The 66,840-nt window shown below is 38.3% G+C and overlaps 4 protein-coding genes across 5 annotated transcripts in view; 2 read left to right on the top strand and 2 right to left on the bottom strand.

Annotated features, from left to right (window-relative positions):
* Positions 1-11,709: 11,709 nt before the first annotated feature.
* On the top strand, positions 11,710-15,035 carry Smp_075860.1 (60S ribosomal protein L35, putative; the record flags this gene model as incomplete). The annotated part of the gene is made up of 3 exons (XM_018791847.1): positions 11,710-11,917; positions 13,160-13,348; positions 14,841-15,035. The coding sequence occupies 3 exons, from the start codon at positions 11,710-11,712 to the stop codon at positions 14,987-14,989; spliced, it is 546 nt and encodes a 181-aa protein (XP_018645068.1). The 3' UTR covers positions 14,990-15,035.
* Positions 15,036-16,369: 1,334 nt separating this feature from the next.
* Smp_075870.1 (translocation associated membrane protein,putative) lies at positions 16,370-26,649 on the bottom strand (the record flags this gene model as incomplete). 2 transcript variants are annotated; one of them, XM_018791846.1, is made up of 11 exons in its annotated part: positions 16,370-16,473; positions 19,075-19,238; positions 25,439-25,510; positions 25,546-25,617; positions 25,649-25,756; positions 25,794-25,864; positions 25,900-25,953; positions 25,984-26,190; positions 26,227-26,339; positions 26,375-26,432; positions 26,471-26,649. In XM_018791846.1, the coding sequence occupies 11 exons, from the start codon at positions 26,597-26,599 to the stop codon at positions 16,370-16,372; spliced, it is 1,152 nt and encodes a 383-aa protein (XP_018645066.1). The 2 variants fall into 2 exon arrangements, with proteins under 2 accessions (XP_018645066.1, XP_018645067.1); XM_018791845.1 differs by having other exon boundaries at positions 25,900-26,190; positions 26,471-26,599.
* Positions 26,650-37,570: 10,921 nt separating this feature from the next.
* Smp_163050 (NADP-specific isocitrate dehydrogenase,putative) lies at positions 37,571-53,358 on the top strand (the record flags this gene model as incomplete). Its single annotated transcript, XM_018791844.1, has 8 exons — positions 37,571-37,765; positions 37,801-37,966; positions 37,999-38,159; positions 42,078-42,221; positions 44,939-45,075; positions 47,216-47,367; positions 51,103-51,313; positions 53,184-53,358. The coding sequence occupies 8 exons, from the start codon at positions 37,571-37,573 to the stop codon at positions 53,356-53,358; spliced, it is 1,341 nt and encodes a 446-aa protein (XP_018645065.1).
* Positions 53,359-64,383: 11,025 nt separating this feature from the next.
* The window catches only part of Smp_163060 (hypothetical protein), a 17,830-nt gene continuing 15,373 nt past the window's right edge, over positions 64,384-66,840 (bottom strand). The window contains exons 8-9 of the mRNA XM_018791842.1: positions 65,745-65,982; positions 64,384-64,574 (exon numbers count right to left, since the gene is read on the bottom strand). Coding sequence (XP_018645064.1) covers positions 64,540-64,574; positions 65,745-65,982 — 273 coding nt within the window. The 3' untranslated portion in view covers positions 64,384-64,539. The remainder of the gene's footprint in view (positions 64,575-65,744; positions 65,983-66,840) is intronic.

Raw genomic sequence — 66,840 nt, 5'->3', positions numbered from 1 at the left:
GGCAATGCGGCAAATGCGGATAAAAAAAAAAAAAATCAAAAAAAATCTTTAATATAAATGCTGTGTTGTGTGTAGCAATATTAGCTAAGTCTAACTGATACTTTACGTTCAGTCGATGTTTTTATGTCTATCATTGGCCATCAACCAATATATTCATTTTTCGGAAAAATCACTCATGATATATTTAACTAGCTTGTGAGTAGACGATCAGACAACTGTGTTCAAGTCTTAGCGTTGAGCAAGTTCTTCATTACTAACACTTATTACATCAGTCCAGGTTGTCAGATCAGATAGACAAGGTAGTGGCAAGAAAACGTCGACAATACGATAGGACCTCAAAAAGGCAAAGTTACAGTTAAGATACGAATTTCTAAGGTTTCAGTAAAACATTTCCGCTTTTTCTTGTAGTAGAATATGATATAGTAAGCTTTTGTATGTTAGTTTGATGGTTGATGGATTCGACCTTTGGGGATTAGGTCATCACCATGAACGTTGTTCAACTTGGTTGAGTGTAGCTTAAAACCTCGTAAAAAAGCCTGTACCTGGTTTCATTACTATGTTTTCTACAAAGCTCTTGTTTGAAATCAGTTTAAAATAATTGATATCGTGTGAAGCTTGCAGTATGAAAAGTGGATTTAGGGTTGATATTATGGTGGTAAACAGAAAATGGTTGTACTTCGGGTTATTCAATATTCTATTTTGATTGTGGTATGAGCTTATATATATATATATATATATATATATAGTAGTTTTGTAACTGTTTATATTTTATAAAGTTGATAGCTAAGTTATTTATATAATTCAGGAAAAATATCACCTTGGACTGGACGATTCTATTCGTTATTGGACCCAACTTATGCTAAGAATCATATTCCAATTATTGCTTCTGTAGCTGAACACCAGCCGACCGCTTGGAGTTGTTATTATTTCGATCTTCATTTCTTAACGGTAATGTTTCCTGGTAAGTTAAGAAAACTTCATTCGGCATGCTAATAACAATTCTCTTTTGATTTTTAGTGGGTTTATACTATTGCTTCCGGAAATTGACAGATGCTAGTATCTTTGCAATAATATATGGCATTACAAGCGTTTACTTTTCGGTTAGTTGCAATAATTATTTGTTATTAGTAGGTACCATAATTATTGGGTTTTTTTGTTGCAATTTTTTCACTGGTGTAAGGGTAGTGATACTACTCGGTTATTCGAACTATTGGTAATCAGGGTTCAAACTTGTAATCTATCAGTTAGGGTTAGGTAGTTTAACAACTAACCCACTGTATTATCTATCATAATCAGGTCTTTTGCTGAACTATAACTGACTTACTATTATTTTTAGTAATCAATAGTGATTATTTATTTATTTATTTAAGCACATAAACATGCGTACAAGGAGGCGCCAACTAGATATGCACCACAGAAATCATTCGACTTGTGTGAGGGTTGGGATACTGCCCGAGCTTCCAAACTAAAGCAGGGGGTTTTCTTGTGCGGCCAAACCCGGAGACTTGACCTAAAGGTCTAACCCACAAGGCAGTGGAGCAACGTCAGGAGATGCAGTCCTGTGGTAACCGGTGACCAACGATTGATTCATACGCCTTTTGTTTCATCAGGATCCTTTAGCCCATGTGCAACATTGGTTTGGAATTAGGGTTTTTTAACTCCCCTAGTTGGATCCTTATAAAAGGACTTTGACATGAAAAGTAAATTCTCTCCATCTCCGGTCGTTCTATGACACTTTATATGGAGCATTCTACTATGGCGCATATACTATAAATAGTATCCCATATTGCTTATTTGTAACTGTGATTTTCTTGTTAATAAATGACTATTGCATTCACTGTACGTTTTAACGAATTATAATAAATCATTCCCCCAATTTTATTAATCCTAGCGCCACGTAATAAGTCAATGAAAAACCTAGTTCCCTGAACTATAGTATATATAATATGATTGTTTTCAAATATATTCTCTAATTTTCTAGGGTGTTATGGTTCGGCTTATCTTAGTATTAGCACCGATAATGTGTATTTTGGGCGCGATTGGAGTTTCTGGAATTTTGAAGTCATTTTCAGTTAATCTTAATGCACCAGATAGTCAAAGTACAAAAACACCAAGTAAACTTACCGCAGCTAATGGATATCCATCTATCCCAAATAGTAATAAACTTTATAAAAATGCAGTCCAAGACTCAACTTATCCGTTCAAAAATACAGTAAGTTGATATCTCTTTGTTTCTGGTTAAAACACATTCTGATAATAAAGTACTATCATTTACTAGGTCAAAGCCAAGACCATCTAGTTTCGTTAGGATAACCTTTATAAGTCGTAGTCTGAAGATCGTTTGGATTACTACATTTGCACTCATTTTTAATATCCATATAAACTTAATTTCCGTGCCACTCGTTCATTCTTCTACGGTTTTCCAGTATTATTTATTTATTATTTAAACACATAAATATTGGTACGAAAAGCACCAGATAAATATGCGCCTCACAAATCTCATTTGATTTGTGTGAGGGCTGAGATACTGCCCAGGTGCCCAGACTGAAGCAGGTGGTTTTCTTAGGGGACCACACCCGGAGACTTTGACCTAAAAGTCTGATCTACAAGGCAGTGGAGCATCGTGAGGAGATGCAGTCCCATGGTAGCCGGTGACCAACAATAGGTTCATACGCCATTCTTTCCTTCAGGATACTGGAGTCCATGTGCACTATTGGTTTGGAATCAGGGTTTTCCAACTCCCCTAGATGGACACTTCACATCCACCAACCCGGTTAAAGCGCCGGACATTCGCTCTTCGTCCTCTCATTTTCGTAAACAACAGTAATTCCACGAGAAGGCAGTGAGTAGGACTTCCCTGGTAGAGGCTATATATTCGCGTGGCCATGTGAGAGCATTTTGAGAGGGAGAGCGGACTCTCCCCACTCTCGGCCGTACCAGGGCATTTGGGGGCTGGGATATTATTTCTTCTACTCCTTTTACCATGTAAATGTCGTCTTTGTATTAATATGAAGTGTCGTAACTCGAATTAAAACCTGCGCTAGATCCTTCTTCGGTCACTGATGAAAAAAGCAGAGGCTGTCTGAAAACACTATCCGAATCAATTACTTCTTTGATACACTTTTAATTTCCAGTTTATATTTAATAATGATTTTACCGACAAACGGGTCGAGTAGAAATGGGATCACCATTCGGCCTACTTTTAGCTGATTGTTTCACAGTCAATCTTAAAAACTCTACTTAGATCCACCATTGATAGTTTCCATTTTGACAAAACATTCAAATGATACTTTCAAAATTTGTCACAAAAAATTCGAACTCAATAACAATGACATAATGGTAAGCAGAGATGGATAGTGGCTAGCAGTGGAATCCAGGACGCGCGTCTCGTCCTATTTGGGACTGGTCAGCTGGATGTACCTGCATCTCAGAGTTGATGTTCACTCTGGGACTCGAACTCAGTACCTTCCGCTTCAAACGCCATCGAGTTATCCACTCGGCCACTGAGTCCTGATATCTTTGGTCCTTTCAGAAAGGAATGTTTATATAATGTAATGATAATTTGTAAATATCGAACTTTTTTCTATAAAAAAAAATATAAATCAGCATATCTTCTATGCTTTTTTTTCTCAATCCTTACAGGTAGCTTCATTTATGGTTCTGCTTATGTTGTTTCTATTAATACTATTCACTAGGCATTGTATATGGGTTATATCATCGTCATATTCTCATCCATCGATTGTATTAGAAACTGTAGATAGTTTTGGTAATCGTCATATATTAGATGATTATAGAGAAGCATATTATTGGCTTAGAGAGAATACAAAGGCTGTAAGTTTTGTTACTAGAAATTGTTTTCGTATTTCTCTTGTTTTGTTTTTCAAATAAATTGAGACTTTTTTTTAGTCATTAGTAATAAAACTACATTTTTTACTCTGGCTTCTTCATATCAACTAACTGTCCTTCTAATACGTCGACAAATATTGTGTCGCCAAAATATTGCGTATTGCGCTAGGACTAGTCGAAGTTCTACCGATTGACCAAATTCAGATATCCTAGTACGACCCCAATATTGTCCCCCGAACTCCAATAAATCAGAACACAACCGTTAAATGAGAATTGTTTATGGGGTCAGAAGCAGAACAAAAATAACTTACATACAATGCATATTTATATAGTTAAGATGACTATGAACATTAACCAATGGAAAAAAAGGACACGTAAAGATTAGTTAGGACAACTGTCAAAATTGACCAATAGGAAAACGACACGTGAAAGTCATAGTTAGGACAATTGTAAATATTGACCAATAGGAAATAACATGTGAAAAGTCTGAAAACATACCACTTTATGTTCGAGATAATTTTTGGGATATTCCTATGAATATCCTAACACCTTCATTGATGGTTATATATTTAGGAAGATTTCGTTCGTTATTGACAAGCCTATATTCATATTTCCCATTCCTGAGCAAGGAGTGAGATGTGTCAGTAGCTACAGAATCGTATCCAATCAACAATTTCAACTTATATTTTGTAAGGAGGGAGTCATTTAATAATTTATTAAGAAATATTACGCAATATAAAGTATTATGATCCGAAGTCCCCTAGTTATACATTGGTCATTCCTATTTTACACAATATTCTTATTAGTTATTATTATTATTGTTATTATTACCACAAAAACTACAACGAGATGATGAATACAGTGGTCTTGAGTGCTGTTAAAGGTATGAGGGCGATTAACACCTCGCAGTTGCCCACTCCGTGGAAGGGTTCTTCTAGGGGTACCTGAAAAGGAAATCGGGTTAGGGTTGGTTTTAGTGACTCGAGAGCGTGACCACGGTGCCCAGCCGATTACACACGACCTTTTTGTGAGTAGTTTTCATGTTAGCTCCGTTCTTTAAAAGACCTTACCACCGGAGACGGAAATTCGTGGGATAAGGCAAGATATGCATTTTTAGGGTCGACCTTTTCTGACTCCATCCTTCCTTGTGGGAAGGTGGCATCTCTGTTACGCTGGTTGTGTGAGAGAAATACTTTACTCCCGTCCCGCCTCTGTACAGTCAGCAGTACGACTTGAGTCAGTCAGTCAGCTACAACGTAGGACCAGGCACATATATGCATCGGTCCAAGTTGCCATACCTCGTTAGCACAACAAGATCAACACCGGATTCATAGTAGTTAATTTAGTGTTGGTAGTAGTATATAAATTATAGGTTGTATATAAGGATATAGTATAGGAAGGAGGAGAGATATGAAGCAATTTTAGTCTCAAGGTTTAAGGGAAGATAAAGAGTGTATACACCTACGCCATTGTGATCGATTCTGAGCCATGTCACACAGAGTCTCCAACCATTGGTTACGATAGTCACGCGGACCCCAACCAAATTGTCTGCATCTGCCAACATGGCTCAGACTAGAAGTTAGTGACTTCAAGCACTGATGCCATGTTTTGGTTTGGCCGCCCCTAACTCTCTTCCAACCGTCCCCAATACTAGTCATCATAGCGCGTCGTGGTAATCGGTGTTCAGGCATACGTAACACATGGCCCAACCATCTCAGTCGATGAAGATTCATCACCTCATCAACTGATTTACCATCGTTCCCTAATACCCTGCGTCTAACCTCACTATTACTTACCCGGTTATCCCAGCAGATGCGAGCAATATTTCTAAGGCATCTGTGGTCAAACACTAGTAACCTACGAGTATCTTCTACTCTTAATGGCCATGTTTCACAGCCGTAAAGTAGAACAGAACGAACTGATGCGCAGTATACTCGTCCCTTAATTGATAGACGGATATCTCGTCTACGCCATAGGTGACGTAAGTTGGCAAAAGCCAAACGAGCTTTTTGAATCCGTGCTGAGATTTCGTCAGACACCAACCCATTAGGACTGATCAGACTTCCAAGATAAGTGAAGTTGTCGACGCGTTCGACTACTTCACTCCCTATCCTTAGTTCGGGTGTTGACGCAGGCCAGTCCTGGAGTAACAATTTACATTTGGATGGGGAGAAACGCATCCCAAACATCCTGGCATTATTACTGAGTTCCAACAGAAGACTCTGCATTTTGCCAGCGTCTTCACCAAACAGGACTATGTCATCTGCGTATTCTAAGTCGCTTAGTGGTCCCCCTGGTAGGAGATCAATTCCTGTAGATTCAGTCGAAGAGAGTGTTATTTGCAGCAACAGGTCTATAATGAAGTTAAACAAAAACGGGGATAGTGGACAGCCTTGACGGACACCACTTGAGGTTGTAAAATCATATGACAGTTCGCCATAAGCTCTCACTCGACTGGTAGTGTTCGAGTAAAGAGCCTTCACAAGGTTTATGTACTTCTCAGGTACACCTTTCAATGACAGACACTGCCACAGAACCTCTCGGTCTACAGAGTCAAATGCTGCTTTCAAGTCAAGAAAAACTACCATTGTCGGACGCCGATAAGCATGTCTGTGCTCTAAAACTTGACGAATGGTGAATATGTGGTCGATACAGCCACGACCAGGTCTGAAGCCACACTGATTTTCTCGTGTTTACAGTTCCCGAGTCTTAGTTAGGCGCCCGATAATTATTGAGGCTAGTATTTTAGATACTATGTTAGTCAGACTAATCCCTCTATGGTTATCACAGGATGATTTTGGCCCCTTCTTATATATTGGGACAACCAGAGATTGTGACCAGTCAGATGGGATTACGTCCGTCTCCCAGATTTTAGCCAGAATATTAGTCAACCTAATCGCTAAAATTGGACCACCATATTTAAAGACCTCTGGAGCCAATCCATCTGGACCAGCTGCTCTTCCTCGTTTCAGATTACTTATAGCCTTTTGAACTTCAAGTAGGGTTGGGGTGCCTACTTCAATGTTCCATTCAGGTTTTCTAGGAATAGTGGGTAGTTGTGCAGTAGCTGAAGGCCAGCTAAACTGCTCCTTAAAGTGTTCCGCCCATCGTTCTAAACGTTTGGGTTGAGAACAGATAGGGGTTCCGTCTTTTTCCGAGATTGTCTCACTTACACTTGACTTCTTAATTCCGGTTTCTTTTATTAGTCTGAATAGTTGCTTGGTGTTGCCTACAGCCGCTGCCTTTTCCATCTCTTTTGCTTTCGTTGCCCACCACTGCTCACGATCGTTCCTTAGACTTTTAGTTAACCTAGATCTAATTTCTTTACGCTCTTCGTCGTGTTTAGAGCCTGATGGGATGAGTTTACGCGAATCCATCAGTGAAATAGACTTAGAGGAAATCCACTGGTTTTTTGGAGCCCTATGGTTTAAATGACTAATAGATGTTACTGCTGTTTCCACAGCTGTTCGTATGTCTTTCCAAGCAGCATCTGGGTCAGTCTCGTTTACAGAACTGCCTAGATGTGAACTCAGTTGTTTCTGGAATTCGCATTTGGCTTTCTCGTCCTCCAGTTCAATCCTAATGGGTCTTCTTAGTGTAATTTTCCTGCGTCCATTGAGGCGCAGACAAATGCGCGCTCGTATTAAAGCGTGATCAGAGTCTAAACAAGTATTCCAATACGAGCGACAATCTTCTATTGAGCCTCTCCAACGATGACTGATGACAATATGGTCTATTTGAGTCCATCGTTGGTTTGGTGCAGGTGGTCGCCATGTTAGACGATGTCTCTCCTTATGTTTAAAATTAGTGCTTGCTAAAAATAAACCATTGTCTGAGCATAGTTGCAACAGACGATCACTATTATCGGTTCGTTGAGCCGGAATACTAAAACACCCACCTAAATGTCTTTCTGTTTGATTTAAGCTGCCTACCTGGGCATTAAAGTCACCCGCTACGACTACTATGTCTGAGCGCTTAGCTTTCTGAAGAAGCTCAGAGAGTTTTCTGTAAAAGTCATCTTTCACCTCATCATGGCTGCAGTCAGTGGGAGCGTAGGCAGAAACGACGAAAAGGCAACGACGTGTGTCCCTATCCTTCCGAGTTCTTACGGAGCCATTTAGCCGGACAGCATACAGGCGACTGTTAACGGGGATCCATTCTAGTAGTGCCTGTTCTGCCCTTGTACTTAGTGCTATGCCTACACCTGCAAGTCCGCGAGAACTAGCCAACGGGTCGCCAGATACACGGAGGGCGTATTTCGTCGGCTGTCCATTTTGGCGAGGTGAGGTCAAGTGAATGACCACACTAGGATCCTGTATGCGTGTTTCGGAGACACAGCATACATCAATGGTACGAGATTCTAGAGTTTTAGCTAAGGAGGCCTGTTGACCGATTTGGCATAGGGTACGTACGTTGAAGGCTCCAATGTGTAGTTTGGAGCGAGGTTTTAGTAGACCTGGGACAGCGTTTCGCGCACTAGAATCGTTGGCCATGGTGACACTTGAGGAGGAAACCGGAACAGGAAGTTTAGTGTTGAAAGTCAAGGTAGAAGGAATAGTAGGAAGTGAAGAAGGAGATTGATTATGAATACAGTGGTCTTGAGTGTTGTTAGAGGTATGAGGGCAGTTATCACTTCCCGGTTGCCCATACCGTGGAAGGATTCTTCTAGAGGTACCTGAAAAGGAAATTGGGTTAGAAGTGGTCTTAATGACCTGAGAGCGTGACCGCAGTGCCCAAGGGACAACTGCTTGAGGTCGGTCACACACGACCTTTTTGTGGGTAGTTTTTGTGTTAGCTCCGTTCTTCAAAAAAACCTTACCGCCGGAGACGGATATCCGTGGGATAAGGCGAGGTGTGCATTTTTAGGGTCGACCTTTTCTAACCCCACCCCTCCTTGTGGGAAGGCAGGATCGCTGTCATGCTGGTTGTCTGAAGGAAACACCTTACTGCTGTCACACCTCTGTACAGTCAGCAGTACGACTTCGCCTTCGGACCTTGGGTTTGCTGCTTTTAGTCTCACCGCTCTTCAACCGACCTGTCTGGCATGGTAGGACCTCGAGGAACGATTGTTCCAGTCAGCATAGCTCGATTGCTTCATCACGATAGGCAAGCCCGACCACCACGTCAAGGTAGCAGCAACGATCGGGTAGTACGACTTCACCTTCAGACCTTGAGTTTGCTGCTTTTAGTCTTACCTGGCATGGTAGGACCTTGAGGAACGATTGTCCCATACATTGTAGCTCGATTGGTTCATTGAGATAGGCAAACCCGACCTCCACGTTAAGGTAGCGGCAACGATCAGACAATGATTCCTATTCAGTACCATTTTTTGGATACAATCTTATCTTATTATTTAGAACATCATCTGAAGGGATAGAATTTTCCTTAGCCCTTATGTCTGACCACTCAACATTACCAAGAACATTATTTTGTTTCGTTAGTAATGTTAGTAATGAGATCCAAAGTATTCCTCGCAGAACTCCAGAGAGGTCCTGAAAACTCCGGAAAACATTTTATCCAATCAGGGTTGAGTAGATGTTTCTCAGTAGCATCTAGAAAGTGAAGAGTTACGTGTCACATTTCTGACTACGTATCCTGCTACCATGTTTAGTATGGTCCCAGAACCCTCCAGAAGGTCAAGGCCATTTAAGATACTATAAATACGTTCAATTTTTTCATACACTAACCTTGGAGTAAGGCGTTCTTCTCATACTTCACACCTTTTCTCTATGTTCGAATTGTCGCATAGATTTAGTCCGGGTTTATTAGAAAAGCTTAGGAAACCGATTCGAGAGTTCAGTTAGAAGAATTATCAATTTGTACTATTTAAGATTCAGTTGACGTGATGTGTAAAGAGTAGACGGACCATTATAACATAGTCTCGCCGTAATTTTGAACTTATAGCTGGGAAACTGATGAACAGATTTTTAAAATCAATCATTCACTAACCTTGGAATTGTATCGTGTTACTGAAAAATTCATTCACAAAATTGTGTTGAAAATAAACGAATAAGAGATCAGTCATGGTTCGAATATCTAATTAGTGACGTCTCTGATTGTAAAGCTCAATGATACAGATTCACATCCACTTGATAGTATCAGCTTCCTCAAGATTATAGATATCCTTTGCTGACGAGTGTCAACTGTCACGAAATCTAGGTTAAATAAGATTCTCCGCCAACTATTTCCAACAGCCTAATAACAAACTAACTCATTGTATTAGTAGTAGGGGTGTGTGGAGTTAGGTGAATTTCATTTAAATTATGAACTGATCTAAGTCAGACCAGTATTGAAAATCTGGGATCATTAGACGAACGTTTCACCGTTCTCATTGTATTTGGCCGCCTTATAATGAACAAACTATTTGCTTGCTTTATTTATCATTATTATTTATTTATTTAAACACATAAACATTGGTACAAGGAGGCACCAAATAGATATTTACCAAAGAATCATTCATTTATGTAAGGGCCCGAGTTCCCAGACCGAAGCAGATGGTTTTCTTTGAAGGCTACACCCCGAGCTTTTGACCTAAATGTTTAATCCACAAGGTAGTGGAGCGACGTCAGGAGATGCAGTCCCATGGTAACCAATGACCAACAATAGGTTCATACGCCATTTGCTTTTTTTCAGGATCCTTTAGCCCATGTGCACCATTAGTTCGGAATGAGGGTTTGTCAACACCCTTTCCGCGAGAAGGTGGTGAGTAGGACTTTCCTGGTAGTGGCTGTATACGCAAGACCATGTGAGGGTATTTTTAGAAGAGCAGGCTCTTCTCACCCTCGGCCGTACTAGAGCATTTGCTTGCTTGCTGTTGTATCCCCTGGCGAATTATGAATCATAAATCTGAGGTCCATTTATGGACAAATGTAATACGCCTATTCCTATTGGATAGTTGTTAAATGAGTAACCTAAATCTGAGGTCTATTTATGGACAAATACAATATGCCCATTCCCTATTGGATAGTTGTTAAATAAGTGACCTAATCGTTTCTGTGTTCCTCTTATCATAACCTTTATTTTGACCTTGGAACTATTATTATTGATTACTTTCCCCCTAGCTACAGCCACATTGGCCAATTACTGTACAAATGTTATTTTTCTATTTTTGATATGTGTGGTCTGTTTGGTTAGTATATATAACCCAGTATGCTTGTAAATAATGATTCATATTGCCGAGGCTGTTATTTGTGTTCTGGACTTAACGGCTGGGCTAGGCAGATAGGAAGGACCGAATAGCACCCAAGACTGCTCGTACGTATTTCCTGTATCATTGCACGTTCATACGTATTAACGAATCAATACGTTATAACACTTGCCAAACGTGCTTTTGAGCAGTGGCCAGATATAAATAGAAAGTTTACATCAATCTTTATAGTAGACATGTTCATCTTGCATAAGAGCATGTGTTAACTCGACTATTTGTTTTATTTTAACATTCTCACCGAGTACAGGTTTATGTGCACGCTTTTGAGCCGCATTTTAGTCATATTTACTAGTAATAATACCTGGCTGTCCGGACCAATGTGGTGGAGCAGGGTTTGAACCTACAGCCTACTAATTGAAACTCGAGTGTTTTAACGAGTAAACCCCTCTCCGAGTTATTCGTATGATATTTAACAACGATGTAATGAATTTTTTACTTGTGACTACATTTACTACTATTAGACACACAATATATAGTACTAATCGTATCTCCTTACGACTTTATTGTTACTATTAGTTGTGACGACATAATGAGGATGGACCATTAAGTTTGTTCTCTGTTGTTCCATCCTTTTTAACAGTTCATAGAAGTGTCTTTATTTCGTTTAATAACGTATGTTTTTGTTAATTACTTTTACCGCTTAGGATGCTAAAATTATGTCTTGGTGGGATTACGGCTATCAGATTACTGCTATTGCTAATCGTACTGTGCTTGTGGACAATAATACATGGAATAATACTCATATTGGTCGTGTGGGTCAAGCTATGGCATCATCTGAAGAGGAAGCTTATGAAATTATGAAAGAATTAGATGTTGATTATGTACTGGTTATTTTCGGTGGTGTACTGGGGTACAGTTCTGATGGTAAGCAGTTTAAATAATAATTTTCACACATGCTTTACTTAGGAATACGATTCATTCAAGGTTGTTGTATCAAGTCATCCAGAAATTTGCTTTTTGAATAGGGTTTTAAATAAACAAGGCTTCTGCCATATGAAGTAAACTCGGGTGTAGAACTTTGAGGGTGTTTGAGTAGACGTTATCAAATAAAGAACCTTAGTTTCATTGTCCCAAATCTACATGCTACTGAAGAAAGCGGTCTACATTCCACTTTGTTACGTTATATCAATAGTATGTTCTTGGGTGAAACGAAAGAAGCCTAAATGATTGATGTACCATACAAAACTCAACGGGAACATGTTAAGTAAGGTATAGCCATTGTATTGGTCTGACGTAACAACTTATCGTACATGGATCATAGATCCTATCTCACAAACAAATATAAACGATAAAATCATTTTTATTGCAAGATCTAGAAATGAATACTTTGGATTTAGAAATTGAGTACCTTAACTAAACTATCTTCAGTCATTCAATTAGTTTCGAGAGTTGGTAATGGTCAGTCAGTCAGTCAGTCACAACGTAGAACTTCGTACGTACGTATATCAGTTCGAGTTACCATACCACATTAACACAGAGATGCAGTTGTCGATTCAAATACCATAGTGGTAGAAGTAGTAAGAGTATAAGCATCATGTGAAAGATTAGGGTTTGAAGATGTTATTGAAGGAGTATAATCCAGTGAAATAAATTTGGAAGGAGAAAAAGGAAATGGACACGAAGAATTCAGAAGATTAGGATTCGGCAGAACACAAAGAGTGGATGCACTTTCGCCATTGTAAACGATTTTCACCCATGTCATTAAAGGTCTCTAATCATTAGTTGTTATCATCTCTCGGATCCCAACCAAGTAGTTTACACCTACCAACATGGCTCAGTCCACTTGTCAGTGACTTCATGGACTTGTGCCACGTTTTGGTCTGGCCTCCCCTAGTGGTTGTCAACACTATGAAAGGATATTTCTTTGTTACATTCTACTAGTGTTTACTAGTAAGAATGGTAATATGTGGTAATGTTTAGTAATAATTCTAGCTGAGTACCACCACTCATTGGTTCGTGTTCATAGCCTATGATACGTGTCAAACATAATGAGAACACTAGAAATTATCATCTAATCGATTATTAAACAGTATACCGTTATATTTAAAGACCATTTATTTTCGTTTTCCAAAACGTGCCTTTAACTATATTCTTTCATCATAATAGATATCAATAAATTTATTTGGATGGTACGTATAGCTGGTAGTACAGAAAAAGGTCGTCATGTACATGAAAATGATTATTATTCACCACATGGTGAAATGCGTGTAGATGATAGAGCTAGTTCTACAATGCAAAACTGTTTATTGTACAAACTTAGTTATTATCGATTCTGGGAAATGAAAACTGATAAAAGTAAGTCTATATACGGGATTTAACTTTTATCCTAGCCATAACGTAAACTTATTTGAAAGGAATAAGTGCTTTTGGAAAGGTAAAAAAAAAGGTTAAATAACCCAAAGATTCAGAAGAAATGTTGCATCTTCATCATGACGACTAAAAGTGTTGTAAATAGATGGAGAGATTTTGGATTATTAAGATAAATGAATAAAATGGGGCTATACAGTATAGCCCCCCAAATGCCCTGATACGGCCAAGAGTAGGGAGAGTCCGCCCTCCCTCTCGAAATGCTCCCACATGGCCACGCGTATATAGCCTCTACCAGGGAAGTCCTACTCACTGCCTTCTCGTGGCGGGGGTGTTGTTCACGAAATTAAGAGGACGAAAAGCAAATGTCCGGCGCTTTAACCGGGTTGGTGGACACGGAAAGTCCACCTAGGGGAGTTGGAAAACCCTCATTCCAAACCAATGGTGCACATGGGCTAAAGGATCCTGATGAAACAAAAGGCGTATGAATCAATCGCTGGTCACCCGCTACCATGGGACTGCATCTCCTTACGATGCTTCACTGCCTTGTGGATCAGATCTTTCGGTCAAAGTCTCCGGGTATGGTCCCCTAAGAAAACAACCTGCTTCGGTTTGGTCATCCGGGTAGTATCACAGCCTTCACACAAATCTTATTAGATTTGTGTGGCTCATATGTATTTGGTGCCCCTTTGTACCAATTTTTATGTGTTCAAATAAATAAATAAATAGTGTGGCCAATTGATAGCCACTCAAAATACTGCCTCATCATTAAACAGTAGAATAGGTTGATTATCTAATGAGCTACAATTATTGAACACAAGAATGTACACAATTAGATATCATAAGTGATTGGAAAAAAAAGTTTTGTGGATGGCTCACTTCAATTCATTAAGATTTGACTGTTTCGGTTTGTAAATGAACTTTCTGGCTTATATACCGACTTTAAACATCCAGATGAAATAGTACTGTTTGCTGAAGGCGCTAGCCAGGTCTTAGACAGAGTACATCATTTAAAATCATAACATGTGAATCAAGGATTGTTTGTCATATAAAATCAAATCAGATAACAAACAATCCTTGATTCACATGTTACAATTTTAAATGATGTACTCTACCGAAGACTTGGCCAATTTTATGGATTATGAATTCAGATATAGAATTGTAGAACCGGATGAGAAATTGGAAAGAATATTCTTCGTTCAGTCCATATAATTATGTCTTTTAAAAAAAATGATTCAAGAAAGAATACTAGAACTTAGGTCGTAAAGAAACTAAAGGGTGAATTTATTTGCACCACTGTGATAAGCTTTAAGCCATATCACTTAATGTCTCTAATCACTGACCACGACTATAATGCAGAGGAATAAATTCTTGCTAAATATATACCAATACATTATCTCCATAATTTTTTTATATTTGAAGAATTGTGATTTCCTTCACTTTTTTAACATGCAAATCCATTGTTTAAACTCTTTCACAGCCAAGCCACATGGATTTGATCGTGTACGTGGTCAAGTAATTGGGCATCGAAATTATGAATTGCACGGTTTAGAGGAAGCATTTACTTCTTCTAGTTGGCTTGTACGAATATTCCGGGTAAAACCATATGCAAATCGAGGAGTTAACTAATTTTTGTATTTTCCTTTTTCAAAATATATGTTTATATGTAAAGGATAATTAACAGTGGATTTCTCTAAATTTTGAAATAACTATCCTTCGCTTTCTGGCCTTCTATCCCATATGCATTTGAAAAAAAGCGGTTTGCGAAGGAGTTTCGATAAAGAATATGCTTCCAATTCCTTGGTTAGTGCTGTACTCTGGGAATTTGTTGAATGCGACTGCATTTAAGAAATTTACTCATATATTAAAAGGTCTTGTGCAAAGACACATTAGGAAGAGCAAGGATCATTGAGATCAACAGTGAAATAAGACAGGGTTACCCTATATCGCCGTTCTTTTGCAAATTTTTGTCTGTTGCTGTTGCAACAAACCTATTGCAGGATTTCATTTACGGTGTAATTATGCTCCCGAATGAAATACGTTGCTCAAGTACGTAGACGATATCGTCTTGTTATATAATGATTTAGTCTACCTAAACGAAACTCAATAAGTTGGTGAGCAATACCTGTAAATATAGCTTCTACTCTGTCTTATCAATATATCGATAATCTGTACCTGCAGTCGCTACGAAGGATATCTTACACCTGGTTCCAACACCATGTTAACAACACTGGACTCCAGCGATGTTTAATCATCGTACAAATGACAACTATGTTTTCTTATCCCGAAACAGCGGCTTCGTCATGCCTCACTCGTTCACTACTTTTACCAACTCTGAGACTAGGTAGGAAAAGGGGACAGTTAAAGCCACAGCCTTACAAATTAGCATCCGTTGACGGGGTCTCGTATATTGTGTAACACAGTAGCGTTAAGTATTGTTAGATGATTTATTAAGGAAGTTATTTATGATCTTATTGTAATACTGTGATTTCGAGAACAGTTGAATGTCCCTTTCAACTGGTAGAAGTTAGCCTATGTTTACATGTTCATTTCCTACATAGTCTTACCATCTTCAAGTTGATATCATTTCACTTCTTCTTGCGATACAGTTTTAGTCCCTTATCATAGCATGTATTAGAAGAAAGAACAAATACCAAAAGTGTAAATTATACTCGAATTAAGAATATTATACAATTGTTGGATTCATTTACTCAACTTATTTACTAGCACATACACAAAGTTTCTTAAAAAAGAAAAAGAAAAAAGAAAATTGGCTAGAATTAAAGCAACAAAGATGTAAAAAAATTTTAATATATGGCAACAACTCGAAAGTGAAAAATAAGCATTTCCTATTTGTTCACTTTAAACAAGAAAAAAAAGGACCTTTATTCTTAAATACCGAAAGTAGTCTACATTTACAAGAGAAAAAAACAAGTTGAGAAAATTAATAGAAACAATTTTAAAAACTTTCAATGAAAGTATAAGGAAGGTCATATATATGTGTAATTATTATGATGAACGCACTTTGATCGGTTTTCGTCGTTTTAATTCTTTTTGTTGTGGATTCTGATCAGTTTCAGTTTGATCACTAGTATCTTCATCTTCTCGTTTAACTTTAATATATATGAAGAGTATAGAATTCACAAAAAATTATATTATAAATTATAAACAGACGAAGATACTATAGTATTGAAATCCAACTTATTCTTGTGTCTAATTGCCACTTACCTGGATACTGGAATAAATCAAGAGAATACTTGTGTATGTCATCGTTGCGATTAATAGGGGGCTTTACACGTAGCAATTATGAAACTACTCAAAAGCGAGTTGCGTTCAACATATCTAACTAAAGCGTGGTTTATTCAAAGAGAAAAGTAAACATCTAGGTCCTATATTTTAACGTATTCTATGCCTTTAACTCAGTGAGCCAACGCTGTAATATGATGGAATTCAACGATACATATGTATCATAATACATTCATTGAAACAACTCGTTTTCATACAAATACAGAATAACCAACTGAATACAACACAATAAGATAACAAATAGAACTAGTTAGTGAGGATACTGATGTATACCGGTCTCCGATCATTTAATTGATCGTCCCTAGCCAATGTAGAGAACCGGCATCAACAGTAACTTCTTATGGTTTAGTACATGTTTTTGGATTGCATCTCAGCGAATAGTCGTTTGTGCGCTGTACTATTAAATGGAACTGAGAAATTGGGAGGATAGAAATAAACGTTGTTGCCTCTTGGTAATCCTCTATACGTACGTTTCCATTAACTACAGACCATATGAATTCAAAAATGATTTCCGCCAAAAGATTTTTTTTACCTCCATAAAGCAACGTACTACGCGTAGTAATTGGGACAAGTGAGTTCAATCCTCAGGCTAAGTCGAACTGAATGATATTTAGGAGAGGCTTTTGATGCTTCAATTCAGTGAACAAATAACAGTAGCTGACTGCTATGAGTGTGCTTGAAAAACTATTTGTCTCTAACAAGAGCCAACTTTAAGGATAGCTACAGACACTGTTTGATTCGGTTAATTGCGACATTAGTTTTACAATGAACACGGACAATATCGTTAGGTTAAAGAGGTTCAAAAGAAGATTACGGCTTTTTTCTAGAAAACATATCTGGACTCCGATTAAACCATGTTACGAAAATGCATTCATCTGTATCCTGTTAAGTTCAGAAAAGTTGTAGGAGGAATACATCTTGGAGTTGTGTTCGAAGATATCCTAAAGGTATATTTATTATTATGTTACTAAGGTCAATTTAGGAGCTTAAAATGGCGTAGGGATTTTTGTCCAGAGGTAGCTTTGGAGGATCTACCCCCTCTTCAGTAGGTCTTGTCAAAATTCTCTAGACATCAAAGTCCACAAACGAATTTCCACGTTGTAAGGATTTTTGCAATACATGTTAATTTACTGACTCCTATTTCATCATTACCTCCAGATGGAATAAATAAAGTAGTCTGGGGACAGCGTGAGTGAACACTTCATAAATAGGTTACATGGTTTTGTCACTGAGAAATGTTCCATAAAATGCTGGACCTTTTCCACGTCAAATTTGTAGAGGTTAATTCCTCTAAATTCGACTCCAATAGATGATATCCCATTAACTGAGTATTGAAGCAAGCCAATTCTTCAAGTACTATGAATTCGCTCGAGAATATTCAAAAGCAAGAACACCAGTTGTTGGGAGTGTACTGTCAATAATTAATAAAATTCGCAAACACTCAAAAGGCGAGCACACTGGGAAGCGAGATTGTGAATCGATTGTGAATAAATTATTGACTATCTATCTACAACCAATGGGAGGATAGATAACGACGGAGGAGCAGATATGCGTTCAATCAAACTAACACATACTTTTACATAGTCAATTAACTGTCTAAATTACAACAGATAGACAAATAATAAAATAGAACAATGGGCTTATTAGAAGTTATCGTCTTCTTTATTAACTTACACTTATGGACAACCATTCCCAAGTATTAATTACAGAGAATCTGAACTTAGATCCTCACTAATAAATACAAATCCATATTCAAAGTTGTGTAATAAGACAAACTAAATGATTCCCGATCATAACATTTGTGTAAAACTATAAATAATGAAAGCCACTTTATTAGGTAAAGTTCGTAAAACTGATGATTGGGTGCGTAAACGTTAGTTTTATCAATCAATGATCCATGTCAGTACATTACCTAAGAGCACTGACATTTTGGTAAGTGCGACATATCTGTGTTGATGAGGCCCTTAACTAAAAATCTCTTCTCAACATTGTTCTATAGCATTCCAAGTATATTCACCTAAGTCCTTATAGTTGACTTTTCGTAGCAATGCAAGTTTTAACAGCTCATACCTATATAGCAGTTTCCTCAGTATTTTGGAACGGTAGCCATAAGTGATTCTCAAAATCTTAAACAAAACATATTACACTACCAACCTGAAGGCACCTCTTTTTGATAAGTACCGGCTAGCACAGCACATAGGTTCATGGTTTCTCATCAACTGCCTCCAACCACCTAACATTTTAGACTATTGACATACGTTAGATTGTGAAAGTAAATAGTCTGCCGCCTAACCTAATTAGACTAGCTAGGGTGGGCATGACTATGTAGTTGTTGGAATAGAGAAATAAAGATGTTCGAACATAAAGAAATTTATCATACGGCATAGTTACAGAAAGTATGAATATACCTTTTCTCTTCTCCTTTTTCCGCTGTCCAGAATCTTGACTAGTAAAGAACCAACTCTTAGAAGTATGTGATTGTTGCTTGTCTCTACGATGCCGTTGATGGAAAGTTATGAAATTCCATACCATTAAAGCTTGTGTAGTGAAGAAAAGTAGCATTGCAGCAATTCTGTAACAATAAATATATTTACATGAGTATTGTATGGAATGAAGTACACTTATGTAAATAAAACAAAGGATTCGGCAAAAACTGTATCAGTCCATATTGACTCTATAAACCAGTCAAATGACATGGTCTGCTCTTTTTAACTTTCGTTCGACATGATCTAAGAATATTTAGAATAGTATAATAAACAGTGGTTTGACATGATTAAAATATGTTACAACTACATCAATCGATAAAAATCTACGGCCTTGTCGACTAGATCTTTCTAGTCAGTCGGTCACAACGTAGAACTTCTTTTCACTTGGTACTCTACTGTTATAAGCACATCTTACTGAGTGATCCCAATATGTATGAGAAGTGGTTTGAAGGGTGTTTATATATCACTGTTTACAGCCCTTTTATTGCTTCGTTATCACTGTTGTGGCAACAAAAATTTACTTACGGATAATAAATTATACACATGAAGCATGATCCAATGCACACAAATTACAACTGGTGAAATTTCTCATCTCGAGATAATATCTCTAACAATAATGTACCCCTTTAAATCAGTGTAATTTTTAATGCTGCAGCAACACTTTTGCGGTTAATTATGATTATAGTTAACTTTTGACAAACCCTTTTACTAACTTATTTAACAAACACTGTTATTCGGACAGTAACAATTGGTCCATTTCTTTGTATTATTGTAATCACTATCCTGTCGATATAAACGTGTACGCTTGATCACATGTGACAGCCTACGCACATGTCTCTCTCTAGCTTAAATGTTAATATCTTAAATATCGTTTGATGAATCATTCTCTTTAACATATATGCATGTGCTCGAATCTTATTAATAACCTTTGTCTTGTTGCACCCTCATGCGATTCACTTCTGTATTCGCTCACTTACATACATTAGCCTATCTGCTTCGAATTCGCTCGATGCGCTTGTAACTTTGTTATCTGTTCTATGCGCTAATAAACTGTAGTTGTCGCTTCTTATTGTCTTCTGAATTCAAACACCGTTGGGGATTTATATGCTAATGGTTATCAAGGTGATTGATTAACGAAGCTAAGCCACAACAATACTACCAGACCTTTACATTAAAGAATAATTAGATGGACTAAAGTGAATAGGAAATGAAAACACGATTTCCAAGATTTAAGACAGATATATTCATGTATTGAACAGAGACTGAGATAAATCATGTAGGATCTTTGACTAGTGATGACAAATGACCTGGAAGTACTTTTTAGTATGGGATGTACTTTACATAACCGAAATGTAATGTCTATGAAACATCACCCCAGAAGCATATACCGAAAATTACTCTTTGTGACAGATCGTTGCAAATAATCGAAAAGTAACTGGTCAGAAAGCATACATATACTTACACTGTCCTGATAACCAGATACTGAATTGCTTGATTTCAGATCCTCATTCTGGTTAGGAGATAATGACTAGAAATCACGAATAACATACTTACAAATTAGTCAGAATGATACGAAAATGTAACTAGGTTTCTTATATTATATTACTGATTGTCTGTATTTTAATCATTTACGCTTCTCTGATTCTTGAACAGTGTTAACGACTGCAGTTAAAGGAAATACCAGGATCACGGTTAAATTTAAGTAGGTCTTTGCGTAAAAATCTTATACAACATGAGATGAGAGCTCAAACTTTTATGAAACAACAAAAATTAATAGACAAACTTTAACCGATATCACTCTAAACTGGTCTCGATTACAATGCTTTCAATTAACGTTGTTATTTCATTCTTTCTTATTTAGTCTTTTCCGCTAGTTATGCTATAGTAACTGCTGATGTAAATTTATATGGAACTGTGTTAGATTATATTCCACTGCTGTCCTTTCGCTAGAACTGACCAGGACGGCGAACTAGCCAATGTAATGAACTATTTCAATTTCCAATGTTAAATTAAACTAATACTCGATTGTTCTTTACAGTTTAGTAGACAACTGCATCTCTGTGCTGTGGTATGGCAACTCGAACTCGAACGTACGAAGTTCTACGTTGTGACTGACTGACAGTTTAGTAGATGCTACTTTGAGTGGTGATCGGGCATTCATACTCTGCTGACTAGATCGTGATGTATTCACCAAAATACTAGCTTTTTTATGTCTTATCGTGCCAGACAGATCTAGAAAGCGATGAAAGTAGCAGCTTAACTTTCAAGGCCAAAACTAAATACGCAGTCAGTCAATCACAAACGTGATGTTCGCCACAATGTATCTGCTTAAACTGTTAGTTTCAATAACCATCTAGTGCATAAAAAGAACTTATGAACAACAAACCTGGCAAAACTAGGTTTGTTTTAAACTCTGATGAAGGTGTATTGATCAAACATAGACTCTTCATCATGTTTTGAAACATAAACATACCAGGGCCCGACAAAAGTTATACCTCAACCTCAAGGATGTATTTTACTCCACCAATTGAGGTTATGTTTTTCATCAAAGGCATATCCAATTACACAAACGTTAAAACTTTACTCAAAAATTATTGGTCGTGTAAAAGCTTGAAATGGACTGTCAACATAATCATCAGCTTCAAAGTGTTTGACAAGGCCGCCTACAATCCTCATTTTTATTCAACTGTCATAGACAGTTCGTTAGAAAAAGAACTTACAACGCGCAAATGGCATTGTCCTATTCGGTGATGTCGCTCACAAAATGCAGATTTTTGATCGACTTGAGGTCAGTCTAAGTACTTTTAGGATAATCCTCTCCTATAAAATGCCCCAACGTGCCCTGGTACGGTCGAGGGTAGGAAGAGTCAGCTCTCCCTCTCGCAATGCTCTCACATGGCCACGCGTATACAGCCACTAGCAGGGAAGTCCAACTCACTACCTTTTCGTGGCAGGGGTGTTTTTTACGAAATTCTGAGGATGAAAAGTGAATATCCGGTGCTTTAACCGGGTTGGTCGATATAGATGATCCACCTAGGGGAGTTGGAAAATCCTCATTCCAAACCAATGGTGCGCATGGGCCCTACGATCGTGAGGGAAAAAATGGCGTATGAACCAATCATTGACCAACGGCTGTCATGGGACTGCATCTCCTAACGTTTCTTCACTAATTTGTGGATTAGACCTTCAGACCGAAGGCTCCACGTGTGTCCCCTAAGGAAACTACTTGCTTCGGTTTGGGCAACTGGGTAGTATTCCAGCCCTATCACAAATCGAGTAATTTGTGTGGCGCGTATATATTTGGTGCCTTCTTGCAGCAATGTTTGTGTTTAAATAAATAAGACAAATAAACTCCATTTAAATATAAAATGTTGCTTCAAGAATAACGCTCGTCGACGCTTAAACCAATGATAAAGAATGAAGTATTTAAGTGCGCCAACCATTTCACTTATCTCTTTTTGAAGTCTTATTAACTCTTGTGGGTTGATGCCTGATAAAACTTGCCTGACAACAACACGATGAATATACCGTGCAACATTCTGCTCCGTTGTAGATATGGAGATAAGCTCAATTTGTAATTTAATTTCATTAGTGCTTCTCTTCTTTTGAATTCAATCTGATTTTTACGCCTTTCAGTACTGATTGTAAAAGTCTAGTATATTATAATTGCCGCTCTTCTGATGTATATACATTTCGTGAATTGATTATCACTTTTAAATATACAATAATTACTAATCCACTCTTTGCTCTCAAGCAAACTTCTGACCATCTACTAGGCGTGTCAGCGCTTGAACTAATGATCGGTAGTCAAGTAGTTCAGTGTATTGCCCTCTTCATTTGGGAGTCGTTATCAGTCCTGATAGACAGGTGTCTAACAAAATTTCGGCACGGATTCAGAAGACTTGATTGGCTTCTTCCAACCTTTGTCACTTGTGGAATGAGCGAGATATCTGTCTGCCGACCAGAGGACGAGTTCACCGCGCAGCATTTCGCTCCGTCGTACTTTGTGGATAAGAAACATGGCCAAAGAACAGGGGATATTCGTAGGTTACTGGTGTCTAATCATACGTGTTTATGAAATATTGTTCATGTAGTTTGGGACCACGGAGTAAGTAATGTATCGGTTAGGAATAAAGTATTAGGTGAAGATGGGAAGTCGATTGATGACGTAGTATATCTTCATCAACTGAGGTGGTTGGGACGTGCTATGTATGCCCAACCACAGCCTACCTCGTCAGGCGATATTTTCTTGTGCAGTAGTAGGCTCGAAGAAATCTAGGGGCGGCCAAAACATGGCGTCAGTTCATGAAGCCACTGACAACTGGACCATTTTAAAATAAGTATAGATTACCTGGTTGGGGTCCGCGTGATTATCGTAATCAATGGTTACAGACTTTGAATGACGTGGCTCAAAATAATTTAAAATGGCGCAAATGCATCCATTCTTTGTCTTACCCCAGATTCTGAGATTCTAAATTCCCCATAACTTATTTCGTCTTTATTTCACCAATCTATATTTTCTTCTCGAGTTGTATCTTCGATGTCTATTCTTTCCTATTACCATTGATAATGTTACTACCTCTGTCACTCTGGGATTTGGCCTGACAACATATCTGTGCTAACGGGGAATGACAGCTCCAACCGACGTACATACGTACAGGTTCTACGTCGTGGCTGATTAGATATTCGACTAGTGTTGTAGAAAGATTGCTTGTGTATGTTGGGACCACTGAACAAGTAATGCTTATGTTAGATCCACGATACTGGTTAAGGATGTTAAGTCGACAGATAAAATTGCGAAGTACCATAGACTGATGTGCTTACCACAGAACGTTGGCTGCCATAAGTATAGGATGAAAAAAACCTAGAGGTGGTCGAAACAGAACTTCGGATCCACACACGAAGTTACCTACTGTCGTACTAGAACCTGTCAGTAGGTGCAGAAAACTTGGTTGGCATTTGGCTAGATATCGTAACTAATGATTGGAAACGTGACATCTTAGAATCGGCTGCAATCCCACAGGTGGATTAATTTTCAGCCTTTTCTCAAAACCTGCATTTCAAATTACTTAAGAACTTTAATTTTGAGAATTTAGCTACTCTTCTTGAATCATATTCTTGATGATGAATGTTATTTACTGTTGCTGCCCCCAAATGCCCTGGTACGGTCGAGAGTGGGGAGAGTCCTCTCTCCCTCTCGAAATGCTCTCACATGGCCACGTATATATAGCCTCTACCAGGGAAGTCCTACTCACTGCCTTCTCGTCGCACCACTGTTGTTTACGAAATTGAGAGGACGAAAAGCGAATGTCCGGCGCTTTAACCGGGTTGATGGACACGGAAAGTCCACCTAGGGGAGTTGGAAAACCCTTATTCCAAACCGATGGGCTCCGGTATCCTGAATGAACAAATGGCGTATGAATCAATCACTGGTCACCGGCTACCATGGGACCGCATTTCCTCACGATGCTCCACTGTCTTGTGGGTCAGACCTTTAGGTCAAAGGCTCCGGGTGTGGCTCCCTAAGAAAACCACCTGCTTCAGTCTGGGCACCTGGGCAGTATCACAGCCTTCACACAAATCAAATGAGATTTGTGAGGCGCATATGTATCTGGTACCCGTTTGTACCAATATTTATGTGTTTAAATAAAATAAAACAAAATTTACTGTTGCTGATACTACTAGTCAGGTATTCATCTTGATAATTTGACCTAATTGTGCTGAAGTGGTGACAACTAAAACTAATGCAAACACACACCAGAGTTAACGTTGCTGATGACTTAGTTAGCAAGAAACGCGATGTTAAAAATCATCAGATTTTTACCCGTAACACAGTCTGGTAATAATGAGCGTCTGAATATTACAAATTTTGGTCTACATTTCCGAAATCCACCGAAAAGATTTGAAATAACAACCCTCTTAAACATCAGCAGCAAAATGTTAAATCTATATTATCAATAATATTTTGGATATGTGAGTCGGGCTGGAGTGAACATTTGTGCTGACCTAATTATAATACCTATGAACTTTCAATATTTTACGAAAAATAATTAATATTTCACTTTACTGTGAAACCTCGTATTGATTTAATCTAATTTTTAGAAATAAGAATATACAAATATATTATTGGCTTAAAAAGCAGTAACAAATATATATCTGAGTGAGATATTTTAGGAGTATACTAAACATTTATTTATTTATTTAATCACATACATATTGGTACAAAGGGCACCGGATACATATGCGCCACACAAAAATAAATGAAAATACTAAACAAATGACATACCTTATGGATGGAGTATTGAAATTTCCATCGGTAATTTGCACCAACGTTACAGAATACTTTCCTAAACCATGACTAAAGAAAGACATTATCAGCTGCAAGTAACTTACTGAAAAGTGAGAAAACCAAGGATTACGCATGCCATTCGTACTGGTATAAAAGCCAAATTCCATATGGTAAAACTTAACAACGTAAGTAACACTAAACACCTACCCAATGGATGCAAACTTGTACTCCGCAAGGTGCAACGCCCGAGAAACGTGCAAGAAGAAGTCAGTACCGTAGTGAAGAACAAGAACGACCATACATAATTTAGTTAATCTAAATTTAAAGTCTATTGACATTTCTCGATAATTACCCTCCAACATATGCCAAAGATATGCTAAGAAGATATAATGTTGCATGGAACAGTCGTGCAGGTATGAGTTCCTGCCAAGGATTCAGTTTTTAAACACAGTACTTACATTCTTAACACGCTGAAAATAAAGCTCTGGATAGTCATGAAGCCAGTAGCAAATCTGGAAGTAATAGTTGATAAAATATCTTACTTGAGTGATGAAAAATAATTTGATCCAAAATGGCAGCCATCTCTGCGGATAATTATCCCACAAACTGTTTAAATTCTCTATAAAACCTTCGTTAATAATACTGTAAACAGCCCAAACTGTGGACAAAGCATAAAAGCATGCAAGGTGGGCAGATTCGTTGAATTTAGCTAGCCGAACCTTTGTCAAACACAACTTTCGAGTCACTTTCTGAATGACAAATGTTACCAATATTAAGAAACTTACGTCAAAGAGATACTCTTGAAGTACAGCATGGGAAACGATACAAATAAGAGTGTAAAAAAATATTACGCATAAATCTTTTGCTCCTGGGCTGTATAATAAGGCATTTTCTTGGTCTAAAATTTCGGACTGAAGATCCACAACGACCTACTTTCGTCGGTGTTATTGTACTGGATGAATATGAAAGATGAAGACAAAACATGGGTTCCCTAGGTTAAATGAACTTAGTTTATTTGCTTCGGCAAACCTTGTGCAGCAAACCAACGATGATTATCATCGCTAAAACACTGACAATGTCCCCATGATTTGTAATAATGAATTCATGAGAAAAATAGGGGGGATTTTTAGTCTTCTTGCGCCCAAACCTGCTGTTCATCACTTTACTGCAACGTAGATGAGAAATTGATGTCAGCGCAGTAACACGAAGACCTTAAGATGTGGCTAAAAATCAGTTGTTTAAAGCAGTTCAATCTCCAATAAAAGGCAGCTTCAAAATGTCATGTGTAGAATCGAAAAGCCTTCCTCCTTATAAGCCTCTGTGTTCAGTAGTGGTTAATCATCTATTCACTTCGGCATCGACCTAAAAGAGGCCGGTGGAATCGATGTCCTACGAAGATGTTCAATTATCTGATAACCAGTATTTTCAGTCTTCAGTTTTCAGTAATAAGGATAGTAGGTTGATGAACCTGTGTTAATCCTGACAGATTGCCTTCCAGTGAAGGTCCAGCTTCTTCTTGAAAATGTTCACTGATGGTGCTGATACCACTTGTTCTGGTAAAGCGTTCCAGTCATTGACCACTCGATGAGAAAAACGAGACCCCACCTTTAGTTTATTAGATCGCGGTTTCAGAACCTTCTTGCTATGACCTCGGAGATTATTAGTGCTGGAGGGAGCAAAAAGATAAGACTTATTAACACCCAGATCATAATTAAAGATACGAAATGCCAGTATAAGGTCACCTCGTGTCCTACGATAAGATAAGGGGAAAAGGTTTAGACATTGTAAACGCTCATCGTAAGGGAGTTTAGAAAGACCCTTTACTAATTTTGTCCCTACACGCTGGACACGCTCAAGCGACTTAGTATCCTTTATCAGACAAGGGCTAGCTGCTTGGATACAGTATTCTAAGTGTGGCCTTACATAGGTGGGATGTAAAATTCGAAACATATCCTCGTCGAAGCATTTAAATGCTCTGCGGAGCGACCATAGCGCACGATAGCCTTTGGAAGCAACCGCTTGCAATGCGTAGTTGTTTTCAAGTCGTGACTTATAGTTGCTCATAAGTCTTTGTGCTCTTGAACGCGTGGCAGAGATGTACCATTAATGGTAAAGTGGTAACTAATATCGTGCCCGATGTGCATGAACACGCTCTTCCTGGAATTAACTTCCAGGCCCCAATCATGAGCCCACCTAACTAATTCGTCTAAATCTGCTTGCAGATAACAACGATCAGTCACATTTCTTGTTGTTCTCCAAATTTTAACATCATCCGCAAACAGTAACGTCGACGACTTAAGTAATAAAGGTAGTTCATTAATATACAGAAGGAAAAGTAAAGGGCCTAAGATGGTGCCTTGGGGTACACCACTTTTGACCGGTTTCCATTCGGATAGCATTCCATTGACCCTCACTCTGTCTGCGGTCACATAAGAAGCTTCCTATCCATTCCTGTATAGCACCTGTTATTCGAAAAAGCTCGAAAGCTTCTGCATAAGACCTAAGTGTAAAACCTTGTCAAACGCTTTGCTAAAATCTATGAATATCACGTCGATAGACAGGCCGTTGTCTAGGGCAGCTGCCCAATCCTCTCTCGCAATGAGTAAGTTAGTCAAGCATGAATGCTTGTTACGAAACCCATGTTGCTCGGGAGTTAACAGATTGTACGAATCTATGTGACTCAGTAGCTTAGCCCGAATTAATTTTTCAAGTAACTTAACTACTAGGCTGGTCAGGCTAACAGGCCGGCAGTTAGATACGATTCGTCTCTGACCATCCTTAAATATAGGACTAACTATGGCGTCTTTCCAATCCCTAGGTAGTTGAGCCTGTGAAAGGGATATGTTGAAGAGCATCGTGAGCGGTCTTCAGATAATGTCCGCAAGCGATGACAGCAAACGTGGGTGTAACCCATCAGGGCCCGGTATCTTACAAGGTTTTAGGTTAGTTATCAAAGGAAGAACAATATCCTCTGTCACGTGTAAAGGTCCTATGGCTGGTATCTCGTTGTCAACGGGACAAGTAGTTGTAACACTACACGTAGAGTAGACTTCACTGAAATAGTTAGCAAATGTCTCAGCTTTCGCTAGATCACATTCAGCTAGTAAATCTGAATTTTCGCTAAACAGTTACGGGGGAGGGATACCATCACTACGTTTTGTCCGCCTCTTAACGTACGAAAACAGTCGCTTCGGACAGGTACGGCTATCGTATGCCAACTGTCGTTCGTAAGCCGTGCGGGGTTTAGCTATGGTCTTTTTACATATATTCCGGATTTTTATATTCGCACTTAAATGATGCCTGACCTGTTGACAAGAATAAGTCCCAAAAGTGTTTCCTACGCTTCAACAGCTTCCGGGTTTCCTTATTAATCCATGGAGGGCAATATGATAGCTTACGTGCTGACCATGGGATAAACGGTTAAGTTACGGATTCGAACGTAGACTTAAACCTATTCCATGCATCATCAATCGATCCATCAGCATCGACCGACCAGTCGATCGAGATAGCATAGTCCCTGATTGCCGGAATATTAGCTCTCCATATATTAGGACGGGGTGGAGCAGATGCGAATTCTATACCATGTATCCGGAACTTAAAGGAAAGTACGACATGGTCACTATTCACCAGTGGGGGAAGGTGTTGAATGTCGACGACATCTTCACAGTGGTGTGTGAGGACAAGGTCTATCAATGACGGATCATGTTCCAAGTCTATATGCGTCGGCTTAACGATACATTGTACAAGTGCACATTGAATAATTGTTGATAGAAGGTCGCTATCGAAACCCCCACCTGGAGCTGTGAGCACTATCCAGTTTATTTGGGGTGCATTGAAGTCTCCAACGATGAGACAACATTCTGCTTTACTCCAAGAACAGACGTGTCTTAGGATAAAGTCGTCAGCGAGACAACACAGACTACGATATATTCCTCCTATCGTCACCAACCCGTTTCTAGACCTAATTGTACAACATGCTAACTCACACGTACCACTTACATGCGCCTCCGATATGATCGAGTTTATGCGGAAGTGGTCCCTAACATATAATATTATGCCTCCTCCCTTGCGACTTCTAACTCTATCACTTCTGATACAGATGTAGCCTGAAATGATGGGAGAACAGTCTATATCTACAGTGAGCCAAGTTTCGGTGATAACAATTATATCCGGATTTAATTCGTCTACCATCAAACTTAGCTCAGACATCTTATTCCGAAGACTACGGGCATTCGTGTAACACACATTTAAGGTGTTTTGGAGACATACGTTCTACCCACACAGGTCTCGGAAGCATTGGCTTCCAAGACCTGACTACCTGAAAACCCTTAATCGTAAGGTTCGCTTCACCGTTTAGCCTTCGAGTTTCTTACTCTGTTAGGGCATTCTTCCACTTGATCCGATCCTCAAGTGGCCAGTCTGGTCGAATACGAATATTTGAGTCCCGAATTGTGCGTGCGTTATTCAGTACTACGTCCCTTTCCTCAAAATTACTGAGTACTAATTTAAGGATCCTTCTCTGTTGGGTTTCGCCTCCAACATATTTACCGGGTCTGATGACTTTCGAGATATGTAGCCCTGGGGCCTCATCGGGCAGTATATTTCTGATGAGAGATCCCACTAACTGCAGGTCGTGGGCATGTCTCTTAGCGGGATCGGTGTCTTTCGATTCTTCCAAGTTCCAGATGATTACACTAGGGACCTGTTTAACTTCCTTAAAAGTCGTGTTCACGGCCTTCGACCGTGATGTCAGATCCTGCCGGTTAGCTTCTGGCTTCTTACTGTTAGCTTTCTTTATAACAGTGTCGTGTGAGTAGAGCGAGTGACTCACAACAACATTTGGTGAAGTCAAACTGTTCCCATCCACAACAGTACCAAATATTTTCTTACATTTGGACTTGAGCGGAGTTGCCTGATGCGCAGGACAAGATAATGTGAGCCTGTTCATTTATTTGCTCCCACTTCCTAACCTTTGTGTACAACTACATATCTTCATTGTCGTCGAATGTTAATATCTTATCCATTCAGTCACACTATTTCTAGTGAATTCGATAGTTATTTGGAGGTTTACATGTCTTGAGCATATATAGGTTATGCTGGTTCTCTGTTGATAGAATTACTGCAATCAGCAGCTATCCCGTTACAGCACTTACTTACTTACTTACGCCTGTTACTCCCAATGGAGCATAGGCCGCCGACCAGCCTTCTCCAACCCACTCTGTCCTGGGCCTTCTTTTCTAGTTCTATCCAGTTCTTGTTCATTCTTCTCATGTCTGTCTCTATTTCTCGGCGTAATGTGTTCTTTGGTCTTCCTCTTCTCCTTTGACCTTCAGGATTCCATGTGAGGGCTTGTCTTGTGACGCAATTGGGTGATTTCCTCAAAGTGTGCCCAATCCACTTCCAGAGCTTCTTCCTGATTTCTTCCTCTGCTGGAATCTGGTTTGTTCTCTCTCACAGTAGAATGTTGCTGATAGTGTCCGGCCATCTGATCCGAAATATCTTGCGTAGACAACTGTTAATAAACACTTGTATCTTCTGGATAATGGCTTTCGTAGTTCTCCACGTCTCCGCCCCATACAGTAGAACTGTCTTGACATTTGTATTGAAAATTCTAACCTTGGTGTTGGTTGACAATTGTTTTGAGCTCCAGATGTTTTTCAGCTGTAGGTATGCTGCTCTTGCTTAGCCGATCCTCGCCCTCACATCTGCATCAGATCCACCGTGTTCATCAATGATGCTGCCCAGATATGTAAAGGTTTCCACATCCTCCAAAGCTTCTCCGTCAAGTGTAATTGGATTGGTGCATATTGTATTGTATCGGGGAATCTTGCTTTTCCCTTTGTTTATATTGAGACCTACTGCTGCTGAGGCTGATGATACACTGGTCGTTTTCTCCTGCATTTGTTGTTGCGTTTGTGATAGAGCCAGATCATCTGCGAAGTCTAAATCGTCAAGCTGCATCCTGCCTGTCCACTGTATCCCGTGATTTCCTCCAGATGTTGACGTCTTCATGATCCAGTCGATCACTAGGAGAAAGAGAAAGGGTGAGAGTAAGCAACCTTGTCCAACACCGGTCTTTACTACAAACCAGTCGGTGAGTTGTCCTCCGTGGACGACTTGGCAGTTTAGTCCATCATAGGAACTCCGCCTGTAGCTCCTCTGGGGGTTACTGCCGGTCCCAAGCCCGGGTAAAGGAGGTGGGTTGGGCATGGGGTTAGCGACCCCATCCCGTAGAAAATCAACTCGCTAAAAAGCGCTAACCAGAAAAAATCATTCAAACCCGTTACAGCACAGTGTTTTCAAATAGTTTAAATGGTCCTGAACGGAATAGAAGAATCTATCGCATAACGGGCCTCCGAATATAGTAGCAGTGGACCACTAATGCCCTCAGGTAAGAACCTAGGTATGTTCAACTATAAAAGTAAAAAACGAATTAATAAATTATAGAGAGACACTTTCCTTAGTCCTTGAGAATATGTCAAGTTTCCTCTTGATGTATTCCTGTGTAGTCGATTGGACTACTTCAGCCAGCATTCGATTACTCTTAGGAAGTAGGACGTGTGCCTACAGTCCGTTCTGTTGTGTTGTGTCTCCAGTTCGTGGGTGTTGCTCTCAAGATTCGTGCTAAGACTAAACTTAGGCAAATGGTTAGGAGGTGCGCTGAAGTGTTAAGAATACTGTGAGTTATCAGGTCACCTTTAAGACGCCCGTAGTCTGATGGGTAAAGGTTCAGTGATTAGAAGTGCTCGTCATAAGACTTAAATTTAAGTCCCCAAACTAATTTCGTGTTTCTCCCCCGGACACGCTTCAGTCAATCCTTATCGTTTTGGAATGAAGGAGGAAACACTATGTTTCAATACTCAAAACGGGGTCGAATAAAACTGTTGAAGATTGGGTGCGAATTTCTGCTGGCAAACTGGCTGAAAATGCGTTTCAACGTTACAAGTTCATGGTTTGCTCTAGAGGCGTTTTTGTTGCAGCCAATACAAGACTTCAGATCATAGGGTACCAACACTCCTAGATTCTTTACAACTAGTGAAACCTCTAGTGGGGAGCTTACTAAGTTCCGTGCATGGTGTTCAACATGACTGAGATGGACTGCTTTGAACTTTGGAGTTTTAAATGTAAATCCGTTGTTGTTCGCCCAAATGCATAATCCAATCAGATCCCCCCGAAGTGCCAGTCTATCTTCTTGGTTGCCAACGTCTCTCTAGAATTTCACATCATCAGCGAAATGTAATAAATCTGACAATACCTGCTGTGGTAAGCCGTTTATGTAAATTAAGAAAAGAGGCCCTAATACTGAACCCTAGAGGACCTCACTAGGACACTCCATAGACTGAGTAAAAGGGAAGTTAACCTTAACCTTAAAAAGTTAATTATTTGGATTTGAAGTCAGTCAATAACTGGTGACTTGATATCTAACGGTTTGAGCTTAATGATGAGGTATATATGATTGGCCCTACTGAAAGCCTATAAGAAGTCTAGGTTTATGATAATGACCTCCCACTTGCGATCAAGGATGGTTGTCCATCTGTCCACTGAGGTCAGCAAGTTGTTTATACAAGAGTAACCTTTTCCGGAATCGTGACGTTGGTGTGGATGGCAGTTTATATTTAGTAAGTAGTCACACAGACCATCCCACATCAGGGACTCCATAGTTTTTGACGGTATTGAGAGGAATGTTAACGGCCTATAGCTTGAAGGTTCGCTGCGACAACCTCCTTTGAAAATTAGGTTATTGTGAGCCGGCTTCCGAATTTCTGGTGACGTGCCTCAGCTTAGCGGATGTGGGAACATCACGCCAGGCGGTGTAGTCAAGATTAGAGCTGCTTTCCTCAGTATAGTAGAATGGACCATAACTGGACAAGGAGACGTGTTTGTAGAATTATGGTCCACTTCGGTATTAGTACTACTATAATGGTAGATCCAACCCCAAAGTTGTAGATTTGTCATGGTATGACCGCTTAATCTATAAGACCCTATGTGGAATTCGTATCATTATCTATACTGACTCGTCCTACGTTAAAATCAGTAAAATAACATCTAACACTTTTGAAGAACACATTTGGGCTAGGGATAGAACAATATATTTGATGTGAATAGAGTTAAGTTACAGAATGGCCACACCTGAAAAGCCGAGCCGTGCCATACCAATCAGTTGTTCCCACACTCACCATTTCTGACCTTGTCAAAGTTTTACATGTCGAAAGTAAATCTTTTCAGTAATTATATGCTAGGCTTCAAACATCGTGCGGTTAGGAATCAATATCATTATACTGCTCTCCCACCAGAATCAACGTGACGTTGGTTCGATACTAAATAGAGTGATATTGCCGTGCGCGAAAAATTGCCAGAAGAATAATAAGGATCTGCCAGATGTTGACAGACTGGAAGACAAATGTAAAAGAAGGCGGCAGCAACTGGTCGGGAAATGCATGTTGTTGTTCAAAAATTGTTTATCTTAACTCTGAACAGGCAACTCCACCCCTCATTCCCGTTTTCTGTTTTATATATTCCTATCAGACTATAATTATTATCAATACTGAGGTCACCCAACTCATCTTTTTTGTTAGGTGAACTCACGGTGTTCATATATGGGCAGTTAATGCTTTCAATTTAAAGCACGTGAGCTTCCTGCTCCTGTTTGTCTGAATGGGCCTTATGCGAATGGACAAGCAACCAACCTACACACGATTTTCGGAGTTGACAACCCCTGTTCCGTCCACGTTTTTCCATGATTTTGACAGTCCACAAGTGGAATAGTCAGCTTTATCTTGCTTTCCTGCTTGGTCCGTGTATCATATGGCCTATCCAAATGCATGTGGAGTTCAGTTGGTAACCGACGTCTGTTAACATGAAATGCTTCAAGAGTGGCAGTCGCCATATGAAAGGATGGGAAGGATATCATCATAAAGAATGGATCTCTTTCGAAATCCTAGGCAAGATTCAAGAAAAGAAAAATAAGAAGACAGCAATTAACAACAGCCAAACACGAGCAGAGAAAGTCAAGGCACAAGCAGACTACGCAGAAGCAAACAGACAAGTGAAGAAAAGCATTAAAGCCGACAAGCAGAAATACATAGGAGTACTAGCAACGACGGCGGATAAAGCTGCAAGAGAAGAAAATGTGAGATAACTATATGATACAACGAGGAAACAGGTAGGGAAACATAGTAAGCCAGGGAGACCGGTCAAGAACAAAGAAGGCAAGCCAATCACAGAGAGCCAATAACAGAGGAAGAGATGAGTAGAACACTTTGAAGAACTCTTGAATAGGCCAGCTCCGCTGAATCCACCGGACATCGAAGCAGCACACACAGACCTTCCTATTGATGTCACTCCACCAGCGATCGAGGAAATCAAGATGGCTATCAAATAAATCAAGAGTGGCGAGACAGCAGCAGGAACTGTTAATATACTAGCTGAAGCACTGAAGTTAGATATAGAAGTAACTGCAAACATTTTCCATGTTCTACTCAGGAATATTCGGGAGGAAGAACAAGTGACAACGGACTGGAGAGAAAAAAATCTCATCACGATACCAAAGAAAGAAGATCTAAGCAAATGTGAGAACTACAGAGGAATCACACTGTTGTTAGTACCAGGAAACATTTTCAACCGAGTGTTGCTGTTACTCTGATCCTCTAACAGCTACACTAGACGTGCACCATGTATTTGGGCAAGACATGACACCACAGTGCATCTCGATTACAGACATAAATAAAACCAGTCACAAACTGTTTGAGTCGACAACATTCGGCTGCTCACCCAAAGACGTCACATGTTGTGAGCAGGTTTTAGACAATGCGGCTGACCTGCAAAGCGGGCACCCACTTAGTGATTCTAGATACTATCAAAGTCAAGTTACACTATACAACTCTTTGATCCTCCCTGATTCGACATATACACCACCTCATTCTCTTTATCCCTCTCCCCCTCGACAGTGCTACTATGGGGCCTCCAAATGTGGAGGGCGACAGTCCCACCATTTCGAGACCATCCTTTATATACTCCGACCTAATAGGACGTGACACATCTTGCTCTCCACCGATAACTGTTCCTAGTCTTGAAGTCTCCTTGACCGAACCTCCTGACCATTCCTCAAATACTCTACCTATCCATTCAACCCACTGGACCCCACCTGTCATTCCTAAACATAAGTCTTTCGCCAAACTGCCCTCCGACTACCTTTCTTCTATTAGCCATATTGGTAATAAACCAAACGAAATGAATATAGAGCCACTACTCATACCTCTTCCCCTTCTCCTCATGAAAAAACAGACAATCCACTGGTTTTACATCACACCTTTTTATTAGACAAACGTCCACCTCACCTGAAACTTATATTAATCAGTGCTCGATCTGTTCAAAATAAGATGACTCATCTATGCACCCTGTTACTTTTAAACAGCCCTTCACTTGCTTTGATAACGGAAATTTGTTTGTCCTCCGATGTCACAGACTCATACCTTCAAATAGACAGTTATGAGCTCTTTCGCTGTGATCGAGTCACCAAGAAGGGTGGCGGTTGTCTTGTATACGCACCAAGAAATATGAGGACGAAATCTATGTTGACCATATCTTCAGCAAACTACCAAATTCTATGTGGCTTACTGTAGGCACACAGCGCTCGTAGTCACGACAATTCTGATATTCGAGTAAGACCTGATATATCTCTTGAAGATAGAATAAAAAGGAAGACGGCACTAGCTGAACTAGAAACCCGTCGACAAAACGGTGAGGATAATCTCCGATTAGTGGGTTTCCGAATAGTCAGACCTTGAAGCGAATGCTACCAAGGCCTGTGTGGATAGTTTGTTCTCCCTAGGAGTTTTATATGCCAACGCTCGCAGTCTAAGACATAAATTCTATGAACTAGGGGTACTAATGTACAAATTAAGGCCACTCATTGTAGCTGTGACGGAAGCATCATGGCTTTAGGATAGGTTATTCATGTCTCATCAACTCATTAGTAGCTCATGAAATCTGGTGCGCTCTTAAGGACCAAAAGTTACCTGTAGACTTAGCCCACATTGACTTCAGCAAAGCTTTTGACCAAGTTTCTCACAATCGAATGTTATATAATTTAAGAAAAGTCAGGGTCGGAGACCATCTATTGATATGGATAAAAGAATTCCTAATTGGACACCAACAAAGAGTACAGGTGAACTCCAAGATGTCTAGCTGTAAAACTGTGCTTAGCGGAGTGCCTTGGAATACAGTGTTAGGGTCAGCGTTGTTCCTCTTGTATGTAAATGATCTTCCTAGCCTCCTATCATCATCGGTCTTTTTATATACTGACGATGTTGAGATGTAGAGAGTGGTGAACAATAAAGGTGACAGTTTGGAGCTTAAAAATGACCGGAAGAAATTATCTGAGTGGTCTAAAAATTAGAATTTATTGATAAGTGCTTCCAAATACATCGTGATGCATATTGGTCATCAAGGTACGGATACATACGTAATGAGTAACATTGAGCTACCTGTTGTCCAGAAACACAGTGACTTGGGAATCATCGTTATCCAAGACTTTAAAACTACTGTACTCTGCCATGCGATAACCGTCAAAGGTCTTAGAACCTTATGATCAATGCGTAGGGCCTTTAGTCATGTCGACGCTATAACTTTTCCGACTTTGTACATCGTATTCGCGTTTCCTAAGCCTCAGTACTGCATAGGAGCGGCCAGCCTATTCCTAGAAAAAGACAGTGAGCTTTTTGAAAAGGTTCAGAGAACAGTAACTAAGCTGATTCTCGGAATAGCGAAGCTCTCGTGTGATGCTCGACTGGCTAAGCTAAAACTATTCATGTTGTCATATCAAAGAACTAGATGTTACTTGATTGCAGTTTTCAAATTGCTTAGTGATAAATTTGCACTTGATATGTCCTCATTTTTCTTGTCTGAGTCATTAATTCTTGGAACCTGTTGCCCGAGGCAGTGGTGTCATCATCTTCAATTTCCTCATTCAAGAAACGACAAGACACACTCAGAAACTTACTAGAAAAAGAATAACATAGGTCATAGGCCTTCTAACCTCACTACACTAATGTGAAATTTGTTGTTTGAATTCATCAACAAGAGTTACGTTAGGCGAATTAGCGGATTTTCGAAAACCCTGACTGTATGATGTTTCGTCATTTGTCATATTTTAAGAAGACTATTAGATTAAGTTCTGAAAGTAATCCAGTCGTTTGTTCTTTTCACTTACTCCAAGGCGCAGTTAGGTGTCTACATCATGCGCGAGTCAGAGTAGCGAATCCAGTTGTTGATTTGGATGGGGATGAAATGACCCATATAATCTGGGATAAAATCAAGTCCACTGTAACTAAAAATGATATTTATCGGATAAATGGTAGCTTATATTTCCGTTCGTAGACGTCGATTGTAAATATTTTGACTTGGGACTTCCCAATCGTGACCGAACCAATGATCAAGTGACAATTGATGCAGCACATGCTATTAAACAATATAATGTGGGGATCAAGTGTGCAACCATAACTCCTGATGAGCAACGTGTAAAAGGTTTGTAATTTCGGTTCACCAGTGATCTTCAGAGTTTAATTTGAAGAAGATGTGGCTGTCTCCAAATGGAACTATTCGTAATATCCTTGGTGGTACTGTTTTTCGCGAACCTATTTTATGTGCCAACGTCCCTCGACTTGTTCCTGGATGGACGAAACCGATTGTTGTTGGCCGTCATGCCCATGGGGACCAAGTAACCTAACTTCTTTAAATGCAAATAAGCGTTATAATTGTTAGCCGAAGGTTAAATATTGTAAAAGACTTCCGTTTATTAAGATTAGAAGTATACGACGGTGCAACACTTAGGCCTAACTTTATAATTGACTTTGCTTTGCCCTAGTTGTTTTCGCTTTAGTCTTTATTCATGTATTCACTCCTTGTCTTCCCGGAGGTCTTGATCTTTAACTTTATCTTATTCTTTTTATATCTTTTTTTCACAAATGCTTTTTTCTCGAATCACTGTCTGAACTTATCTTTGCTGCTACCACTGACACTACTGCTAGTGTGCTGACCGACATAGTTTGGCAGCCTAGACCGACTCCTGTGCTGCATTTTATGTGGCTTGTAACCGACTGTCTTATTATATGGCGTCTCGTCTACAATTTTTATGGTAACTTATTATTTAAATCAATGGAAATCCGTCTCTTATAGTAGTAGCATTTTCGCCAACAATCATTTATAATAAAATTACTGTATTATTTCATTACTCATTTTCATGTGCGCCATGTGACTAACACTCCCGTTGTCTTCATACATTATTGTTATTGAAAACCTAAGGTACTCGAATAAAAAACCTTTATGGGTTTCTTTTTCCTCTCGTGACACCATGTTCTAAGTCGTCTGTGGGTGGGTTCTTCAGGCAATGACAATAATCAGTTTCTACTACAATCAAAAGGGCTATTATTCAAAAGTGAACTTCCCTTCGTTAGCTGATGTCAGTAGTCGCAGTTTCATTGCCTTGTCGTAGTTTCTGTCCATGATTTGCGTAATCATATCCTGCATAATGCATTCTGTTTTTAATAACATAGTGTCGCTTGTTACTTCGTCAAACATGATTTTTTATAACATTTTGCGGAGATTGTTTAGTCGCCTTCAGTGCCGGATAGTTGCTAGTTTTTGAATATTACTTCATACCTTCTCTATTTACCGTTGCTAGAGCACACTTGATGTCATAATTCAAACTAAACCTGCCTGTTCACTATCCCAACTTGTAACAATACTAGTAAAATAGATAGGTTTGTAAAGTTTCAGTTTGAGTCTGGAAAGAACAAGAGGTTAAGTGGCCTGTGTTAGTCGTGACAAAGGTGGTCTCCCAGTTGACCCAACTTTCGAGTGAATTGATGGACGGAGCTTCAATTATGTATTGAGCTAATGAATTCCATTCGTTGATGATACGACGGGAAAGTCGATAGTCAGCTGACAAGTCCTTTGTTTTTAGAGTGTCCTCGTAAATTTTTTTTGGAAGAGGAGAAAACTGAGGGCATATCGGATGCTAATGTATCATTAAGTAATTGAAAAACTAATCAAGTCACCTTCGGTCCTTCTATGTGACAAAAAAGTAGGTTTAGTTTAGCCAGTCTGTCGTTATGCAAGAGCTTTTCTATTCCAGGGATCAATTTAGTTGAGGTTCTTTGAACTTCTTCCAACAACTCACTTTATTTTTAGACCATGACCACCTGCTTGTATTCGATACTTGAATTTAAGACTTACGGACACTGTATACGAAGTCGAAAAGATTTTAGCATCGACATGGCTGAAGGCTTCACGTATAGGTCATGGGGCTCTGAAACTTTTTCTGGCTATCACACGGCAGTGTGTAGTTTTTAAGTCTTGGCTAGCGATGAGTTTTAGGTCGTGTCTGGATAACAGCAAGCTCTGTGTTATTCACCGTGTATTTATCTGTATTTTGGTGACCCATATACATCATAATGAAATTGAAAGCATTTATCTTTAACTGCCACACTCTAGACCATCCAGATAATTTCTCCAGGTCATTTTGCAGTTCCAAACTATTACCACTTTATCACTTTCCATATCTTGATATCGTAAACATACAACAAAACCTCTAGTGATAAGAGACAAGGAAAGTTATATACGAACAGGAGGAACAACATTGGCCCCCAAACTGTGCCCCGAGATACCCCGCTAAGCGAAATTTTCCAGCTAGACAGCTCGTAGTTAACCCGTACACAAATAACTCGTCTCTAATCACAATATTACTTAACTTAGACGACAGCTGGTTGTGAAAACCTTTGTCAAAAGCTTTGCTGAGATCAATGTGGGCTAAATCTATAGGTAAGTTTTGGTCTTTGAGAGCGCCCCCAAATGCTCTGGTACGGTCGAGAGTGAGGAGAGTCCTCTCCCTCTCGAAATGCTCTCACATGGCCACGCGTATATAGCCTATGCCAGTAGAGTCCTACTCACTACCTTCTCGCGACAGGGTTGTTGTTTACGAAATTGAGAGGACAAAAAGCGAATGTCCTGTGCTTTAACCGGGTAGATCGGCACGGAAAGTCCACCTAGGGGAGTTGGAAAATCCTCATTCCAAACCAATGGTGCACATGGGTTCCAGTATCCTGAGGGAACAAATGGCGTATGAATCAGTCATTGGTCACTGGCTACCATGGGACTGCATCTCCTTATGATGCTCCAATGCTTTGTGGATTAGACCTTTAGGTCAAAGGCTCGGGGTGTGCCCCCATAGGAAAACCACCTGCTTCAGTTTGGGTACCTGGGCAGTATCACAGCCCTCATACAAATCAAATGAGATTAGTGTGGCTTATATATATATGGTGCCCCCTTGTATATTTGTGTTTAAATAAATAAAAGCTACTAATAAGTTAGTGAGACATGAATAACCTATCCTAAAGCCATAATGCTTCTCAAAAAGAATACGCTTTTCATCCAGATACTTAAACGACTTTCGAATAATCTTTTCTAAAATGTTAACAACCACGCTAGTTAGGCTTACGGTTCGATACATCTCAGGTTTATGTTTCGTACCCGTTTTGAAGACAGGACTTACTGTAGCAACCTCTCAGTTTTTCGGGTTACAGATACATTATAATATATGCTTAATGAATTCACGATAAAATTTTCCAATTACTTTAGTAATCTAGGATGAATTCCATCGAGTCCCATGGATATACTTATATCAGGCTTGTTTAGCCGACCAAGGACATCGAGTTCTTTAATGGTCACAGTGTCCAAAGTGTGTATGGACGGGTTTGTATAAACTGAAGAGGAGGGCATCCCTACGGTATATCCAAGTTAATAAAAAATCCGAAAGTTTACAATTGACTGATCACTTAGCAGTGACTAGTGTCTTATTTTTCAAATCCTTAGTGTCGATCGAATTTTAATGATCAAGTTGCAATGTGGGAACTAGTCTAGGTAACTCGACTAGCTCCATAAAGATTAGAAAATTAGGTGTTTTGTGAATTTTTCATATGCACCATTGTTATAATTGTAAAACCCGAATAGCGTATGTAGTCCAGGTTTTTCAGTGTTATTACCGGTTTACATACGTATATGTATGAGCTTGGGATCTGAGTAACCATGTGCCGCTAAATGAAATTCTTCCTTAACTGTAGCTTTTATCAACTCATGATTTCCTCACTAAGTTATCTTCTTTAACCTTTACTTTTTTCACTTATTTGTTTCCTGCCTTTGCAATATCACACTGTTCTATTTCAAAAATCTCGGTACCTATGATATACGCCTTTTAGCGAGGAATAGTGTTTTTACTATGTATTATTTTGTCACTTGATACTTGTCCACAAAATTTTGGCGCATTCATAAAAGATGTCTTGCTTTTGCTTGCTTTCTCCACATTTGGCACGGGTGGGATTTATACGAAAGAGCAACTACACTGCTTATCCATGAATTGTTTTATAATTGATGTTGTATGGTATTGTAGATCGTGAGAATTCATACGGATATATGCTGTTTATCCTACGTTTTTTTCCTCACTTATCTGTCTTATTTTCTCACTTATGTAATGGTTACTGATTAACTTCATTTCTTTTTCACGTTTTCCAGTGTCTTAATTATTATCCTGTATGAGTATTATATAATCAATGATCCATATGTTTCAATTTGTTTTTACAAGTACAAAGCTACAGATATGGTCATTAAAGAACAAGGTGTTTTGGAACTTGTATTTACACCCAAATCGTCAGGACTTGAAAAACGTGTGAAAGTTTTTGAATTCAACGGAGGTGGAATAGGCCTTAGTATGTACAATACAGATGAGGTATGTTCCAATCCTATTTTGGTTTACATATATTCAGTAAGTCATTTCAGCTTAGGTGGTGAGTTTGTGCTGTCAAGTTTATCTTTAGTTTAGAAACAATTCGTCTGTTGCAAACAAATAAAACATGGTCAGTTATAGTTAGAAAGTCTGTTGCAGTCTCAGTTCAAGGATTGATAGACCGACTTTATATTAAATCCCTACAACACATTTGTCATATTCAACAAAAAGTGTGATATGAAAATAATCTTTTTTCCATATATACCACCGATCATTCAAGTTAACATTATTTCACTTCAAAATTCCATTTCTCGATGATTGACTGATCAAAAATGGTGGGATAGTTAAGAGATTATGTGTCGAAAATCAAATGGTGTGAATCATTGATTAAATTCCTAGGTCATATACCGTTAACGAATATATCATAACTATGTCAAAAGTAAATAATTATAACAAATGGTTACTTAAAAGTTTTGATTTGATCCTGATTCGAACGATCCAGACTTCACAAATTCATAGTTCCAAGGTGATTTCGAATATAATAACTCCTCATTTATGTCTATCCAATGTCGAACACTTACAAAGCTATTGGTTTCGGGGAATATTTACAGCTACACTATGTTTTGGTTTGGTCGCCCCTAGATTTCTTCGAGCCTACTGCTGCACAAGAAAATATCGCCTGACGAGGTAGGCTGTGGTTGGGCATACATAGCACGTCCCAACCACCTCAGTTGATGAAGATATACTACGTCATCAATCGACTTCCCATCTTCACCTAATACTTTATTCCTAACCGATACATTACTTACTCCGTGGTCCCAAACTACATGAACAATATTTCATAAACACGTATGATTAGACACCAGTAACCTACGAATATCCCCTGTTCTTTGGCCATGTTTCTTATCCACAAAGTACGACGGAGCGAAATGCTGCGCGGTGAACTCGTCCTCTGGTCGGCAGACAGATATCTCGCTCATTCCACAAGTGACAAAGGTTGGAAGAAGCCAATCAAGTCTTCTGAATCCGTGCCGAAATTTTGTTAGACACCTGTCTATCAGGACTGATAACGACTCCCAAATGAAGAGGGCAATACACTGAACTACTTGACTACCGATCATTAGTTCAAGCGCTGACACGCCTAGTAGATGGTCAGAAGTTTGCTTGAGAGCAAAGAGTGGATTAGTAATTATTGTATATTTAAAAGTGATAATCAATTCACGAAATGTATATACATCAGAAGAGCGGCAATTATAATATACTAGACTTTTACAATCAGTACTGAAAGGCGTAAAAATCAGATTGAATTCAAAAGAAGAGAAGCGCTAATGAAATTGAATTACAAATTGGGCATATCTCCATATCTACAAACTTGAATTTAAGTGAAATGTTGTGTATTATGCGTTTAAAATCCCTGTTGAATCGGTTGATTCAAAAGACATTTTGTGTTTCAAACCACCTTATAACCAGCCATAGTCATTTGTTTTTTTGGATAAAGCAAAAGTTACCACAGCTGAAAGTTTTGAAGTGTGCTTTCCAAGTTTCTGTATGAAACCCTATTCTTCACATGCGAGCTTATCTGCTTACATCGTGTAGTGAAGAGTAACAAAGTATGTAGTATAATCATGATATTTAACTTCGAATCCTTTTGTTTCTACCACCCACATGATCTGTCCAACAATTCTTAGAGGTCTACACTCAAACCTGTTTCATATTGCAGAAGCTTTAATTACCCATAGTTTAAGGCATAAGTTGTATACAGAATATTTAATAGTGTATATCTATATATCTAATTTTGTCATACTTAACCTTTGCATAATCTTCATACATTTTTCCTTTTAATTTCATTGCAAAAAATGTTTCCACTCATATTGTTAAATTATTATTCACATTACGATTGATTTTACTCTTGGTTTCTTTTTTTAGATTACTAATTAAATATTTTAATAGTTGAGATCATGAATCAATTAAAGTGAGACCATGATCTCAACTACTAAAATTACTATAATATCCATAAAGTCATTCAGTTACAACGTAAGACCAGGCACATATATGCATCGGTCCAAGTTACCATACCTTGTTAGCACAACAAGATGAACACCAAATTCATAGAATTAATTAATTTAGTGGTGGTAATATATAAAAGGAAGACTGTATATAAGGATATAGTACTGGAAAGAAGACAGATATGAAGCAATTTTAATCTCGAGGTTTAAGGGAAGATAAAGAGTGTGTACACCTACGCCATTGTGATTGGTTCTGAGCCATGTCACTTAGTTCCCAACCATTGGTTACGATAGTCGCGCGGACCTCAACCAAATAGTCTGTATCTGCCAACATGGCTCAGACTAGAAGTTAGTGACTTCAAGTACTGATGCCACATTTTGGTTTGGCCACCCCTAACTTCCTTCCCACCACCCCCAACACTAGTCAGCATAGCGTGTCGTGGTAATTGGTGTTCAGGCATACGTAACAACAGTTGGCCCAACCATCTTAGTCGATGAAGATTCATAACCTCACTATTACTTACCCGGTGATCCCAGTATATCCATAAAAACCCTTTCTGATTAAATATTTCCCATATTTCATAGAATTTTCCATAGTTATTTGCCCATTTAGTTAAGTTATACATAGCTTACACCATAATGATGGTTTATTAGATGTACAAATTTCCTTTATCTTGATAATTTTGTAATATTAAAGTTCTTTTATTTATTTAGAGTATTTATGGTTTTGCACGTAGCTGTTTTGAATATGCGCTAAATAAAAATTGGCCTTTATATTTAAGTACTAAAAATACTATCCTGAAACAATATGATGGTAGATTCAAAGATATATTTCAAGAGGTATATAACCAGTAAGAAACTTAGATTTTTTAATCCATTTTTTCATTTATTAATATACCTTCTTCAAGTATTTTATAAATGTATTCTACAATTGAAGTCATGCTTATCATGTTGTGTTTATTATCAGAAGGGGTTTTGTGGAGATTTAGTATTTTCATAGTTGAAAGCGTGAGTCAATAGAAGCTAGACCATCAGGGAAAACCTGGAAGCACTGGACGGCCGTTTCTTCCTATTGTGGGACTCCTCAGCAGTGCGTATCCACGACCTCGCCTCGCGAGATTCGAACAAAGGACCTACCAGTCTCGCGCCATGTTTTGTTTATTATTTAGTTCTAACACAGTCTATAACACGATAAAGGACAGAAAAACGCGCTACACTAAATATAATAACGTTACTTCAGTGCATTTGGTCAGTCAGTCAGTCAGTCACAACGTAGAACTTCATACGTACGTACATCAGTTTGAGTTGCTATACCACATTAACACAGAGATGCAGTTGTCGATTCAATTCCCATAGTGATAGAATTAGTAAGAGTATAAGCATTAATGTGAAAGATTAGGGTTTGAAGATGTTATTGAAAGAGTCTAATCCAGTGAAATAAATTTAAAAAGAGAAAAAAGAAAGGGACATGAAGGATTCAGAAGATTAGGACTTGGGAGAACACTAAGAGTGGATGCACCTTCGCCATTGTAAATGATTTTGAGCCATGTCATTCAAGGTCTCTAACCATCGATTGCTATTATCTCTCGGATCCCAACCAGGTAGTTTACACCTACCAACATGGCTCAGTTCACTTGTCAGTGATTTCATGGATTTGTACCACGCTTTGGTCTGGCCGCCCCTAGCTTTCTTCCAATCTACTCCTACACCATAAAGCATTGCACGTCGGGGCAGTCGGTGTTTGGGCATACGTAACACGTGTCCCAGCCATCTCAACTGATGAAGTTTCGCTACTTCATCAATCGATTTGTCATTCTTACCTAGTACCCGTTTCCTAACAACTGCATTACTTACCCGGTGGTATATAACTAGTAGGGGAATCCAAGATGCTCATTCTGTCCTATATGAGACTTGTTTGCTAAATGTCCTTGCATACTAGTGTTGATTTTCATATTGGGACTCGAACTCAGCGCCTACCGCTTTTAATATACGTATAGCAATAGAAAGTGATTGATTCCAGTTCTGAATATCAACAACGGAAACTTTTAAACCTTTTATAATGAGACCCTACTGTTAGAAAAACAAAAGTAGGAAGCCAGCAATGGTAGTAACAATATTAAAAGCAATATGAAACATTAAAAACATAAATTTCAAACAAATGCTCAACTGATTTTGTTCAGCTTAAAGATAGGTCTTACGGTTTGCCAGCAATACGACATAAGTCTATAGTCATATGTGGCAAAATCTACTGGGTCGCAAAATTTTTTGGATCCTGACTAGGAAGCTGTAAACTGCCACTTAGCGCTAATCTAGCAAACTGTTTTTCTTTTTATGACTTACAGAAGGAAGGAGTGTTCTATATTTCTTCCAATGAGTAAATTGTCTAATAAGGAAATGGTTATTTTCCTTTAACTCTCCATCTTATTCATTCATTCTTTTCTATCATTTCTGCGGAATTATTTTGTATAGTTTACGTTTGAAGATTGGGTAAGCGATCACCAAGCTCACTACTGAGTTATTTACCTAACGAAGAAGTATCGTTCAGCGGTTTGGTAATCATGCCCATATGCATTTTGCAGTATTTAAATCTTTCTCGCTTATAGTAAAACCCTTTTCAACAATTAGGCCGTTCTATATAGTTGAGATCATGAGTCAATCGAAGCTAGACCACCATGGAAAACATGGAAGGACTGGATGGCCGTTTCGTCCTACTGTGGGACTTCTCAACAGTGCGCATCCACGACCCCGCCTCGCGAGTTTCGAACCCAGGACCTATCAGTCTCGCGCGCGAGCACTTAACCAATAGACCACTGAGTCTTCCGGCATCCAACGGTGTTAATGTCTAACTTCAACTAATCCACTAAATTGAGCAACCATTCACCAATGTCTTCAGTGAGTCGATATCTCTCAATTGACCTGGTTCATCGAAAAAAATTCCTAGGTAGATGTCCAGTGCACTACTATCATTTTTTTGTATATCTATCTTATTAGGGATTATCAAACGAAGTTTGAAAATAATAAAATCTGGTATGAACATCGATTAATTGATGATATGGTGGCACAAACACTTAAATCAGATGGCGGTTTTGTTTGGGCTTGTAAAAATTATGATGGTGATGTTCAAAGTGATGTCATTGCTCAGGGTAATTTCAATCTTCTTAACTATGATTTTTAGAGTACAAGTAAGATAATTGATTTCTATATGATCTATACTGATTTACAGTTTACATGTTTTCAATCACAGAATACATGAAAATCAGTAACTGATGTACCTTTATTGTTTAAGCTCAAAATATCCTTAAATTTGATTAGATTTGAAATTGGCAAAATACTAATTAATTTATTTATTTAAACACATAAATATTGGTACAAGGAAGCACCAAATACATATGCACCGCAGAAATCTCATTTAGTTTGTGTGAGGGCTGTGATACTGCCCAGGTGACCAAACTGAAGCAGGTGGTTTTGTTAGAGGGCCACATCCGGAACCTTTGACCTAAATGTCTGATCCACAAGGCAGTGGAGCATCGTAAGGAAATGCAGTCCCACGGTAGCCAGTGACCAACGATTGATTTGTACGCTATTTGTTCCCTCAGGATACCCATGTGCACGATTGGTTTGAAATGAGGGTTTTCCAACTCCTCTAGGTGGACTTTCCATGTCCTCCAACCCGATTAAAGCACCGGACACTCGCTTTTCGTCCTCTCAATTTCGTAAACAACAACCCCGCTGAGAGAAGGTAGTGAGTTGGACGTCCCTGGTAGTGGCTGTATACGCGTGGCCATGTGAGAGGTTTTTGAGGAGAGCTGACTCTCACCACCCTCGACCGTACCAGGGCATTTGAGGGCAGGCAAAATATTAAAGTCACAATTAGATCCGAATCAATAGATATTTTGGAATAATTGTCCTAATGCTTTACCAAATAAGCTATGAAATCTGATTGTCGGAAGGTCTAGCATTTTATTATGATCAACGAACTAGTTCAATCTGTACGTCACCGGTTTGGTCTAGTTATCACTTATTACTTGCATTCTGACATGACTCGGAATTTTGAAAAGTCTCCATTAACCTATTTTAAAATTTGGATTTTCGCTTGTCATTTAATTACTTATTTATTGTTATTATTATTTAAACACATAAATATTGGTACAAAAGGGCACCGAATACATATAGTCCACATAAGTCACTTGATTTGTGTGTGGGCTGTGATACTGTCCGGGTGCCCGGACTGAAACAGGTGGTACTGACCTAGTGGTCTGCAGGTTAAGTGTTCGCGCGCAAGGCCGAAAGTTCTGGCCACAATTTCTAGTCGTGAGGCCATGAATGCGTGCTTCCGAGGAGTTCCATTTCAAAACGAAAAAGCCGTCTAGTTTTTTCGGGTTTTTAATGATTGTGTCCATTATTTTACTAAAGTTCAACAATCTCTATAGTTGAGTCAAGATAAAGTCTTCAGTGTGTGGCGATGTATATTGAGACATATCTAATTCGTTTTCGGTAGTTTAAATCTGTATCCAAGTGAAAAATCAATATGAGTTGTGAATCAGCTAAAAAACACACATTTTTAATGGGATATTTATAAATGAAATGATGGGACAAAATGGTATCTGTTATTGAGAAATTTTATTCACTGAACAACTCGCTCAAGCATTCATTAAATGATCAGTTGCAATGCATTACCACTACATTAATCGAATATTAATAACTTTGCTACTTAGTAAGTAAGCGGATAGTTGTGATAATTGGTAACTTATCATTTGGTTGGTTAGATTCTTCTTTTACACGTCTAGTGTGTATTGTGGTCTTGAGATTAAGTACAGCATCTTCTGAATACGAATGATTTGGAAGATTTATCTATTATAAAAAGAGTTCTATGCACAGTTGTAGATAGACCGAATGATAAAAGCTCTACAACACTTCAACTTTCATAATCCGTATATGGTTAAAAGAGAGAGAAGGCTTGTAGGGAAGATGTTTTAGTAAAAACCCCAGAATATTCATTAACATTTAAGTTAATGAGCTTATACATCGATTAATTAGAGTGATTATTAATCGTGGAGTTTATGGAATAAGCACTTGTCGTTTGAACGCAAGATCATGATGAGTTAATAAATACAGCGAGAATCCATTAAAAATTAAATAAACTAACTCTGTAGTCAATGAATTAATACGAATGATTTTTCATAGTTGAAAGCGTGAGTCAATTGAAGCTAGACAACCATGGAAAACCTGGAAGCACTGGACGGCCGTTTCGTCCTATTATGGGACTCCTCAATGGCAGTGCTCATTCACGATCCCGCCTTGCGAGATTCGAACCCAGGACCTATCAGTCTCGTGCGCGAGCGCTTAACCGAATGAAATGCACTGAAAGTCAATGAACAAAACAAACTTGGAATCACTATGTGTATTTGAAAGTTTATTTCCTCGTAAATGTATTATTTAGCAATGTAGCATTTCTAATAGCGTAATATTCATCAGAAATATTGATTCTCAACCCTTTCAATCGAGTCCTTAATATATAAATCCTTTAACTTTTCTTGTACTCAGTTTCGGCTACTTGTTGAGCAAAACAAGCTGCAATTGATAAAGAAGCCATTAATTTTAAGTATTACAATACTTGCTAAATCAGTTAAACTGTGCCACCTTTTTAATAATAACAAAGTGTCTATTACTAAACTTGTAATTTGCTTTTAATATCCCATCTCTGTTGATGAGCAAGTTTTTACTCTTCTAAGTCAGTCAGTCAGCTACTACGTAGGACCAGGCACATATATGCATTGGACCAAGTTGCCATACCTCGTTAGCACAACAAGATGAACACCGGATTCCTAGAAGTAGTTAATTTAGTGGTGGTAGTATATAAAAGATAGGTTGTATATAAGGATATAGTATAGGGAGGAAGAACGTTATGAAGCAATTTTAATCTTACAGTTTAAGGGAAGATAAAGAGTGTATACACCTACGCCATTATGATCGATTCTGAGCCATATCACCTAGAGTCTCCAACCATTTATTACGATAGTCACGCGAACCCCAACCAAGTAGTCTGCATCTGCCAACATGGCTCAGACTAGAAGTTAGTGACTTCAAGCACTGATGCCACGTTTTGGTTTGGCCGCCCCTAACTCTTTTCCAACTATCCCCTACACTAGTCAGCATAGCGTGTCGTGGTAATCGGTGTTCAGGCATACATAACAACACTTGGCCCAACCATCTCACAACCTCATCAACTGATTTACCATCATTCCCTAATACCCTGTGTCTAACCTCATTATTACTTACCTGGTGATCCCAGCAGATGCGAGCAATATTTCTAAGGCATCTGTGGTCAAAAACTAGTAACTTGCGAGTATCTTCTACTCTTAATGGCCATGTTTCACAGCCGTAAAGTAGAACAGAACGGACTGCTGCGCAGTATACTCGTCCCTTAATTGATAGATGGATATCTCGTCTTCGCCATAGGTGAGGTAAGTTGGCAAAAGCCAAACGAGCTTTTAGAATCCGTGCAGGGATTTCGTCAGGCACCAACCCATTAGGGCTGGTCAGACTTCCAAGATAAGTGATGTTGTTGATGCGTTCGACCACTTCACTCCCTATCCTTAGTTCAGGTAGTTTAAAAGAAAAGTTATAACTACTATGGTTTCGATTCTACACTCATGTAGTTGTTTTGTAAATTTTTCTGTGTAATCCTCTCAGTGTTCTTATATTTAACCTACTGGGGCACTTCTAATCTTTTCTCTATTGAGTTTTTTGATATCATTTCCGTTTAACTATACTTTTTTACATGAATTAGGAAATTTGTAATGACAATTTTATCAATCTAAAATGAATCTCAAATTGTATATAATACTTGTTTAATATAAAATTGTATATTTTTAAAGGTTATGGATCATTAGGTCTTATGACATCTGTATTAATGTGTCCTGATGGTAAAACTATTGAATCTGAAGCAGCTCATGGAACTGTTACACGTCATTACAGAGAACATCAAAAAGGTTTACCAACTAGTACAAATCCAATTGCATGTATATTTGCATGGACTAGAGGTTTAGAACATAGAGGTAAATTAGATGGAAATAATCAATTAATTAGGTGAGTTTTATTGATTTATGTAAATCTCTGTTATGTTTTTATTGATCAATAATAATGTAGTGACTTATTAAAATTATTGATTTGTTAATTGTGTGATGGTTTATTGATTAATGTATATTTTCGAACAATGTGATGTGGCTGAGGTTGGAGAGAATACAGTTATATGGTTGTGCCAAGATAATACTGTAAGTAAGCTGACGAACTCTAAAGCAATGGATCCGTGTTATACATTAGGAATTTCAAAATTAAACCACTGTTTTGAGGACTATAAGAAGGAATAGTTAGAGTGCCGATCATTAGATGAAATGATAGAGTATAATCAAGAGATAGCTGTTCACGATATCAAAGTAGTGATACAAGGCCGGGATTAACTGTCACTGAAAAGTTTGGGAACACATGTTTTTGCGTTCTATCAGGCACATATATGCATCGGTCCAAGTTGCCTTACCTCATCAGCACAACAAGATGAACACCAAATTCATAGAAGCAGATACTTGTGGCCTGCCTGAATGCCCTGTTTATATATGACGCGACGATGCCGCCAATTGGAGAGGAGTAAATTATCAATCAGATCAATGACACACGAAACCCACACGAGCAGTCTAGGGTACTTGTCAGTCCTGCTATCTGCCTAGCCCAGCCAGTTAAGTCCAGAACACCAATAACAGCCTCTGTGGTATGAATCATTATATTTCAAACATACTGAGTTTATATACCAAACAAACGGACCACACCGTACCATAAAATAGAAAATAACATTTGTACAAGATTTAGCTAAATGTGGCTGTGAATAGGGGGAACACTAATTAGTAGACTGTGTATAACTCAGGAGTAGTAAATCGTACAGTAGTAGTCTATGAGTCAAAATAAAGCTCATAATAAGAAGGATATGAATATGAATAGTTGAGTTACTTAACAACTATACAATAGGAAATTTATGTATCATATTGGTCCATAATTAGTCCTCAAAGTTACCTCAAATAATGCGAATAGTTGACAACAGCTTTCTTCAGATTAAAACCAATTTTTGGCCATTACTTAGTCTTCTTACAGTTGTTGCTAGTGTAATTCCGATCCCTCAACATCACTTAGTGTTTCGAATGGAATTGATTAAATGCTCCAGATAGACAATTGGTTGGTTGATTGAATAAAGCTGTATTGGCTGAGTCATTTGTTCCATATTAATCTCTGATTATTAAAAAATCAATCGAATAGTTCTACCACAAAATTTCATGATAATCAAATATAAACTGACCTTTTTGTATTTTACGTGTTTTCAATTTTATTCCAAGTTAAAACTTTTAAACTATTCTTTTTAAGGGGGTTTTCTGTGGAGATTTTTAGTAATTTTTATATATAGTTGAAATCATGAGTCAATTGAAACTAGACCACGGTGGAAATCCTGGAAGCACTGAACGGCCATTTCGTCCTTTTGTGGGACTCCTCAGTGGCAGTGCGCATCCACGATCCCGCCTCTCTATATTCCAACCCAGGACCTATCAATCTCGCGCCAGAGAACTTGACCGATAGACCACTGAGCCGGCTGGCATCCAACGGTGTTAATGTCTAACTTCAACCAATCCACCAAGTTGAGCAATCATTTCACCAGTGTCTTCAGTGAGTTGATATCTCTCAACAGACCTGGTTGAACTCCACTAGTTACTGCTTCTCACTATAACTCCAGGAAATACCTCATGGAGCTAGTCACTAGTGAGTATATGATAAGGGAAGTTTTCTGTGGAGATTTTTAGTAATTTTTTATATATATATAGTTAAAATCATAAATAAATTGAATCTAGATCACCGTGAAAAACCTTTTTAAAATTGTATTTATTTAATTTTTTCTTTTCTTTTTGCATTCTATTGGTAGATTCTGTCATAATCTAGAAAAAGCTTGCATCGATACTGTAGAATCAGGTAAAATGACAAAAGATTTAGCTATTTGTATTCATGGAAATAAGAATGTTAAACCAGAGCATTATTTAACAACTATGGATTTTCTAGATGCAATTGTTGATCAACTTAAACAAATAAATATGAAATAGTTTCCCTTTGATGTTTAATGTAAACATGTAAACATTACTCTTGATTGATTAATACTTTTGATAAGGTTGTACTTGGTTATTGTTTTTTTTTAATTCATCATTTATAAAAAGTTTGCTTTTTGGTTGTGAGGGGTGGTATTCAAAATCCGATACCAGTACACGGTATGCTACGTGCTAACGTTTAAACGGACTACTTGGACGAGAATACAAGAGTGATCGAGGAAGTGTATGGGATTACCGAACGAAATGGATAGATACTCATTTTGTATATATACCATTCTAATCCTTAGGAAACTAATCCATTACTTAGCGAATGAAATGCACTCGCCCTTTGTTACGTCCTTGAATCTGTCTACCAACTTTCGTGCAGAGGATAACTTGTCTAATGTAGATTAAGACCTTAACGCCATAGGCTGACTGGCTTAACCTTGAGACTAGTATGCGTGAGTTCGAAGTGGGAGTAGAAAGACGAAAACTATTCTATTACCTGATTAGCTGACAAGCACGCGAGAGAGGGAGAAGACAAGATAACTGGAACACCAATCGCTTTATCTCAATCCCTATCTGGCACCCGAATTCAGATTAGTGTTTAAAGATACATAAATAAATAGATGACTAACCTGACCACAACGTACAACAATTAGGAAAATACAATGATGTCCAAAACTGGAGGATTAGAGTAGAAAATAAAGTACAAAAGGTTGCGTCTAAATTACAATAGCTTTGGAACAGAAAAGGCTATGGCAGTGAATCATACATCAAAAGAAAGCTTATGATTTGTAGAATAGACTAAGGGCAAAAGTAAATGTTACAGTTTTACAAGCTTTGAATTAAATGAAATAACGTCCCCAAAAATAGCTTCGGTAGTTTGTTAAGGTTTCTTGTTTCGCGGTTCATATCACCCTTTAGGTCACTTCTGATTGGCTCTTTATATCACTTTCTGTATTCTGTTGATCGATGAATATCATTAAGCAGCCCCAACACATTGATTTTCTTGTGTTGTTTAAAATGTGAAATGATCTTTCAAGCTTTACTTTAACACGTGTAGTTTCTTAAACTTTTGATTACATGTTCTGTTTATTTCTTTATACTTAACTTATGTGCCAGGGATTTTAGTTGATGTGAATTGTAAGAAATCGGGTCAGTGTATTTTGTGCCCAAGATCTTATGTTGTTTACAACTAACATATAAACTGTTTAGGTTTCACCATCATTTAGTTGCTGGTTTTTATCACTGCCCCCAAATGCCCTGGTACGGCCGAGAGTGGGGATAGTTCGCTTTCCCTCTCGAAATGCTCTCACATGGCAACGCGTATATAGCCTCTGCCAGGGAAGTCTTACTCACTGCCTTCTCGTGGCATTACTGTTGTTTACGAAATTGAGAGGACGAAAAGTGAATGTCCGGTGCTTTAACCGGGTTGGTGGACACGGAAAGTTCACCTAGGGGAGTTGGAAAACCCTGATTCCATACCAATGGTGCACATGGTCTCCAGTATCCTGAGGGAAAAAATGGCGTACGAATGAATTGTTGTTGACCGGCTACCATGGGGCTGTATCACCTCACGATGCTCCACTGCCTTGTGGGTCAGACCTTTAGGTCGAAGGCTCCGGGTGCGGCCCCCTAAGAAAACCATCTGGTTCAGTTTGGGCACCTCGGTAGTGTCTCAGCCCTCACACAAATCAAATGAGATTTGTGTGGCGCAAATATATCTGGTGCCCCTTTATACCAATATTTATGTGTTTAAATAAATAAATATCACTGAATCTGTTTTTTTGTAGTTTAGTAGCTTCCGTTATACACCAAGCGATTTTGAATGATCATTTGTAACTTAGTAAAACTAATATTGAGAAGATATTTGAGAAATTTCCTCAGATTTCTCAAAATTAGCCAGCAGGATTTTTTCAGACTGAGTATCGAACTTCGATCAGTGTATTGGAAAATTATATGTCTGTAAGTTAACTAATTAGTTCATTTAGCTTATTTCCAATATTAAGGAGGAAGAATGTTTATGTAATATCTGAGAGAATGAATTTGAAAGTAAATCCAACATTTCCGCTGGCAATCTGGTCCAAGCTTTTTCAAATAATTATAATCTAAATCATCAGATTTAAATAAGTACATGGTTTCCTCGTTAACTGTATGCTGAATAGGTCATTCAGTCAACGTTAACAATTCATTCTCTGAGGTTTTAAAGGTACATTCTTCTCCTCAGGTAGAAGTTTGTGCTGATGATGTCGTTCAGAAGGACGATGAAAGCTCCACGACCAAACCATCCAGCTCAGAGAACAAACCTACATCAAAATCACCCACCTGAGCTACAAATCTTCTCTACCATCTCAAAATCATACGAGCGTAGTCCTCCTTAATGTCTTACATCAATTCGTCGCCCAATTCAATCAAATTTAGACGAAAGTTCTCATATATTTAAATAATCGATACAAAGGTGAACAATTACTTACCTGTCTGATATTATAGAGAAATGCTATGAATTATTTCTTTGTTTGACTGTGCCAGTCTCCACTTTAGACATACCTTGACCTTGATTAGATTTTCTTTTAACCTATGTCTGAAACAAATAATAATGACATGTAAATATAATAGCATGTAAAATGATAGTTGCCATATTTACAAATTATTATCCAATAAAGTACGCTTTCAGAGTTGGATGGAGAATGCTGGTGAGCGGCCTATGCTCCTCGACGAGAGGTAACAGGCGTAAGTAAGTAAGTAAAGTACGCTTTGATGTTAAAAAGATTAGATACACAAAGGATTTACATATTACCTCAAAGACTTGACTTAAACTCATGTGGTAATCGGATCATTGTTATTCTTACTGAAATATTCCAGTACATCATGGAAGACTGGTAGTGATATACTGGATCAATCAAACATAGACCAAAAGATAAGCGTAATCTAATCGCCAAGATTTGACTCTATTTTTTAGGGAAAGAGATGAACATCATTGATTGGAAATGTAACTTTTTTTCTACAGAAGGAAGATATGCATTCATGAATGAGTGTACATATATTCTGGACTCAGTTTTACTTACACCTGTTACCCCTCGTGGAGGAGCATCGACCGCACACCAGCAATATACATTCCACCACATAGGGTCGCAATCCTTTTCATATTTGTTTCTATTTCCCGACGTAATGTGTTCTTTGACCTTCCTCTTTTCCGCTTCCCTTCCGGATTCCAAGTTAGGGATTGTCTTGTAATGCACATTGGTGATTTCCTTAATGTATGTCCTATCCACTTCCAAAGTCTTTTCCTAATTTCCTCTTCAGCTGAAAGCTGGTTCGTCCTCTCCCATAAAACGCTGTTGCTGATAGTATCCGGCCAGTGAATGTTGTTTATTTTGCATAAACAACTGTTTATAAATACTTGTACCTTCTTGACGATGGATGTTGTAGTTCTCCACGTTTCATCTCCGTACAGTAGAACTGTCTTGACCTTCGTATTGAAGATGGTGACTTTGATATTGGTTGACAGTTATTTTGAGTTGCATATGTTCTTCAGTTGTAGGAATGCAGCCGTTGCTTTGCCAATCCTCTCATTTACATCTGCATCCGATCCTCCTTTCTTAGTCAGTAAATCTTCCTTCTCATTATCGATTTTCTCAGTTAAATAACTGGTTTGGCCTCGAGTATATAAAGTCAGTGTTATATCTTGTGGCCGAGTAGATGCCTTGCTAACGTATGATGTGATAAGACCGCCAATCAGAAAACAGCGAATTATCGATTGGAACAGTGACACGAAAACTGTACGAGCAGTCTAGAGTGCTTATCTATCCTGCTTTCTACCTAGCCCAGCCAGTTAAGTCCAGAACACCAATAACAGCCTTCGTGGTATGAATCCTTGTATTTCAAACATACTGAGTTTGTATATCAAACAGACTGACCGCATCGTACCAATAAAACAGAAAATAACATTTGTACAAGATTCAGTCAAATGTGGCTATGAATAGGGGGAGCAGTAATTAATAAACTGGGTATAACTCAAGAATGATAAATCGTACAATAATAGTCCAAGGGTCAAAATAAAGCTCACAATGAAAGGAACATGAATATAAGTAGTTTAATTATATGGCAAATATACGGTAAAAATTATATGCATAATATTGGTCCATAAATGGATCCCAAAAATGCCATTCACTATTGTTATAGGGACATAACACCCCCCTTTTTAAAAACAATCCGGAGTTGATATCCGAATTTTAAATTTCTCAAATATATCCCCCCCCCACGAAATAGCGTCGGATCCTCATATTCACAAGTTACATTAATGTGACTTTATGCATAACATATTTCCTGCATTCCATAGAGAATCTTCTAGAACTGACTGGATGGCGAGGATCGACAACATTAGATATGAGGTCAGAGTAATGTTATGACTGACAAGTTGACCGACATCTAGATAAGAGATTTGTCGGTGTATTATTTTCAGCTATCGCTAACTTCCTAAGCTTCCATAAATTTTACGTATCCGCCGGTAAGGCGAATTTTGAGTTTTAGGCTGTGAATAATCCTAACTCCTGTTGATCTAGGATGTATCCCCTTCTAGCTCAGTCTTGGATCAAGATGGATGATATGTACATCTAACGTTTCAAAATCGTCTACCAAGTAAAGTGCATAGTATAATTTAAACCCACCAGTAAGTTCCGACTGTTTAAATAGGCCTTTTCGCATGTACACAATTTCTTGGGGAACTATCTTCTTTCTGTAGGTTTCATACAAAAAATTGATGACAATAAAAGTTTTAGCTCTGGAAATCAATAAAAGCCGGGTAGTATTCTGGTAAGCCGTAAAACAGAGGTCATTCTCATCAGCAAAACACATCGACTCCTGATTATGACGCGCTAACCGTCTAAGTACTTCATTAAAGCTTTTTATCAGCCGAATAAATGCATAAAATTCACACCTAACAGTTTGTCTAGATTTATTGTAAAACCAACCTTCATGTTACTTTAATAAGTCTTATTGATTGAACGCTTTACTCAAATCCTAAACTAGTCTCGTAACCCCCAAGCTAGAACTACACAGCGACTTGAACACGAGAGAAAAGGCGCAAAATATGCGAGAAGCATTTTACTCCAAAGGTTCATTTATGTACAGAAAATATAGGGTTTTTATAGTATTTTAGAAGTCCTTGGGTTTTCCTGAATATCCTAGAATGCTACTAAACATGGTAGCAGAAACTCAGAAATCCTACATGTGACTTCACTTTCGTGATGTTTCTAGCAAAACTTCTAATCAAATGCTGATTGGATAAAATGCTTCTTTAACGTTTCCTGAACTTGTCATGTCTGTTGCAAGAAATTTCCAGGATCGCCCCAACACACTTATAAAGTCAATCGCTGAGAACGAACCTTCACTCTGTATACAAATTTATGTTTTGATGGCTTTGTATTATAAAATAATAGAAATTATCATTCATATAAGCTTCAGAGATCCTGTACCTACAACATTTCTTTGAAAATGTCGTCAGCTTCACCACTTGAAATAGACATTTTAGACAATTGTAACGATGGTTACTAGAGTTCGATACTAGCTATCCGAAATCACTTCAATGGTTCCGAAAGTAGAAATTCCTTTAGACTACTGAAGTTATTTCTTGGATTGGTGAAGGTGAGTTTAGGTTGAGGGATCGAGCTATTGTAGAAATTTCGAACCCTTGGAAATCTATACTCATAGTTGATATTAGGCTCTTGACTAAAGCTGTAGGAAATTGTGATGTTTGAGTAATTTTGTACCAGTTAGAGTTCTTATTAACCTGTTATGGCATAGCAATAGTTAGTTGATAAAAAACAATTTTTAAGTTATACTTACACATATCTCATAAATCTTGATGGGACTAGTATTTTCGGGGAAAATGTTGCTAACGTGTTCTTTTCAGCATCGGACTTATCAAAACACAACCGAATCCGAGATGTACAGGCACTGTAGCTGAGTAATCACAGCTCGACGGGTGGTTTTCTCCATTGGAAGGTAGTGTGTAGTGAACGAACACTCAAATAGGAATGACTAATTTATTATTTAATGCAAAACTACAGAGATCTTTCGTAAAATGTGAAAACCACACATTAAATTACTTCATTTACAAATCTTCCATCAATTGTTCTTTAAATCCTTCATGATTTTTCCAATTCTCAATCCCTTTCTGTTTTGGACAGTTCAGTCTTCTCAGTCTTCTTTTGACAGGCATTACCCTTCTGATCGGTATTACATACTAATTATGTCTGTTGACATAAGTAGCATGCATGCAACACAGGGGCACATTACTTACTTACTCCTGTTACCTTTCGTGGAGGAGTATAGGCCACCCATCAGCATTCTCTATCGAATTCTGTCCTGGACAATACTTTCCAGTTGCTATGGGGTAGGTGTTAAAAGGCTAACAACGGAGCAATAAGTTTCAGTACGGAATTCACCTAAACGTGGATTCTACTGGTAGTAAATAAAGTGAAGTTGATCTAATCTTGTCGATACAATCTTGTCTTAAGTAAGATTCATTGTTTTTCGCCTAAAGTTGGATTCATTTCGGGTTAAACAGTGTGTTTAGTTGAAAAATAAACTTTTTATCGAAACTATTAATTAGTTGAGGACGTCTTCTTTCCCTGTCATTTCTTTTGGAAATATAACTACCTACTATTATAGTTAGTATGACCGTTTGATCATATTATATCATGCGACGAAGTCTACAAAAGAGATCATTTCATTTCCTGCAGTTCATCTATTTTTGTTTACTGATTTGTCATGTATTCATCCTTCAATGGCATGCTCACTTTTGATTTGTCCACTGTGTGTTACTAACCCTTTCATGAAAAATGCCATGAATTTGTTCGATTAACTTGTTTGAAGGATGAATTTTCCATGTATCCATTTTATTGTATAAGGATTAACTTGAGAAATCAGTTCCCTCTTTTGATCTCGGTCATTCTTCGCTCGATTTTGTTCTTTGTTACTCGACACTACTTAATAGTTTGCAGTAGTCTGGTTTATTTTCAACCATTTGCATACTTATGACTAATGGATTCTTTTTCAATAGGCTACTTATGCTATTCATCTACAATCTGAGCCTAGAGAACAAAACTCCACAACAACTATCCACCTGAGCTACAAATCTTCCTCACAATCTCAAAATTCACTCATAATTTTATTTCAATATTCATTCCTACTGTTGGCCAAAGCACTTTTCAAATGTTTTCCATGTATACACTAGTACTTGAAGGTTTGTTATATTGGACAGCTAGTCTAATTTTGACGTTTAATTTCATGATCCACAAATACTCCCAGTTGAAAGTCTTAGGGTCTGTACTTGATGCTTTAATTCGATTCCAAATGCATTATTTGAAGGATATATAGTGTCTGTTTGACTGTTCTTTCTATGGTTTAATCGAAACTTGGACACCAAACAACAAGTAGTAACATATTCTTCCTCAAGTCTTGTAACTTTGGTTTCGCTGGAATTTTCACATAACTTGGAGATAGAGGCTAAAAGCGCTACCGGATTTAACATATTGAAATGACTCACATTCTTTAATGATAACTTAAACACTAATAATACTATTATAATCAGAAGGGGTTTTGTGGAGATTTCGGTATTTTCATAGTTGAAATCATGAGTCAATTGAAGCTAGACCACCATGGAAAACCTAGAAGCATTGGACGGCCGTTTCGTCCTATTGTGGGACTCCTCAGTGGCAGTGCGCATTCACGATCACGCCTCGTGAGATTCGAACCCAGAACCTACCAGTCTCGCTCCAGAGCTCACTGAAGACAATTGGTGAACGGTTGCTCAAACTTCATGGATTGATTGAGGTTAGACATTAACACCGTTGGATGCCAGCCGGCTCAGTGATTTATCAGTCAAGTGCTCTGGCACGAGACTGGTAGGTCCTGTGATGGAATCTCGCGAATGCAGGATCGTGGATGCCCACTGCTGAGGAGTCCCGCAATATGACAAAACGGCCACCCAGTGCTTCCAGGTTTTCCATAGTGATCTAGCTTCAATTAGACTCATGATTTGAAATATGAAAATACTATTATACTTCTAAAGGTACATAAGCTTTAACTGTTGTGTGGCTAACAATATGGTATTAATTGATTAGAGAATAAGTGATCTACTAAATAACTTCCTTTAACCATGTATGAAATGTTACCATGTTTATTTTATGTTGCCATTTTTTGGTTTAATCGCCTTTCGATTTCTTTTAACCTACTCTAATATCAGCGAACATTATGAGTTGCGATAGGTGGATGTTAGACGTATGCAACATATGTCCCGACCATCACAATCGTCACTTTCAGTCTCATCAATCAATATAAAGTGTTTACCTATTACCCTACATCTAACCTCAACATTTCTCAATATTAGGTTGTTCCAACATACGTGAGTGATTGCTGAAAGACATCAATCTATGATAATATGTGTTCAAATAAATAAATAAATATGCTAGTAACCGATGAATCAAGTTGTTATCACACTTAGTATCAATATATCAAGGGAAAGGAAACAAATGGATATGTAGGAATGTAAAAGTTACGCAGGATAAACGGTCTTATATCAACATATTATTACACTGCACGATCTTGTCTTTGATCTCAAATCATTCATAATTAAAGATCATTGTTTGCTAGGGTTCTTACGTTTTCGAATACATTTCCTGATGCGAATAAATACTTCGTTGTTCTTTATCATGATATCCCTAATAACTACTTCCTAAGTATTGCTTAATCAGCACTGTGAAGCTAGTTAAGGATTATGATGTATTTAAAGTGAAAGTGAAGGTGTTGAAAAAAAAACAGCTTTAGATATATCCATTTTGTTCGTTGGTGGGATGAGCTTATATAATTGAGTATAACTGCTTAACAAGTTAGAAACCTTGAGTTCAAGTCACAAAAGTTATCGTTTTCAGTAATTGTTTAGGATATTCAAACTCTTCCTCAAAGAATTCCACAGGGATCCTGAAAGCTCTAGGAAACATTCTACACAATCAACAGTGAGTAGACGTCTCTCAGAAACATGTAGCAAGGGAAAAGTCACGTGTCATATTTCTGATTGAATGATTATCTATCCTACTACTATGTTTAATATGATTCCATAAACTCGTAGAAACTCGAGGTCATCTGAAATTATATAAATACCTTCAATTTTCTGTACATCAACTAAACTTTTATTAGAGTGATCTTTCCACACTTTACTCTCTTATTCAAGTTGTATAGATGTAGTCTGTAGTTATTAGAAGAGTTTAAGAAACTGATTTACTCCTACAGTTAGAAGAGTTTTCAGAAATTTTTTGCAAAAGTATAACTTTATAGGATCAATCACTAAGTACATAATAATTTTAAGATGGTGGAGAAGATTTGTAGCTCAGGTGGGGGATTTTGATGTAAGTTTGTTTTCTGACCTGGATGGTTCGGTCGTTCAGAAGGACGATGAAACCTCCACGACCAAACCATCCAGCTGAGAGAACAAACCTACACCGAAAACATAATAATTTATTCAGCTGGAAAAACTCACATGGAAACAGATTCGTATCTTTCAAGTTAGTTTGTTGCTTTTGTATCACACTACTATTTGTATATGGTTAGTATTATCGATCCAAGTGTAGATCTAAAGTAGGTTATATAATGTCAAGTAAATTCTTTGAAATAGTTTCTATAGAATATTTTCATTATAATAAGTCAATTCATATAGACAGTTGAGAATTCATCTTACACTCTTAATTAAGTTATAATCTAGTTAATTATTTAACATTACATATGATAATAATTAATTTATTACCAAAAGGTGGTTTTGTGGAGATTCTAGTAATCTTCTATAGTTGAAAGCGTGAGTCGATTGAAGCTAGACCACCAGGGAAAACCTGTAAGCACTGGACGGCCGTTTCGTCCTATTGCGGGACTCCTCAGTGGCAGTGCGCATCCACGATCTCGCCTCGCGAGATTCGAACCCAGGACCTACCTATAAATTTATTAAACTAATAATTCCAATACATTCTATCTTTTAAAAGGTAATATAGAATTATAAGCAAAGATGGGTAGTGGCCTCCAAGTGCCCTGATACACCCGATAGTGGGGAGAGTACGCTCTTTCTCTCTCTCGAAATGCTCTCGCATGGCCACGCGTATGGAGCCTCTGTCAGGGAAGTCCTACTCACTCCTTCTCGTGGCATTACTGTTGTTTACGAAATTGAGAGGACGAAAAGAGAATGTCCAGTGCTTTAACCGGGTTTGTGGACACGGAAATTCCATCTAGGGTAGTTGGAAAATCCTGATTCCAAACCAATGGTGCATATGGGTTCCAGAATCCTGAGGGAACATATGGCGTATGAATGAATCGTTGGTCACCGGCTACCATGGGAATGCATCTCCTCACGATGCTCCACTGCCTTGTGGATCAGACATTTAGGTGAAAGGTTCCGGGCGTGGCCCCCTAAGAAAACCACCTGCTTCGGTGTGGGCACCTGGGCAGTATCAAAGCCCTCACACAAATGTAATGAGATTTGTGTGGCGCATATATATATATATATATATATATATATCAACACCAAGATCAGAATTTTCAATACAAATGTCAAGACAGTTCTACTGTATGGGGTGGAGACGTAGAGAACTACGAAAGCTATCATCCAGAAGATACAAGTGTTTATTAAGAGTTGTCCACGCAAGGTCTTTCGGATCTGTTGGCCAGACACTATCAGCAACATTCTACTGTGGGAGACAACAAACCAGATTCCATCCAGTGGAGGAAGAAATCAGGAGAAAGCGCTGGAAGTGGATAGGACATACATTGAGGAAATCACCCAATGGCGTCACAAGGCAAGCCATCACATGGAATCGTGAAGGCCAAAGGAGAAGAGGAAGGCTAGAGAATACATTACGTCCATAAATGGAGACAGATATTAGAAGAATGAACAAAAATTGGATAGAGCTGTGAAGGAAGGCCCAAGACAGAGTGAGTGGGTTGTAGAATGTTGGTCAGCGGCCTACGCTCCATTGTGAGTGACAGGCGTAAGAAAGTAAGTAGTATATATATATATATATCATTGAAAATTACATTTAAGCAAAACGAAGTAATCATATTAATTTCAAAATCATTGTCTGTTGAATTGAAGTTCCTTTTAATACAACTGCTTTCCCAGAAGAGATTGGTTTGTTAAAGATCCACTCATTGGAATTATTTGAAATTCCAACTGTTCATTTTAAGAGATCCTAAAATACAATGATGCAAAGATAGAGAGTGGAAAGAAGATTAAAACATCCAAAAATTAATGAATAAATTAAGTTTAATAGTTAAGATCATGAGTCAATTGAAGCTAGACCACCATAGAAAACCTGGCTCAGTGGTCTAGAGGTTAAGCGCTCAAGCGCGAAAGTGTTATGTCCTGGGTTCATGGACGCGCACTGTTGAGGAGACTTACAATAGGACGAAACGGCCATCCAGTGCTTCCAGGTTTTCCATGATGGTTTAGTTTCAATCAACTCATGATCTCAACTATTGAAATTACTATAATATTCACAAAAACCCCTTCTGAAACTAAGTTTATTTTATCACAATTACACTACCATCCTTCATTATATAGTTGAGTATAAGATGATAAAGAATGATTAGAAGCTTTATAGTTCGTCACTTGATTGATAAGTCAGTAATTAAATTTCAATGAAACTTTCCAATGATTCCAGGTTCGTAGTGGTTGTCTAAATTACATTAGTTTGCGACACCCATAAAACGCTATGAATCTATTTGACAGTATATTTAACTAACTGGTTTTAACTTTTACGTAGAAATACCTTAGTATGTAGAAATTTGATCAGATTGTTCGAAAAATAATACTCACATTTGGAGTTCAACCAAGTCTGTTGTGAGATAGTAACTCACTGAAGATGCGCCACTCAATTTCGTGGATTAGTTTAAATTAGACATTAACACTGTCGGACCACCAAGCAAAACCTAGAAGCACTGGATGGCCGTTTCGTCCCATCGCGGGACTCCTCGACAGTGCGCATCCACGATCCCGAACTCGCGAGATTCCAACCCAGGGCCTATCGGTCTCGCGCGCGAGCACTTAACCGATAGACCACTGAGCTGACCTGGATCCAACGGTGTTAATGTCTCACTTCAACCAATCCACGAAGTTGAGCAACCGTTCACCAATTGTCTTCAGTGAGTTGATATCTCTACAACAGACCTGGTTGAACTCCACTGGTAACTGCTTCTCACTAGAATTCCTGGATTTACCTCTCGAAGTCAGTACTATAATATCCACAAAAACCCCTCTTGATATTACTCACATTTATAACATTTTTATAGATCTACTCCATCATCTCATTATACTTTTAAAATTTACATAAAAAAAGATTAATTTTTTAAACATTACTTACGTCTTCTATATATAAATAATGGAAAAGCAATGCATAATACTGTTGCTATCAATAGAAATGGTAATAAAAGTGAGATAGTGAAACGACGTATAATAAAATCGACATCAACTTTTTGACTAGCCTCTAATAATTGTTGTTCATAGCTAAGAATTGAAAATGTATATGGTAATACTGGATTGTTTGTAGTTTGTTCTGTACTTTGATTGATGGAGACTTCCATAGAATTATTGATTGGTTTCTTCATATTCATATCAGATGGTTCGGTATAATTTTGGTAAACAAAACACAATAATGATTATAGATCAGAAGGAGTTTTGTGGAGAATTTTGTATTTTCATAGTTGAAATCATGAGTCAATTAAAGCTAGATCGGTTAAGTGCTCTGGTGCGAGACTGGTAGGTTCTGGGTTCGAACCTCGCGAGTGCGGGATCGTGGATGCGCACTACTGAGCAGTCCCATAATAAGATGAAACGGCCGTCCAGTGCTTCCAGGTTTTCCCTGGTGGTCTAGCTTCAATTGACTAACGCTTTCTACTATGAAAATATATAGCACAAATTACAACGTTACTTGGTAAAATACAAAAACCATGCTATGATACACTATTTGCAAAATGTTCTTCAATTGCCTCAGGCTTCATTGTTCCTGGATTTTCACACAAATTGCTTTTTATTTCTGTTCTTCTCTTCTTGATCTTCTCAATCTTCTGCTGTCAGATATTCTATTCCTTACTCACCATATATACTACTTATGTTGATATCAGTAGCTCACACCACACTCGTCCCCCCTTTTAATAAGCTGTTCTCGCAATCTTTCTGATCGGCGTACCATTGTCTCCTTTGGTGCTGTTCGTGACTCGTGCTCATGATGTTCTTGAAACCATCTCTGTAGTTGACTGGCATTTACACGCTTCTGCTTGTCTTCTCTCCGGATCGTGTAAACTGGGCCGCGTCTCTCCGTGATAATGTACGGTCCCTCCCATTTCGGGATCAGCTTTCCTGACCCTGGTCCTCCTTCAGTGTTCGCTTTCCGTTCTCTACACTTTACCAGGTATGACCATCTCAAAGACGTCAAAGCTCTTCTCTGCAGCCTCGCTTAC

Source organism: Schistosoma mansoni (genome assembly GCF_000237925.1).
Source record: "Schistosoma mansoni, WGS project CABG00000000 data, chromosome 1 unplaced supercontig 0071, strain Puerto Rico, whole genome shotgun sequence".
Classification (NCBI taxonomy): domain Eukaryota; kingdom Metazoa; phylum Platyhelminthes; class Trematoda; order Strigeidida; family Schistosomatidae; genus Schistosoma; species Schistosoma mansoni.
This window is presented reverse-complemented; position numbering and strand designations above follow the sequence as displayed.